Here is a 72,089-nt window from a genome sequence, read left to right on the forward strand (position 1 = left end):
ACTATACCCCGCCAGGCTCCTCTGTCTACGGAATTCTCCAGGCAAGAATACTGGAGTGGGTGGCCATTTCCTTCTCCAGAGGATCTTTTCCATTCAGAGATCGAAGCCGGGTTTCCCGAATTGCAGGCAGATTCTTTTACCACCTGAGCCTCCAGGGAAACCCCTATTCAATCCTTAGGAAAACCCTATGAAGTTGGCACTATTATTGTCTCTATTTTGCAGGTTAGGAAATTTAGGCTTAAATAAGCTATTGCCTCTCCCTGAATATTTTTTGAATAAATTCTTGTTCGTTAAATGCTTAATAAAGTGCTAAGTTAATAAATTATCAACGCTATTTTTAGACCAGCCGAGGTTAAACCCTACAGGAGTGACGTTCCTATTCTTTGCCACAACGTGACGTCACGACCAATCCCAGGACTACATTCCCAGCCAAGAGCCTCCGCCGACATCTCGCGAAAGCCGCGGTTTCTTCCAACCTATTTTGGGCATGCGCGCGGCTTCGAGTACCTTGGCTAGAGTGGTTTGATGATTTTCCGTCAGTCTCCCTAGAGTAGAGTTTTACCATCGAGGCACTTATTTCCTTCCAGTCACTCCAGTTCTCGCGAGACTTGCTACTCCTGCTCTTTCCCCACCCCGCCCCCGCGCTTGCGCAGAGCTCTTCAAAGCAGAAGGTCGCGCTTGGAGGAAGTGGCGGCTTTGGGTCCCGTGGCCGCCGCGCCGTTACTACTTCTCGGAAGCTCCGCTCGGCCGCTTGCCGAGACACCCCGCCGCCAAGATGCCTCGAATTATGATTAAGGGGGGCGTGTGGAGGAATACCGAGGTAAGTCCCCTTTTCCCGCCGTCTGCCCTCCGCCCCTCCGGCTGCGGGTGCGCACGCGCGCAGAGGTCCGGGAGGTGGAGAGGATGCCTTCGGGGTCTGCGTGGGGGGTGGTGCGGGGCCTTTACCCTGTGCCTGGACCTCAGTTATCTGAGCATCTCAAGGACAGGGACCGTGATTTAACCGCTTGATTACCTGCGGGGCACTCGTTAGGCCCTCAGTGAACATTTGTTGAGCTGACGCGTCCTCCGCCGTGGTGGAACTCACAGTAGGAGGGGGACACAGGACAATTGCGATAGTCGGTCTTCTAAGCCCCGCCCCCCGCACCCCACCGTTCCTCATCCCAGGCTCCGCGACTCTTTGCTGTTGAAAAATGAAGAGGTGCTGTGGCCACAACTTTGTTCTTTCCTTGAGTTCCTTGCTGAGGGGAAGCAGTTTGAGTGCCAGGTCCTAAGTACCTGGTTGTGTCCGCGTCCCCGCGGTCATGTTACCACGGCGTAACTTGTCCGCCCTCCGGTCACCCAAGGCCTGTCTCTTCCGCTTCATGTTGGGTAGAAGCCAGATAGGCCTACCATAGTCTCTTTGCTTCCAGAAATGTAGTGGATCGTGCCATTGGTGAACCAAAGAACAGTAGAAGAGTAAAATAGAAACAAGGTTTTAGTGCAGTTTCTGTTTATAGTGCCCTGAACTTGTCAGTTTCCCCAGAACACTCTGTCTTTTTACATCTTGCACCTTCTTGAAATATCCTCCTACTGCTTGGCATCTTTCTGACCTTCCTTCAAAAACAGTTCAGAAACTCTTCTGAAATTGGTCCAGAAGACCCATCCATTTGCCTGGTCATCCGGTAAAAAGTATTTGCACCTGCAATGGTCCCTGGACACCTCTTCTCATCCATTTGTTATGGTTTGCTTTTTTTTTTTTTTTGCAAGCATCACATCCTGTTTGATGCTGGGATTATTAACCTCTCAGAGACTCAGGTTTCTAATGGGGATGATAATAATATACTTATCTCTCGGAATTAAATGAGTCACTGCATTTGGAATATTTAGAACAGAGTCTGGCACATAGTAATCTTTCAGAAAGTACTACCTGCTGTTTCTTTTCCCCAGTAGACAGCACTGCAAGTGCGCAGGATCAGATCTTGCTATCTTTAGAACTCCGGACAGTGCCAAACAAAGTTTGCTTGGGAAATTTTGCTGAATGGATCTAGTAGGGTGTATAACTGTAGTATATACTTAGTTGAAGATGTGATTAAGTATAGCAGTACTGCAACAAAGTTACAAATTAAGTCAGTGAGAACCTTGCCTCTCAGCTTGCACAGAGGGGACCAGGCTGTTTCAGTTGGAGAAGAGATGACTTCTGAGGGAGAGACAGATGTACCAAATCAAGTAACAGCAGGATTCTGATGCTGTGGCCAAAGCCCTGCAGTCCTTGAGTCTCAGATGTTAGGGGTGTGGAGTGGCGAGGAGTGGCTAACATATGAGGCATATAGCTCAAGTTCATTGTGGGGAAAAAACCCTAAAAGTAAAATGCCCTGAGTGCATTCATCTATGGCTCTGATATCCCTGGTGTCTTTGGTTTAGCCTGACAGGCTCCCTTGGGATTGGTGAATTCTTTATTGGAATGGGTGCCCTGGTGAAATAGTATCTAGAGACTGGGGGGAAATTAGAGGCAGAGTTGATTGGTGACTTAGGGGAGACGTACTCAATTCTTAGGTTAGACCTGAGATATGGATTCTTAGGTGAGAGTGGGGGCTGTGGGACTGGAGAGAAAATGCTGTTCATAAACTGGGAAGCCTCAATTGGAAATTGGATTCACTTGAGTCTTGACTTTTTGAGGGCTGGATGTGTCCTGTTTTATCTTGTTTTCTCAAGTATTGATATACAAGACCTGATACAAGGCTGGTGTTTGGGCAGTATTTTTTGTGAATCAGTAAATCAATGAGCCATAATCTTTTTAAGAGACTAACAACCACACATTGGAGAATTCTTTTTAAAATCTCTGTCAAGTGGGGTTTCTCACATTGGGCTGTACCCACTCAATTTTTGGATGGGATTGGGGGAGGGGTTGTGTGTAAGGGAGGGTAGGATATCCTTCTAAGGGAGTTCTTAATTTCTTTCATTTTGTTGATTCTGGGTTGCTGTTTTTTTTTAAATTTTTATTATTGTAATGAAGTTTTATACTTTTGTTTTAAATTTAGGATATACGTGCGTGTTTATATCTCTTTCTCCCTAGTACAACCCAGTTAGAGTTAATTTAAATCTTGTCTTTTCTCACTTGGAGTTTTGTGAATGAATACATTGTTTTTCCTTTGAAAAAATTTAGGATGAAATTCTGAAAGCAGCGGTGATGAAATATGGGAAAAACCAGTGGTCTAGGATTGCCTCACTGCTGCATAGAAAGTCAGCAAAGCAGTGCAAAGCCAGATGGTATGTATCAGCTAATGAGTGGAAAACACAAAATGACCTTCATTATGATGAGGAAAATGTCATTTCTTTGAACCTTACCAAAGAAAAGCAGGCACTGTGATGTAACAGAAAGTAGGGAGTGGGAGTTGGGAATTTCAGTGTGAGAATTAGCTGTCTTTTGCTTCGTAAGTGGTCTTAGGCAAGCCATTTTCTGTCCCCTCTCTCCTGCCATTGTTGTCTTCCAGTGGTATGACTCTTGGCCCTAACTCATGGAGATGTGAGGCTCAAATTAGTTAATGTTGTTTGAGAATGCTTTGTGAAGCATGAAATAGAACTAATTTTGGGTTCAGATGGACCCCAGCTTATAAAAGGATTATATTCCAAAAGTTTGTAAGTTTATTGTCTTAGAACTTACTTTCCCAAAGAAATAAACAAGACATGTTGGTTATTTTTCTAGGCTAGCTTTCAGTAGAGTTTCCTCATTAATGGTTGAAACATTACATATTTGGTTTCCCAGAATATAATATACCCCAACATTACATCTGTGGTTAAAGGGCAGTAGATACATTAAGTTCTTTACATGTGTTTTTGGCATGAGTGATCTGGCCCTAGCACTGACCCATGTGGTACTGGGATCATATTTTGGATTGTATAAGGTGACCTAATTTCCTGGGCACCTGCGTAGGGGAAAGGATCAGAACGTAGAGATTGGCCCACAATGAGGAAGATGGTCCTCAACCTGTGTAAGTGGTTCTGATTTCTGCTTCTCTTAAGTGGAGCTAAGCTCCTACCCCCATGTTTGGTAAGGCTTATATATTGTTTGTAGGCTTCTCCAGCTAAGTAGACTGGATGGAAAAGTTGGGTCAGGTGGGGCATTAGGAAAGACAGCTATGACAATAGCGGTTTTACTTAAACTCACCATACAAAAACATACAGTGTTGAAAAGTGTATAGTCAAATGCTTCAGAAATAAGCGAAGGTGTTATGGAGAAAATCAAAACGTGAGAAAGTACTATAAAAACTGGAAGCGCTATGAAAATATGAGGTAGTTTTATCTTATTTGCAAATAATTTCAATACCTCTAATAAAGTATAAGGTGAATGACAGCAGTTGATAGTTGAGAAGGAAGGCATATTGTCATGTTTCAGTCAGGTTACCTTTTTCAAGCATTACTAACCTTGCATAGTTAATTAATAGAATTAATAGTTAATATAGTAGAATTTAGTGAAATAGGGTATTTGGAATGGAATAAGTTTAACCAAATAGGGGATATTCTGTTGTAAAAAAGAATAGCTTTTGTGATTGAAGGATGAGAGTTAGCTTGCATTTTTCGAATGCTAGAAGTTAGTATGTCTAAAATGTAAATATTCATGCTGGATGACTGATTAAGGTATGAGATGATGTCTTTTAAATAGGTATGAGTGGCTGGATCCAAGCATTAAGAAAACAGAATGGTCCAGAGAAGAAGAGGAAAAACTCTTGCACTTGGCCAAGTTGATGCCAACTCAGTGGAGGACCATCGCTCCAATCATTGGCAGAACAGCTGCCCAGTGTTTGGAACACTATGAATTTCTTCTGTAAGTGAACCTCCAAAAATGGTACTAAAATGTGTGTATACCTTTTGAATGAGGCTGAATAAACTTTTAGCATTTTCCATCTTTAAACATTAATTGAAGATCTGAATAAAGCCAGAGGAGCTAAAGCTATTGGATAGTATATTCCAGATCTCATGTAGTTGATCAAGATTATGTCTCCAGTTATATACTTTTTAAAAGAATAATTTAAACATATTACACAAATCATACATGTTCATAGAAAATAGGGGAAAAAAATAAAAAAGCAAATAAAAATCACCCATAATTACACTGCTGAGAGTTAACAATTGGAACATGTTAGTTGTTCCACTAAAAGCTTTTCTGTGTAGCTCTGCTGCATTTGTGATTTAGGAAGCATCTTTGAAACAGCTAGTTCATGATGAATGGAACCACTGAAATTAGAAATTTAAAACCATCTCGTTTAGGTGAAGCAACAGTAAGAAATGCTTTATGTTGTTATCCCCGTCCATTGGGTTTTTGAAAGAAAGAGTGCTAGTACTAGGAAACCTGGTATTTCTAAGACTGAATGGTGTGGTGGTGTGATTAATTACTCTGGGTTCATTTCTAGGGATAAAGCTGCCCAGAGAGATAATGAAGAGGAAACAACAGATGATCCACGGAAGCTTAAGCCTGGAGAAATAGATCCAAACCCAGAAACAAAGCCAGCACGGCCTGATCCGATTGACATGGATGAGGGCAAGTGTACTTTTGTGAGGAATTTATTTCTTTGGTAACTATAGACTCCTCAGGCTTTCTTTTACCTTTGAGTTCTTTTCCAAACTTCTCCGACTTTTTAGAACTGAGGTTCTGTCTGCAGTTGTTACTCTCAGTCTCCTTCCAAATGCGTCCACCCTTCTGTTGTAGGGTAATTGTTCTTTTTGGATGCTGTCCCTTTATCTTTTAATGTTTCAGTTCACTTAGTTAAGCAGTGTTGTATTCCTGGACATTTCCTGGTGGCTAGAGGTAAGCTCTTTAGGACTTTGTTGTCATTCCTCTTCTGAGGGATGAGAAGTCTGGATTTGGGGATCCAGTGCTCCTATTAGCTACTTTTTTGACTTTGGACAAGTAGTTTGAGTTTTGTGAAAAGGCAGCACTGTAGTACCATGATGATGCCTTTTTGAGACATTGAATCAGGAATCAGAGGAACTAGACTTTAGCTTAGTGCCATATCTGCCAAGTATTAAGCTCTTTGACTTTGGGTGAGTCATATAATCTCTCTGAACTTTGGTTCTGTTTCCTGTCAGATGTAGAGTAATAGTGTCTATCTTACTTCCCAGGGTTGTTGTGAGCATTCAGTGAATATTTGTCGAGTTTTTAATTTAAAAACTTGAAGGTGGTGGTTCCCAGAGGCAGACTGGGGCTGGGCTGGCTGCATCACTGTCAGATGGTGAACATTAAAAAATACAGGTACCAGGGCCTCCCCAGGAGCTCTGACTCAGTAAACTGGGGAAGGGGAATGGAGGGTAGGGTAATCCTGGAATCTGAGATTTTCTTTTTTTTAAAGTTCCCTTGTGATTTCATTGGACACCCTTATATGGGAATTGCTCCAAGGTATCAGTAATGAACTCTATTCTACTCTGGAGAACTATGGAAAATGTACTGCAGAAGAGAAATAGTTCTGAGGGAGAAAAATCAAGGAAAAATGATAATGAAGATTATCAGTCCCCTTAAAATTAAATTACAGCTTTTATAATATTTCACAATTTGTGCTGTGCCAGATAGTTGATGATAATAAAGGACATGATAATTATAGCCATTGTTCAATGAATATTTGCTGGATGCTTTACCTATTCATTTTGGTTAGTTCTTCTCAACATCTCTGTGAAGTAGGAATTGTTTTCCCATTTTGTAAATGGTGAGATGTTGTTATCTCAGAGTCACATAACCAGTGAGTCATGGGCGTGATTTTTAACTTAGATACCTCTGACTTCAAAACCCAAGCTGTTTCCTTTATGCTGCACCATTTAGTGATTATATTGACGGGTTTTCTCATCTAAGCACTAGGCTACATCTCTTACCTTGCTTCTGTTGGAGAAGAAGTTAATTTTCTCTTAATTTTTGCAGATGAATTGGAGATGCTTTCTGAAGCTAGAGCCCGCCTGGCTAATACTCAGGGAAAGAAAGCCAAGAGGAAAGCAAGAGAGAAACAGCTGGAAGAAGCAAGGTATGGCTGTTTCCATCCATAGTTGACCAGTTAGTCTGTGCATCCTTAGGTCCAGTAAGACTTCATCAACCCTGTCTGGTGAATGACAATTGGAGTTGTCTCATTCCAGTTTTGGTAATAGTGCTTAACTTCCTTATTACTTTGGAAGAGTCTTTTATATATATTTCTAACCGTTTCAGAGTAGTTATAGAAAAAATACACTTTAAAAAAATCAGTCATTTTTAATTTTGACTGCTCAGGCCTTCGTTGCCGCGAGGGCTTTTCTCTAGTGGTGAGCGGGGGCCACTCCAGCTGCAGCGCACAGGCTTCTCACTGCAGTGGCTCCTCTTGTTGGGAGCACAGGCTCCAGGGCCTGTGGGCTTCGGTAGCTGTGCTCCCAGGCTCTAGAGCACAGGCTCAGTGCTTGTGGCGCATGGGCTTCCTTGCTCCGTGGCATGTGGGGTCCTGCCAGACCAGGGATCATACCTGTGTCTCCTGCATTGGCAGGCAGGTTCTTTACTACTGAGCCGCCAGGGAAGCCCCAAAATACATGTTTGAAAAAAATTTCGTAAGACGTGGCAGAAGTAATGCCGAGGTATAGACATACATGTAAGTCTTGCTGTGGTGTATTCTGTTAGCATAGGAGAGATTCATTTGTTGTAGCCATCTTAGTGTCAGATGGCGGGAGGTCACACTGGGCTCTGTGACTTTGGCATGACTGCCATTAGTTAACTCTCGTTGATTAGTGTTGGGAAGTGGGAAGCCCGTCTGAACATGGAGGGAGTAAATGAGCCTTGAACCACGTTTTAGGCTGTCATAGAAATTTTTATTTAAAAAATGAGTGAAATTAAATACTGCCCTCTGCTCAAGGTTTTCTCCACTTTCCTCTTCTTTTTGGTTAGATCCATTATTGACTTCATTCCTAATGGCCTAGAAGCCAAGATAAAGTGGGTAAAGGGAAAAACCTGAACTTTAAGAAAGCTTATTAAATTTTGGAATTCAGGCATTGAAGTAATCTCCCCAGCCTCCATAACTGCCGTTTTGGTCCTTAAGCTGGGAAGTTTTTCCTGACCTGATGACTAGTATTGTACTGATGGTTTCCTCAGCAATGACAGTGAAGTATCAGGTCCTGGGATGAAGGATTCTTTCCTGCCAGAGGATGCTTTTTGGCATAGCTGACCAAGCACTAGCCCAGAGTAGTGATTTGTGATGGGAGGATGATTGGCCTGGGACAGTAAACAGAAACTAAGAGGAGGTGCTAAGTTTTCTGCCCATCTCAGTCACCTTTCTATTTTGCTTACATTTAGGGTTGAGTAATGTGAGTAAGGTTACAAAAAATTGATTTTCCGTTTTTGTCCATGGTGGTTTGGGAACTAAGTTTTTTGAGCCTTTTAACCTTGTGAGTTTGACCACCATGTGAGTTGGATCACCTTGTGAATTGTCCACTGGACAACCAGCAAAAGGCGCCCCCCACCCCCATCCACTCTCGTGACTGCTTGTTTACTTGTTAGTGACTAGCTGCTGCTGCTGCTAAGTCGCTTCAGTCGTGTTCAACTCTGTGTGACCCCATAGACGGCAGCCCACCAGGCTCTCCTGTCCCTGGGATTCTCCAGGCAAGAGTGCTGGAGTGGGTTGCCATTGCCTTCTTCAGTGCATGAAAGTGAAAAAAGAAAGTGAAGTCACTCAGTCGTGTCCGACTCCTAGTGACCCCATGGACCACAGCCTATCAGGCTTCTCCATCCATGGGATTTTCCAGGCAAGAGTTCTGGAGTGGGTTGCCATTGCCTTCTCCGGTTAGTGACTAGCAGACAGGGTTATTGTAGGGAAGTCTGTTCTCCCCTTTCCTCCCCGAGAAATGTGAAGTCTTTGATAGTGTTCTTTGTGGGGGCAGTCTTGGGTGTGGCCATAGTTGCCTGGGGATGAGGCGATTTTGACCAGACTTGCTTTGACATAGTTTTCCCTGGGTGCACCCAGCTGTTAGACTCTATTGACTGCCAGCTTATTGCTGTATTGTTTCCAGCAATGTCTTGAGGCATAAGTTGCTCCACAGACTGATCCAAGTACTCTATTGACTGCCAGCTTATTGCTGTATTGTTTCCAGCAATGTCTTGAGGCATAAGTTGCTCCACAGACTGATCCAAGTAAACTTTGGCTCCTTTGAAGGGATGGTTTCTGAGGTCAGTGTTTGATATTTGTTCTCATCCCAGGAAGGCTTCTCCCACTTTTCAAAAGGGACCGATTCTGGAAGACTGTAGAAGGCCTGCAGTTTAGCTCTATCTCCAAAGAATCTATCAGATATCAGTTGCCTTTTCATCACAACTTCTGCTTTTTTTGAGAGTGCCCTGAGGCCTGAGCCTCTGCATTTCCTGTTGCAAGTGAAAGCCAGTTTCTTTGGGGAGAGCTTGGAATTCTATCTTCTGTCCCATAGGCTCTGATGTACTTGTTCCTGCATGACACTCCACTTTAGAAGCTGAGTGCTCAGTGTCAGGGGTGGGGTGGGCAGCCACCCCAGATCTCCGTGGCTTGCCTCCCTTGTCTTGGAACCCTCATGCCACAGGCCCAGGCAAGGACTCTTGGGGCTCCAGTATTCTCAGCAGCGCTGTGCCCAAGGTAGAGCCGCTGGGCAGAAGGAAGCCTTTCCTTCTCAATGACTGTGTCTGGACTTAGCCTCTGCAGTGGTTCCCTGGAGGCAGGGAACACTTAGTGATTGAACAACAACAATTTATTAGGTATGCAGAAATGGTACTTGATTTAATTTATGATTCTTTAATTTTTAAAGTACACTTTGTCATTTTCAGTTCAGTTCAGTCGCTCAGTCGTGTCTGACTCTTTGCGATCCCATGAACCACAGCACGGCAGGCCTCCCTGTCCATCACAGACCCCGAGAGTCCACCCAAACCCATGTCCATTGAGTTGGTGATGCCATCCAGCCATCTCATCCTCTGTTGTTCCCTTCTCCTCCTGCCCCCAATCTTTCCCAGCATCAGAGTCTTTTAAAATGAGTCAGCTCTTTGCCTCAGGTGGCCAAAGTATTGGAGTTTCAGCTTCAACATCAGTCCTTCTAATGAACACCCAGGACTGATCTCCTTTAGGATGGACTGGTTTGATCTCCTTGCAGTCCAAGAGACTCTCAAGAGTCTTCTCCAACACCACAGTTCAAAAGCATCAATTCCTTGGTGCTCAGCTTTCTTTATAGTCCAACTCTCACGTCCATACATGACCACTGGAAAAACCATAGCCTTGACTAGACAGACCTTTGTCAGCAAAGTAATGTCTCTGCTTTTTAATATGCTGTCTAGGTTGGTCATAACTTTCCTTCCAAGGAGTAAGCGTCTTTTAATTTCATGGCTGCGATCATCATCTGCAGTGATTTTGGAGGCCAGAAAAATAAAGTCAGCCACTGTTTCCCCATCTATTTGCCATGAAGTGATGGGACCGGATGCCGTGATCTTCGTTTTCTAAATGTTGAGCTTTAAGCCAACTTTTTCACTCTCCTCTTTCACTTTCATCAAGAGGCTCTTTAGTTCTTCTTCACTTTCTGCCATAAGGGTGGTGTCATCTGTATATCTGAGGTTATTGATATTTCTCCTGGCAATCTTGATTTCAGCTTGTGCTTCCTCCAGCCCAGCGTTTCTCATGATGTACTCTGCATAGAAGTTAAATAAGCAGGGTGACAATATACAGCCTTGATGTACTCCTTTTCCTGTTTGGAACCAGTCTGTTGTTCCATGTCCAGTTCTAACTGTTGCTTCCTGACCTGCATACAGGTTTCTCAAGAGGCAGGTCAGGTGGTCTGGTATTCCCATCTCTTTCAGAATTTTCCACAGTTTATTGTGATCCACACAGTCAGAGGCTTTGGCATAGTCAATAAAGCAGAAATAGATGTTCTTCTGGAACTCTTGCTATTTTGATGATCCAGCGGATGTTGGCAATTTGATCTCTGGTTCCTCTGCCTTTTCTAAAACCAGCTTGAGCATCTGGAAGTTCACGGTTCACGTATTGCTGAAGCCTGGCTTGGAGAATTCTGAGCATTGCTTTACTAGTGTGTGAGATGAGTGCAGTTGTGCGGTAGTTGGAGCATTTGTTATTTTAGCTGTTTGCATTTTTTCTGTAGTGAACTGTCTTTCCTTCTGCTTTTTTCCCTTGAGATGCATTAAAAAAAACTTGCCTGGATTCTTTATATCTAACCATTCCTAATACTAATTGCAATTTTTTTTATACTATTTACTTTTTGATACTGTTTTATGATTTAAAAAATGGTGCTACAGAGATATAAAATTTAAAATTGAAAGCTGTTGATTTTTTTTTTTTTTGCCCATTTCATTGATATTAAGTGAGTATATTCCCATCCAGAGATTAGATACATATTTATTTGTAGTTCCTTCTGGTTTTTCTCTTTGCTCTAGTATATATGTGTACCTTTACATCAGAACTGGAGTTGATTTTGGTGCATGGTGTGAGGTGAGGATTTAAGTAAATATTTCTTTCCCAAATGACTGGACAGCTTTCTTAGCTCTGTTGGATGAGACATCCCTTCCCTGTGGTGTATGATTTTCAAGGTGATGTTTTGTTCTTTTGCTTCAGGCGTCTTGCTGCCCTCCAAAAGAGAAGAGAACTTCGAGCAGCCGGCATAGAAATTCAGAAGAAAAGAAAAAAGAAAAGAGGAGTTGATTATAATGCTGAAATTCCATTTGAAAAAAAGCCTGCTCTTGGTTTCTATGATACTTCTGAGGAAAACTACCAGACTCTTGATGCTGATTTCAGAAAGTTAAGACAGCAGGATCTTGATGGGGAGCTGAGATCGTAAGTTACCTTTCTGGATTTTTTTCTCCTTTCTGGTTTTATAAATGGAAAAGTATAGTAGGAATTTTATGGACGGCCAGATATTATCCTTGTCAGAGCCAGATTTTTCTTAGTCAGCACAATGTGGCTTACATAATGCTTTTACTTATTTAATGGATTCACCTTTCTGAGAAAACCAGTGACCCTGGCTGTAATGTTTTTAGTACAGAATACTGTTTGCATTTCTTGAAATGTCAGCATTTGGCTGTTAGTGAATTTGGAAACAGGTTAGTTATTTCACTAATGGCCTGAAGGAATATGTCAGAAATCTGGTCTGCCTTTTTTTTTCCTTAGTGAAAATTTTATCTTGTTTTTCTTAAAATGAAATTAAAAGGAAGAAATGATGATTACCAGTTCATTCTTAAATCTTTTCATCTAATGAGGATCAGTGTGTATTTTTATCAGATGTCTTAGGATGCAAAGGATTTTGCTTATTTATAGGGATTTTTAGAGTTTCTTTAAATCTTATATCTGAATGTTGTGGAAAAAACCTTTTATGCTTATCAGAGATTTTTAGTTTTCCACTCCCCCAGTGGCCTTCTATATTTCTGTTGACATGAATTGTTAGTAAACAACAGATGTCAGCCAGTGTGGATCAGCATTTTCTTGAATGTACTCCATTGCATTTGTTTTTCAGATTAGACCCTTGTTTTAGGTAGCCTCTACAGATAAAAAGATTGAAGAAAAAAAAGTCATTTGGGTGGAGTAGACTAGATAAGAGGAGAAGGGTGACATGCAGAGGGGAAGGAAGCATTCCTGGTCCTTTAGAAAATGACCTTGAGCCTGGCACTAGACCCTAACACCTCTCTGATGTCATTTGTGAGAACTTAACTGTCCTTTAAAAAAAAAATGATGTCAAACAATTGAAGATTAGTTTTAAAGGAAAATTTAAAACCAGTGTTTTAATTCTGTTCCCTTCGTTTGTTTCCCTTTTTGTATACTTTATCATTTTCCTAGTACAAACACATATTTTTGTATGAAGGTAGTCATGATATAGGAGTCATGATATAGGAGTAGTTTTATGGTTTTCATGTTATATGTAACATTTTGCTTATCGTAGTCTTTATAGTTACATAGTTTTACTATTTAGTACTTAAATTACTTAGTGTATCTTATTTTCTTAATAATTCTATTGCTATTCTATATTCCTATTGAACATAGTAGTAAGTAATGTATAGGAATAGGAAACAGCTTAATGTATATAGTTTTGTCTTTTTATTAGTACTTTTCTTAAGAGCGGATTATTTTGTTCAGAGTATATGACTATTTGTATGGCTTTTAACATTATTGCCTATGAGTAACTTTGAAAAATTTGTTCTCCACCTTGATCCATGACAGTGAAAAAGAAGGACGAGATAGAAAAAAAGACAAACAGCATTTGAAAAGGAAAAAAGAATCTGATTTACCATCAGCTATTCTTCAAACTAGTGGTGTTTCTGAATTTACTAAAAAGAGGAGCAAGCTAGTACTTCCTGCCCCTCAGGTAATCTGATGAAAGTAGTTTTTTCACTGTGTGAACTCACATGCATTTATACCTTTTTTCAGCAAATGTTTGCGGGTGTATGTGCCAGGTTTTCTTTTAGGTGCTTGGTACTCCTAAGAAATATTAGGCCTTGAACTTCTCATATGATGGTTTAGTAATTAATTGTCAGCTCTTAGCAATTTGTCAGTAGACTGGGGCTCCAGGCCTCATTTTTTTGTAGCTGGTAATGGTGGTATTTGGCCTTGTGGACTTCAGGTGACTGCCTTTTAGGGAATGTTTGGTTGTGTCATTCTTCTGTTTTTGAGACAGTAACTGTGAGAATCAATGTGGGAGTTGTGGAGAAGAAACAATTCATTCAGCTCATTGTAGGCTCTCTTCCTATGGCTGAATTGTGGTTGGTTAGAAACATGAGGATTTTGAATAAGCTTCTCTTGCATTTTGATGAGTACAGCTCTGTAGAATTGGACAGTTTAATGGAGCAGAGGGATGGATTTAGGAGGTTTGAACAGCTTCTTTAGCCAAATGAATGCCCTGGCTGCATTAATATAAAATTCGTGGGTATAAACATAAAATAGTTTTGTCAGATGCTATCATTTGTAGTGGTGATATTTCTTAAATTGGAATTTTGCCTGTAACCTTTTCTTTTTTTTCCAGTTCTTAGGACATTTGTTGGTAAAATTACAAAAATAACACCTTTTGATTTTCTTAGGGATTTTTGTGGCTCAATGGACTCTGTGATATTTTAATTCATTTTTAGTATGCGCCCCCCCCAATTGATAAATGGTTTTGTACAAATAATTTATAATCTTGATTTATTAATATATTGTTTTGAGAGAATTTCAGTATGGAAATAGAAGAATACAGTTTGATATTGTATCATGTATGGAATTTCCCCCCTACTTTATATAGGAACACTTTAAAAAACTAGTAATATTATGGAAATTTTCAAACCCACAAAGTAAAGAGTATACAGTGAACCTCTGTGTACTCAGCAGTTCATCTTTCTAGAATATGGACGTTTTAAGCTGTGTTATTCTCTGGTTAAATATTGCTACTATGATAACTGTTATCTTCAGATTTCAGACGCAGAACTCCAAGAAGTTGTAAAAGTAGGCCAAGCAAGTGAAATTGCACGTCAGACTGCTGAGGAATCTGGCATAACAAACTCTGCTTCCAGTACTCTCTTGTCTGAGTACAATGTCACCAACAACAGCATTGCTCTGAGAACACCACGAACGCCAGCTTCCCAGGACAGAATTCTGCAGGTAGGCTGCCATATGGTAGAATGAGCCTTTCACTTTGCTTCCTGTCCTTAAAAGTAGTATAAAGGTGAAGACTAAATGGTTTGGTTTTGTGTCTCTTAGCATAAGCAGTTTGAAACAGTCCTGAATGCATAGCTGCTAGAGATTTCCATGGTAGGGAAGCTAAATCTTGTCAGTAAAGCACAGCATTTAAAAATTACACATTGCCTAGCAGTCCTGGAAAAAAAAATACGTGTGTAGTTAGTAATTTTATTAATTTGGCTGTGCTTGGGTCCTAGTTGCAGCCCACAGGAGCTTTCATTGCAGCACACCGATTCTCTAGTTGTGTCTCATGGGTTCTGCAGTTGGGGTGAGCGGGCTTGCTTGCTCTCTGGCACATGGGATCCTAGTTCCCCCAACCAGGGATTAAACCTGTGTACTCTGCATTGCAAGGTGGATTCTTACCCACTGTGCCGCCAGGAGAGTTCCCTGTATTCAGTAATTTTTTTTTTTTACAGTGATTTTCAAAACTTCCTTGTGATTCTGTACTTAGCATGGCATAGACGGCCTTCAGTGCTATTTCCCTCTCGCTCCTTAACATATAGGGTGTACAGCTCTGTGTGTTCCTAGGGTGTTACCATGCTAGGTAATAGACAGACCTAACTTTCACTTTTCACTTTCATGCATTGGAGAAGGAAATGGCAACCCGCTCCGGTGTTCTTGCCTGGAGAATCCTGGGGATGGGGGAGCCTGGTGGGCTGCCATCTCTGGTGTCGCACAGAGTTGGACACGACTGCAGTGACTTAGCAGCAGCAACAGCAACAGAATACTATTGAATCTTTCAGCACTCCTTACATCTCAGTTTTCTAAGAGTCAAATATAATCTTACGGTTTTGATTTAGGAGTCAAACAGTCCTATATAAGACTATGTAAAAAAAATAGTGCCCCTCATTGTCTGCTTTCTAGAGTTATCAGTGACAGCTCTTTGTTTTCACCACTGTAATGGTAAGACACTTGTTTCATGTTGGTTTTATTTTCAGTTTAAAGCATTTTTTTTCCATGTAGAAATTGAGCATTTGGCTCTCTCATACCCTCTGCCTCTACTGTGCATCCACTCTTTCCATTTTCCCATCTTCCATTGTAGTTAATCATAATTTTGGTTAGCTCTATATTTATGGTTTACCTTATGGCTATGTGGGGCTTCCCTGGTGGCTCATATGGTAAAGAATCTTCCTGCAATGCAGGAGACTCAGATTCCATACCTGGGCCAGGAAGATCCCCTGGAGGAGGGCATAGCAACCCACTCCAGGATTTTTGCCTGGAGAATCCCATGGACAGAGAAGTCTGGCAGGCTACAGTCCATGGGGTTGCAGAGTCAGATATGACTGAGCAACTTTGACACTCACTTGTGACTATGTAAACTGCATTCACTGCTGACCTGGAAAGTACCTTATAATTATTCTGCTGCATAGTATTTTGTTTTTCTTTGGATTAATACTTGTTTTACTTAGTTGCTAACATTTTTGATGGCTTGGCACAAATTCATTTCTGGATCTGGACTTTATTAACTGTCAGTCTCCTGTAATCTGGTAAAATTTTAGGTATTCTTATCTTTTTCAGCGCTTGAAGTCTTTCCCAGAATTTCTGAATGTTCTAGCCTGGACTGATTGCTCCTTAGATCTTGTTTATGGCTCATTCTCTTGCTCCCCCTTCACTGTCACCCTGGAAAGTTTTCCCTTGGGTCTCCTCTTTCCTGGCTCCCATGTCTCTCGCTTTCTTGGTTGGCTCCCTTTTAGTGAGGCATATCTGTCGGTAGCTTTCTGAGGAAGGTTTCGTGGGAGATACAGTTTTTAAGTCTTGAATATCTGTAAATTACTGTTTTACTCTCTTAATTTGATTGATCGTACAACTGGGTATAGAATTCCAGATTCAAAGGATTTTTGTTCATAGCTTTGAAGTCAGTGTTCCAGGGTCTTCTGACTTGTGCTGTTAAGGTTAATAGGAAACCTGGTTTTTTCCTTCCTTTGGAAGCTTATATGACCTCTTTTTCACATGCATATTTCTTGATGTGGGTTTATTTTTAACCACTGTACTAGGTACTTGATGAGTCTTTTCATTCTGTAGACTCATGACCTTCAACTCTGGGAAGTTATTCTGAAAATGAGAAAAATTTCCTCCCCTTCATTGCTTTATTTCACTATTCCTCTCTGATTTTCTGTCTTGACTTTTTTGATTCATTGCTAGGAGATTTTCTGAATTTTACTTTCATACAGTTTTTAAATTTCTACTGTCGTATTTTAAATTTCTGAACTCTCTCTTTTTTAATTAGACTTGTGTGCATGCTCAGTCTCTTCAGTTGTGTCTGACTCTTTGCAACCCCATGGACTGTAGCCCACCAGGCTCCTCTGTCCATGGAATTTACCAGGCAGGAGTACTGGAGTGGGTTGCCATTTCCTTCTCCAGGGAATCTTCTCAACCCAGGGATAGAACCCATGTCTCCTGCATTGCAGGCAGTTTCTCTACTGTCTGAGGCACCAAGGAAGCACGTGTGTGTGTGTAATTTTTTTTTAAGATGCAATTGATCCTTTTATAACATACAGTTCAGTGGTTGGAGTGTCAAAGTTGGATTGTAAGAAGAGCATGTGAGATGAGAATTATGGTTGTGACTCTGTGGAAAATGTAGCTTGCCACAGACCCTGAAAAAATGTAGCTTGCCACAGACCCTGAATTGGGGATTAGGAGTTGTGGGTGCTGTGTTAGTAATGAGTGCAGGGTTATAGTAGGGGGACTGTAAAGAGAACATGTCAGTCCAACCTGAAGAGGTCAAGCAAGACTTCAGAAAGTAATCTGTCTTAAGTTTTCTAATGTAGTAGATAGACCAGTTGGTAATATTTTAACCTCACAATGGAAGAAACTGAGACTCAGAGAGTCTAATGAAAATTGGATAAAGCATTCATGATAAAGCCAGACTGGGTGTTCTAATGTTTAGCCCAAGCTCATGTTGGGAAAGTGGAATTCTTAGTTCTTCATGTAAAGAGGCTTGGCATGGGTGATAGGAGAAGTTCTTGGGTAATGGTAATTTCATATGTGAGGCCGCAATCACACATACATTTCTTGACATGTAAAACTATTCCAAAACTTCTGACATTTTAATGTCAGAAAGAATGGAAGCATTGAATTCCTCCATGGTTCAATATTCATTTTCTCTCGGTTTTCATTGAGAAAATATGTAAGAATTCTGCCTTCTTTTTGTGTAGTAGGACTATAAGAGAGGGGTTTGCTGTCCTGTCTAAATTGTTGAAACATGCTTGTTTACTGTCTTGTTAATCAGGAAGCCCAAAACCTCATGGCTCTGACCAACGTGGACACCCCATTAAAAGGTGGACTCAACACCCCTTTGCATGAGAGCGACTTCTCAGGTGTGACACCACAGCGGCAGGTTGTACAGACTCCAAACACAGTTCTTTCTACCCCATTCAGGTATTGTAAATAAACAACTAATTTTTGCTTTAGAAAAACCTGAATCCGAGGACTTGGACAATGTGTTTGCTTTAGAAATGTTCACGGAAAATGGAAATTAGTGTTTAACTTGCTTTTAGAGTTCCCCTCATTCATAGAAGCAAATAACATAGTATTTAGGAACTTGTCAAATACTACATGAACCCTCCTTCTTTTTTCAGAGTTTCTGGTGCTGTCAGCTTATTTGTGAATACTTTTAATCTGATTTAAGAAGTAGATCTATGCATTATTAATGATGATTCGGTGACTTTTATAAAAATTGTAATCCCTTTTATGCATGTATTACTGTTGCTTGTTCCCCAACATTTTATTATGAAACAATAACAATAAATGTATAACATTTAGAGAGGTTGAAAGAATGGTAAAACAAACATCCATATACTCACTACTTGATTCCATGGTTTATGTTTTATTGTGTTTGCTTTATCATGTATCCATCCAGCCATCAGCCTATGTTATATTTAAATACATTTCAAAGCAAGTTGCAAGGTATCAGTACATTTCACCCTAAACACTTCTTTGTCATATAAATCATTGACTAGAGTTCAGTATTTGTTTATACTTCTTTTTTTTTTTAACTTCTTTTGTTTTAAGCTACTGTTTTTAAAGAATTTTTAAGATACAAATATTATAGAAACAACTTGTATTAAAGTAGAATTTGAGCTTTTAAGGTTAGAAATAGTTGGGGTTTACTATTAACTTTGAAATTGGTCCTCTTACTGGTTAAGTATGTGGAACATTTCTGACTGTTAGAGGTGTGCGTGACAGCAGGGTCAAGAACTTTGGCAGCGAGAACCTTACGTGACGTAACCCTTGTGCACGGCTTGCGAGAGAGCCTAATCCCTCTTTCTCCCGTGTATGTCTTGTTTCTTAACTAGATTGTGAGCTCCTTGGGGGCAGGAATCACGTCTTATATGGTAGCACCTCACCTCACCTCTGGGAACAGCTCTCTGGCAGCATCACCTGTCTGGAACACAGCCAGGATTCAGGAAGTAATCAAAAAAACAAAAGTCTTTGAACATATAAAAAGAAAATTATTTATTTTTGGCTGCATTGGGTCTTCACTGATATACGAGGGCTTTCTCTAGTTGTAGCAATTGGGGCTACTCTCTAATTGTGGTGCACGGGCTTCTCACTGTGGTAGCTTCTCTTGTTGTGCACGGGCTCAGTGGCCCCAAGGCATGTGGGATTCTCCTGGACCAAGGATGGACCAGGGATCGCACCTGTGTCCCCTGCTTTGGCAAGCAGATTCTGAACCACTGGAATACCAGAGAAGTCCAAAGCTTTGGACATTTAAACTGTATGGTATGAAGTTTATGGCTTTTATTTCTGAGAGTTTCTTAGACCTAACTCAGAACAATTCATATTTAGATGTGATCCTAAAAGTCTGGTGTTTGGTTTCCAAACAAACTTGAGGTATGCATACCTGTGATGAGAATGTGATGGCCAACAGCTATAGGCAGGGAGGAAACAAATGATCAATTGAAGATACTGAACTCAATAAGAGTCGTTTAGGGTCTTAAGTGTGGTGGCCAACCTCCCTGACTACTGTGTGTTCTTGCCACCCTGATGTGTTAAGAAAAGGTTGAAAAATGTTTTATGGACCTAGTTAATAAGGTAAAAATATACTAGCTATCATGACTTTATTTGAAGTCATTAAAATAAATAACACTGTGTATTTAAGCTGAACCTTTATTTTAACCGAGAGGTCTAACTTAAAACTAGATAGGGAGACAGAATTTTAGGAATCTTTATTTCTTTTCTTGTAAAATAATTTATGTGAAAAATATTTGGAAGCACAATTCAAATAAAGTTGGCACTTTCATTAACTAGAATTTCTGTCTTTCTAGGACTCCTTCTCATGGATCTGAAGGGCTGACTCCCCGGAGTGGGACGACTCCGAAACCAGTTATTAATTCCACCCCGGGCAGAACTCCTCTTCGAGACAAGTTAAACATTAATCCTGAGGATGGAATGGCAGACTACAGTGATCCCTCTTATGTGAAGCAGATGGTATGTGTCAATTCTTTTAGTACTTTTTAAAAAAAGTTAAAATCTCAAGGGTACCAAAATAAAATTTTCCCCTTGTCAGTGCATATTTCATATGTCTTCAGATTCTGTACACCTGCAGACACTAGAAAAGGAACATGATGTGTAGGACTTGAGAAGGGAAACCTTTTGGTAGGCTAACTTTTTCTTATTCTTAATTTATTTTTCAGTATTGATTATGCTGATAGTAATTCTCCTTGTATCTTTTGTGACTTTTAATTTTTATTATTTACTAATTAATAGTTTAGCTTCTTGAATGGTACACTGGTTTTTTTTCTATTTTTGTAAAATAAGGTATGAATTTCAAATGCCTTATAAATTAGATTTTGAGCTTTGATTCCTGTTTGCCTCTGTACTTTTAGAAGGACAAAGTATCAGAGCCAAGTTAATTTGATGTTCATTGCGGACCTTAGTGAAGTTTTTCTCCTGTATGTTTTGCAAGATTATATAGAAAGCTAATTATAAAAGTTACAGTTTTATTTTTGATCATGTTATTGCTTTTATTACATTACTGTTAAGCCTTCTTATTTATGCCATGGAAGATCATTGTGAGAGTTTTAAAAATGAATTAAAAGACGCTTACTCCTTGGAAGGAAAGTTATGACCAGCCTAGATAGCATATTCAAAAGCAGAGACATTACTTTGCTGACTAAGGTCCGTCTAGTCAAGGCTATGGTTTTTCCAGTAGTCATGTATGGATGTGAGAGCTGGACTGTGAAGAAAGCTGAGCACCAAAGAATTGATGCTTTTGAACTGTGGTGTTGGAGAAGACTCTTGAGAGTCCCTTGGACTGCAAGGAGATCAACCAGTCCATTCGAAAGGAGATCAGTCCTGGGTATTCTTTGGACGGAATGATGCTAAAGCTGAAACTCCAGTACTTTGGCCACCTCATGTGAAGAGTTGACTCATTGGAAAAGACTCTGATGCTGGGAGGGATTGGGGGCAGGAGGTGAGAAGGGGATGACAGAGGATGAGATGGCTGGATGGCATCACCGACTCACTGGACGTGAGTTTGAGTGAACTCTGGGAGTTGGTGATGGACAGGGAAGCCTGGCATGCTGCAATCCATGGGGGTCACAAAGAGTTAGACACGACTGAGCAACTAAACTGAATGGTGGTTTGCTTCTAGTTTACAAATTAGTTCTAACTTCATGTATAGATTTGGTTAGTTGAGAATTTTTTTAAATGTCCAGATTGATACCATGTAATCCTGACTCTGAATGGCTACATAGGAATTAAACAAGTGAAGAATCTAATGTGTGTAAAAGCACAGATCTGGACACTTGATGGGATTGAAAGTTGAGTAAAGATGTCCCTTGTCTTAAAGAATAGTTTATACTCTGGAGAGATTGGCAGTACTAAACCAAATCCAAAAATAATTGTAATATAAGAACAAAATAAAGCCCTTTGAGTAAAACCAACATGTTTAGGGTGGCGGAAGAAAGAAAGAAATCACATTTGCTGGGTGGGTACTAGGAAAGCCTTCCTTGAAGGAGGTATGCTCAGAAGTAGGGTTGGGGGCTGTCCCACGTGGAGGTCACAACATGAGTAAGCATGGAGCATGTTCTGGACATAGCAGCTCACCTGGTCTTCCTGTCTTGCATATATGTGACGGACCAGTGGGGAATGAGACAGACAGGTGAGCAGAGGATGGACTGGGGAAGACTTTGGGTACTAGGCACTTTGAGGAAGTATGAGCTGTTTTCTTTGGCTTGCATATGACCTGTTTTGCATGAAAAAGAATCATACACATGAATTCAGCTGTCTTTTCAGATTAGGTTTTATTTCTCCAAGGACAAGTTTACTTTTGAACTTTTCTTTCATTTCCTATTAAATTTCAGAAATCCTTAAAAGGAAATCCTAAAGGACTTCTTATGTTTTTTGCCCTTCAGAGGTATAATTCTCAAACCTGCTATTAGACTATCCCAGAGTAAATTCATTGACCACAAATCTAAGTTTTTATGATTGGTCTTAATGTAGGGAAGAAGTAGAGATAGAAATTAAACAAAATTTTGTCTCAACCATTAAGTTAGGGATCATTTTTCTAGAATTTAGGCTAATTGTGTTTTAGAAACTCTTATACAATATTAGTTGAGTATTTTAATGTGTATAAATTGAGAAAGACTAAATTTTTTCTACAGGAAAGAGAATCTCGTGAACACCTCCGTTTAGGATTGTTGGGTCTTCCTGCTCCTAAGAATGACTTTGAAATTGTTCTACCGGAAAATGCCGAGAAGGAACTGGAAGAGCGTGAAATAGATGATACTTACATTGAAGACGCTGCTGATGTGGATGCACGGAAGCAGGTGGGTGACGGCTGTTAACATGTCTCAAGATCTCTACTTAGTGTGTTTTTCAGTACTGAAAAAAATTGCACTAAAGGAAAGTACTTAGATCAGTCTTGATAGGTGTTCTTAAAATGTATAATCATATAGGTCGCAATTTAAATATCCTCTGTCAGATTTGTTCAGTTCAGTTCAGTCGCTCATTATGCTCCTTTAAAATATGTGTAAGTGGTCTTTTAGACATTGCTTTCATTCTTGCCAAGAAAAGATGTTATTGATCAGTCTTAAAACAAGTACATCTTATTGATTGATTTTGTTGGTTGATTGATTTGTTTCTTTGTCAGTGTAAACTAATGGGAAGTATCGGGTAACACAGGGAGCTCAACATGGTGCTCTGTGACAACCTAGAGGGGTGGGATGGGCGGGGGGTGGGGGGAGGTTCAAGAGGGAGGGAGCATATGTATATTTATGGCTGATTAGGTTAACTGTCCCAGGTCTTGTGTCTTGAAAGTGGTAAAACTTGAACTAAAACTGAGATCATGTGATCCACTTCAGGACTTTCTGTTGCAGCCCATTTTGGGATATTTTTAGAAATCGAATCATTTCTAGGGATTGGAGTGATGGAAGGCACGCTTTAGAGAGAAAGCACGTGAATGTGCTTTTTGGTGGGGGATATATAATAATACTTTATGAATTTAGTTCTCTTCGCTATTTTGAGCTACATTTTTTCTAAAAAATGGTTTAAAGTCTTCTTGTGTTAACCCACGTTATTCATAATTTAAGAGTCATAAAACAGCACCCTTGCTGGCTGGCCTTTTAAATAAAAAATCAGTAGCTTCTTAGGTGGAAGGGAAAGGTTGTATTGCAGGAGGGATAATTGGAAGCATCCCCTCTAAGTTTAGGATTTGGTCTTTTAGACAAGAAAAGAATGATTATCTGATTAAGGGAGCCATGCAAGTCTGGAGAATGCTCCTAGTAGCTGTTGGAAGTTCTTAGTTTGTGTTGTAACATGAGAATGAATAGACTGGCTAATTTCAGTGGCGTTCTGTTGCCTTTCTACAAACTTACACAGATTACTACAGCTTTAGCTCTTGAACATACATGTTCTTATAGACGAAAGTGTTTTCACCTTTACTGAAATGTGTCAGATACTGTATAGCTGTAAAAATGGTTATAAAAATAATTTTCCTAGGCCATACGAGATGCAGAGCGTGTAAAGGAAATGAAACGAATGCACAAAGCTGTCCAGAAGGATCTGCCAAGACCATCAGAAGTAAGTATTAGAATTTCTGCCTGAGGAAGTTTTAAGTTTCTTTTTATGTGATTGATGTTTTTTATATTATTCATAAAGTCTATAAAACAACATTTCATCTACTTTTTGGAATATAGTAAAGCAGTTCCCAGATCCAATCTTTGAAATGCTTCACTGGTACAAATAAGAATTTTGAAAGAAGAAAGAAAATAATTTCTTTTGAAAACGTTAAACTACTTTAGGTATACCTCGGAGATGTTGCAGGTTGGTTCCAGGCCACTGCAGTGAAATGCACGTCACTCAGTGAAATGCACGTCACTCAGTGAAGCGCGAATTGTTCTGTTTGCTTGTGCATATAGAAGTTACGTTTATACTAAACTGTGCAGTAGTGGTATGTCTAAAAAAAAGTACATACCTTAATGTACTTAATGTACATACCTGATTAAAAGCTACTTTATAGCTAAAAAAGTGCTAGTTATCATCTAAGCTTCTGACCCTGAGTCATAATCTTTTTGCAGTAGTAGCATTAATGATCACAGCTCACCATAGCAGATAGAGTAGTAGTGAAAAAAATGTTTGAAATATTGCAAGAATTGCCAGTGTAACATAGACAAAATGAGCAAATGTTGTTGAAAAAAATGGTGCCAATAGATTTGCTCAATTCAGGGTTGCCATGAACCTTCAGTTTTTGGAAAAAAACAAAAAAACAAAAAACACCTTGTCTGCAAATTGCAGTTAAGTGAAGCACAGTAAAACAAGGTGTGCCTGTGTTTAATTCATTGCTAGAAGAAGTAGTAACATTAGTGTGTTGTAGTACTATGTTTAATAATTGTACTTGTTTTAAAATTTTAGGTAAATGAAACAATTCTAAGACCCTTAAATGTAGAACCACCTCTAACAGATTTACAGAAAAGTGAAGAACTGATCAAAAAGGAAATGATCACAATGCTTCATTACGACCTTCTACATCACCCTTATGAGCCATCTGGAAATAAAAAAGGAAAAACTGTAGGATTTGGTACCAATAATGCAGAGCACATTGCCTATCTGGAACATAACCCTTACGAAAAATTCTCCAAGGAAGAGCTGAAAAAGGTATCATTGAGTATTTTTGTCTCAAGATTTAAGTATTTGTTAGATACTGTGTATCATGGACAAACATGAACATGGTTTCCCATATGGATGTTCATAAACAACAGAAATATATGGTTAAGAGAGAAATTTTCATGTTAAATGTTGTGCATTCATCCTCCCCCCCCTCTCTACAATGTTCAGTGATAGACCTTTATCAGATAGACACTGGCTTTGATGGCAGGGTGTTTTTGTCTCATGGGTGTGTGCCTCATTGATCTTGTTACAGTTGCCATTTTCTGGGTTTAATTCTGTTGTCTCTGAATAGGGTGGGGTTGCCTTTAGTACTTAAACCTCACTTACTTAGAATACTATGAAAAAACAAGAATGTATTAAAACATTTACAGATTAAACCTTTCATCTATTCACAGAAAGGAAATACCATTCCCCCTACCCTCGTGGATAAGGAAATAAATGTTTTCTCATATAATATAACGTCTGTCCTACCTCTTCCTCCGTATGCATTTTATTCTTTCTGCTGTGACAGAGCAAACAGCTGTGATGGTGAATAGAAATCTGTACAGTGACACAGGAAAAGAGAGTTGGTGTCATGGCTGGAAGAGCAGTGGTCTTTTGCTGAAGTCTTCTTCCTTTAGTCTGTCATTCTGAGGGGCAGTGAAGTACCTGCCCATTAGAATGGGCTGACTTAGGAGGAAACCAGATTCTTCTGTCTCTTTTCTCTCTTGTGTTCGCCTTCTCTCTTTCTTACTTTCCCTTTTTCATACTGTATAAGTGATACATGTTTATTATAGAATTTTTAGAAAAAAAGAGGAAGAAGGGTTTAGATTTCTGTTTCAGTTTGCTTCTGAGTAACTTTGAGTTGCTGTCTTCTAGTAAGTGCCATGGAAGCTACCCTCTGTTGAGAATTAGATAATGACCTCATTGCTGAACAGTTTCCTCTTGTTAGAGTGAAAATATGAAAAGATGGATTTGAGGAAATCAGTCTTCCTAAATTTATTGTGTATATGGAAACCTGAAACAAAGATCACATTGTTACTAATAGAAGTTCTATAAGGGACAGATTCTAATGCATGCTTTGAAAATAATAATTATAAGTAGTGCTTTAGAATTTTATATGAAACCATTACAAAGTAGTTCATCCTCCTGTATTTTATTACCTGTTTATAGTCCCTTGTGTTCTGAAAAATTTGAAGCAACTATTTACTTAGCAGATTCTTTAGGCACAGTTTCAGTGGAACTTAGCTACCCTTTCTCCTAATTATTATAAGAGTTAAATTTGTCAATTTTTACCATGTGCAGTTTCAGAGTGAAATACCATTTCACTGATAATAAAGTGCCCAGTTGTCATTAAGTGTGTTAAAATTGGTTTGTTTCCATTATTTCCCCTAAGAGGTATCATTTAAAAGGATCCATTCTTTATACTCTGCAGACATGATTCCCCCCTCTTTTTTTTTGTTTAAATTTTTTCATATGCTTGTTATTTATCTTGATTTTTCTTATGTTTTGGTCTGTGTTTATTTTCTGATGTTCCTGGAATGATTGAGAACTTTCTATAAAGTACAAAAAGTAATTGTTGGTTTTTCATGAGCCATGAAGCAAAGGGCTGGAAAGAGTTCGTGTGGTATGCTGATGGAGTCTGTGTGTCTGGTGCTGGGCTGGCTTTTTGTGTCTTGCTGTATCACTTAATCCTCATAACAAACATGTTAGGTATTATCTCCCCTCTCCAGATGAGAAACGGGCTCACAGAAGTTCAGCAAGTTCAGATAGCTATTTAAATGCTAAAGCTGTGATTGGACTCCACTTGTCCAATTCCATCCTCATTCTATCATCTTAAACTGTATCTTTTCTAGTGACCAGCAGCTGGTCTGTGATCTGTCATTATTTGATCTGTGCTTCCAGTCCTATTCTCTGGTAATGTCAGGGACATTCTTTCAGATGAAAAAAAAAGGCATGTGTCAAAAAAAAAAAAAACCCCTGCCTAATTCGCCTTTACCGCACTGGGAAGTTGGAAGCGTTGGGGTTGGTGGTGAGTGGAAGGAGCATCCTCCATGCAGTGGTCCCGTTTGGTGTGGGTGTGAGCCTGTCTCTTCTGCTTCCTAGTGTTGTGTTTTTGAACAAATTGTTTAACCTCTCTGAGCCTTTGCTTTATGAACTGTATTGAGGTTAATGAACTTCATGAGCTTCATGAACTTTAGTGAGGTTACTGTTGACTGCTTTGTAAGAGTGGTATGCTGTTTGGAGATAAAACAGGTAAAACTTTTCAGTCCTGTTCCCGGCACCTGAGAAATGGGAGCTGCTGTTTTAATGAGTGAAGGCGAAGAATGTTTATATTATTGGGGGTAATACATGGATGCCTGACTCTTCAGATCAGTTTGCATTGATTTCTAGACTTCTTAATTTGTTTCACTTAGATATTTATAACCCCCTTCCAAAAAACAGTCAACCAAAGCTCATTGCTTTTGCTCAGGGAGGGAAAGGAGTCTTTTAAAACTTTCTATTGATGGCAGGTGTCTCTAGTACTCAAGCTTACTGAAATTATTATTGTGAACAGGCTCAGGATGTTCTGGTACAGGAGATGGAAGTGGTCAAACAAGGTATGAGCCATGGAGAACTCTCAAGTGAAGCTTATAACCAGGTGTGGGAAGAGTGCTACAGTCAAGTTTTGTATCTTCCTGGGCAGAGCCGCTACACCCGGGCCAACCTTGCTAGCAAAAAAGACAGAATTGAGTCGCTGGAAAAGAGGCTTGAGGTTGGTATCTTTTTAATATTTAACCTTAAATGTGTACTTTGATTGAAATGATGAATCAAACTCATATCTCTGATGAATGAAACTCATACAACTTGAGAAAAATAGATGGAATTGTTTTTGAATTTCTTGAGAAAAAACTGCACTGCACTGAAGTGTTTGATCTGCATTGGTTTTTCAGAATGGCTGGGCTTTGTGATAAAGAGAGCTCTAAGTTGACCACAGGTCAGTCAGAACCTTTTACATGTGGGAGCAAGGAGCCAAAAAGTGAATACTGGTCACTCAGACCAGTGTAGATGAGTGCTGAAATAGCAGTTTTCTCTAAGGAGGGAGATCAGTGTACCAGGGAGCTTTCTTTCTGTAACCAAGAGGGCACACTTAAAAAACATAAGTACCTTTCTGCTCACTCTCTGATTCTTGTGAGTTTGTGACAGGGAGAGCGCTGAGCTGGATTACCTAGACAGTGGCTTCCATGATTTTTCACGTCTGTGAAAATGTTGAAAGGTACTCGATGGGAATTTCATAGCATGTGGTTTCTTAATATAGTCTGCATGTTTTGAATTCCAGAATCTGTGTAGGAATTTTGCCAGTGGTATGTAAATTGTGGTTCATGGACTGCTAGGCTGCCTTGTGAATTCTTAATAGTGGTCTTCAGGGATGTTTCTGAGGCCAAGATATCTTGGGATGGGAAGTAGAAAGAGGTGCTTCAGGCAGTCACGTGCAGAAAGTGGCTTCAAGTTCCTCTTATGTGATTACCAATTTCTCTTTGCAGAAGGTAGATTTGAATATATTTTATTTAGGGTTAAAATAAAAAATAGTGAAGTCATTTGGAGTGGTTGGGGCTGTGTGAAGCTAGGGAAATGGGCTGGAAAAAGCAGTAAACTTCAGTTAATTTTTAATTTTACCTTTAAGGTCATATGTCTAGGCACCTAATGGTAATGCTTGTGAACTTCTTTTATCATTTGGTGGGAAATCAGAGTTTCTTCCTGAAGTGATTTTCATCTTGGGTGAAATTTTACCAGTCCGTTGCTACTGGTTACTCTAGCTGTGTTACTGACTTCCAGCAGGGTGTGCTGTTGCTCCGTGTTTTAATTCACAAAGTCAGGGAAAGTAAAAAGAACATCAGTGGTTAAATTTAAGTTATATTTTCTGTTGTGTAGGCTTTGTTTCTGATAAGTGGTAGTTAGCAGTGTAATTCTGTTCTAAGGTCAGCATCATAATTGATTGGAAAGCTATTTGGAAAGCTTCCTTGTAACCTTTATATATAAATGCTTAGGTCTCTCACTTGGTTTGAAAATCTCATTTGAGGTGGGCAAACTCTATTGCTCAAATGGTAAGGACATTTTGTGCTGTTTAAAATATAAAAAAAAGTTTTTCCCCCAAATCTCATTTACTTTGTTGAGGCACTAACTTTCATGACAGCAAATAAATGTGTCACAAAGTGAGTGGTGCCATAAAGTACAGTAATTTTTATTTCTATGTTGAATTGGTCTTGTGAGTTTTGAAGGGAAAAATACAGAGAGAACCACTGCTGTTCTTTTGGAGATTTATTTGGGTCGTTTATGAGCAACCATTAGAAACATGTGGTTCTCTTTGTTCAGTTCAGTACCAGGAACCGAAATCTTCCGTTGAACTATTTTTGCTGAAGGATTGGTGATTTTGGAAGAATATTCATAAAACAGTCTGAAGTAATTTTTCTTTTCTTGACTCCTGGATAACTTGCTTTAATGTTTACTCAGCTAGTTACTTTTAAAGAACACGTAATCAAATCCTTTAATTTAGTAAACTCTGCTTATTTCAAATGAAAGTTCATTAAGTCTTTAAAAAGAAGAAAAGAGACTCAAAAACACAAATAAACAAATCCCCCATTTTATTTGTATCCATCCCTAATTCAGAACTAGATTTGTCTTAGCTTATTTTAGTTTTTGAAGACACAGTTCTCCTGATTTGAAATACATAAATATTTTATTTCAATTGTGGTAATTCTTTCATCATTTTAGTTGATTGCTAAATTATAAACATTATTCAAAGTTTGTTGTGGGGAAGGAACTCTAGTTGTATTATATAAACTTAAGGCTGTGCTTAAATTATCCTTCCACTCTTCGGTTCAGGGAGATGTGCCTGGCTGTGCTGAGCACAGTACATGACTGCCAGTGGGCTTGAGTTCTGCTGCCATGAACTCTGGAACAGTGAATCTAAATTAGGACCCTCTCACTCCGTATCAAGCAAGATGAAATCCAGCTTTGTCATGCTTGGTGTCTCCTATATGGATTAAAAAAATATGCCCTGAGGTTTATATTGGAGCTAGTCTTCAAGCCATTACTCATGATTAGTATTTGAAACTTAGAACTTAAATTAAAATCCTTAAGATTCTCATTTAAAACTAGTTAGAACCATCTCAGATTTTATGTAGAATGTTTTGGCTGGTACAAGGAGTCCGTTAAATAAATAGAATCAGAAGATAGTCACAGGTCAGAAGCAAGTGGGAAAGACTAACCAAGTCCACATAGTTTATTCTGCTTAGGAGATGGAATTAATTTTGGAACTTTACCAGACATCTGTGTGTAAAATATGGCAGCACCTGCAAGCAAAAATGACAGCTAATATCAGAAAAGGAAAGTTATGAAAACACAGCATGGTAAGGCCATTTAAATATGGTGGCAAAAGGCCATGTTATTTGAATAGCTTCTGGGGCATTATAAGTGTATTCGGTAGGAGTAGCATGTTTGCTGTTCATGGGGATACTCCAGTTAAAAGAGAACTCTAATTTCTGTTCAGTGTCATGTTTCTATAAAACAGAGAAAGAAGGGTGGCCAGTGTAGAAGAATTTTCATCAAACGGTTGAAAGTAAAAGAACTTTAGGCCTTTATTTAATCACGCATTCCGTGTGTGTTACTGAGCATCTGCTGTGTGCCAGCCCCTGCTCTAGGCCCTGGGGATACAGCAGGGAACCAGGCGGATGAGCTTTCTGCTCCTCTAGACTTCATTTATCTGGAAAACACTTAACGTGGAGAACCTTATTTTCCGATGATGCCAGATAAATGAGTCATTACTGTATTTGGGAAGTGCAAATAGAATTTGAAGTGTTCTAATTTGTTTCCACTTTAAGTGGAAATAAGAAATCGTCTGAAGACGTAATTATTTTGAGTGAAATAATTTCCAGTAGGTGCAAAAGTGAAATGAGAAGTCTGAATTTAGGCCTGCCATTAAATTTAATAGTATTTGAAATTGTATCTAAACTGCTGTGTTGAGGAAGTTTGGCTGAAAAGTCGATTTTGTCATGTTAGCTGTAAAAATGGAAAGGCTTTCCTTAGAGGTGGAAACTAGGTCCAGAAGTAATACTTCTCCCTGTATTTTACTGGCACAGCCAATTTAGTCAAGAAATACTATGTGACATTGACTTCTTGGAAATAAAGTAACTTAAAGAACACAGATAACACATTTAAAATCCGTCTCATTGTGTTTGTAGAACTCGTTTGGGGACCCCTGACTTTCCCGGATGGTTGTATTTCAGCAAAATTAGCTGCACAATGGATCCTGTTTTCTCAGTGATCGTCATTTATTTTTACATAAGATAAAACTTCCCTTAGAACCTAGGGTAAGGATTAAGCTGGTGTGCAGTTGAGGGTGGAGGGATGGTATGTTGTTGTATCTCAGCAGGTTTACACTTAGGCTTTTGTGTGGGTGGGAGCGGGTATGTGGGGTGGTGTGCGGTGACAGGCGAGAAGTCCTCAGTACTTGGAACAGTCTCAGTTCTCAAGTTCTCCTCTCTGCCATCAGCCTTAAAGGCATTAACAGATTTCTTGGTTGTTTCTAGCGGCAACCTGGAAGCTAGACCAGAGATCTCCTGTGATAACAACGGTGTTGCTTTCATTATTCCTCAGCATTGAGTTGAATTTGTTTCTTGTAGTTGTTGGGTTTCATTTCCTAACTTATGCAAATGTAAAATGCTCTTGGCATTACTTTATTGGTACTTTTCTGTTCTTGGAAGTGTGTTTGGTAAGGTTTTGCCTTATTGCTTTAGCTTGCTTTTTAGGGAGGCAGTCTGATGGTTGCTAACTGATAGATGCTGACTAATAACCACTTAATTGGACCTGGATCTCATCGATATTGAGATGGCTCACTGCTAAAACAATGCTAATGAGCAGTATAGAGATTAAAGGAGTATCACTCATGGGCTCTTGTTTGCAAACATTTCGATGGTTGAAATCACATCTTTACTACTATAGGATCATGTTGACTAGGAAGTGGAGCTGCCATTAACTTTATATTTATTTTAGGTATTCTGAAACCTGTTTTTCCAGTGGTATACGGTTATTATCTGGGTCCCCGAGCAAGAATTTCAGTGAGGGATGCTCTTAATGTTTCTGAACCTCACTGTAACAGACTTTAACTGAGGACAGTATTGGAGACCCAAGGATAATGTGTTTATTTTGGAATTACTTAAGCTTCGTAACCTTAACAAACTTAGTGAGTTTGAGAGTAACAATTACACTTTTATAAGTCCCATACAGCTCCCTTTTGTAATGACCCGAGGAAACACTTATGGTTCCACTGATTCATCTCCTGGGGACCATCAGTTTTCCATTGGTCTCTGGCCAGTCTTTTTTAGACAGTTTCTCTTCTATGCATTAAAAAAAAAACATTTGTAGGCGTCTTTTCTAAAAATAATACCAGTACTTTGTAGAAAATTTTAAATTAAAGAGAAAAGCCTACCATTCAAGTGTAATCACATTAAACATCTTGGGGTGTGTATATACAAGATTAAATATGATAGAAAAAGATTTAATATATGTACAGCCACACATATCAGTGTGTGGATAAAGGTCTTTAAAACTAAATTGGGATCACCATGTACTACTCCATTCATTTTCTAGTATAATATTATAAGTACCATTCAAAAAAACAAAACCCTGATCACTTATACTCTTTTAAAGCCTGTGGCAAAAGATTAGCTTTGGTGAAATCTCTAATAATTCTAGTTATATTCTGCCCAGCTTCTCAAAAAGTTGTTAAAATAAACTTTTTTTCCCCATAAAATTTTTCTGAGAGATGTTTTTCCTATAGTTTTGTAGCTTGTTAAGAATAAAAGAACTCGGAATTAAAAAATATAAGCTGGGGAAATTGAAAGCTTTTCTCCAGTGTCAAATAAAATTTTTACAAGTAGCTATATACAGGTTAATGTCTAAATCAGGGAAGGAATGATGGGCAAGTTCATTAATTGGGATCTTGTTTATGTGTGTGTGGAATAATTTTTCAGGGAGCTGTCTGGTGGCGTGAAGCCATCTAGCGCCGCAGCTGGAATTTCTTCAGGCAGGTTTGCATTTCATGGACTGAGGCAGAGAGGACATCTGCTTGAGCTGCAGTGTACCCTAGTGTTGGGCTTTCAAGTAGACACAATGGCAGAACTTCATCTCTTGGTGACTGTGTAGCCTAGGGCAAGTTACTTAACCTCTCTGGGTCTCAGATGTTTCTTACTTGTAAAATTTGGGTGATAGTTTTTATATCATGGAAGTGAGAGCTTGAACTAATGTAAGATGAAATAAGATAGGGGGTGCCTTACAGTTGGTAAGTTTTAGTGGATAGGAATCCTCTCCCAGGTCTCTCAGGGTCGTATCACTCTTGTGTAGTCACTACCTTGTTTGGACTCTTCTGTGACCTCATGGACTGTAGTCTGCCAGGTTCCTCTGTCCATGGACTTCTCAGGCAGGAACACTGGAGTGGGTTGCCATTTCCTCCTCCAGGGGATCTTCCTGACGGATTGAACCCAGGTCTCCTGCATGGCAGGTGGATTCTTTACTGCTGAGCCACCAGGTAAAGTGGCTCATTATCACTCTTAGTGTTAGCTTAATTAGATTTGATGGTATAAGGTACCAAGAAATAACTTTACCTTAAGTAAGAGGGTGGCTGAGTTTTTGCTCTATAAATTTTGATGAATGTCTGAAATACGAGACATGGGTCAACTTTAGGAGAGAGATTTGAATAATACTCAAAGGCTCACATTTTGTTTCGTACAAATGAATTTTACATAATTGTGGATTTTAACGTTTCATTTGTATATTTTGGCATGTTGAGACAGTTGACATACTTCTATTTTAATGTTTCCATTATATTGATGTTTCATGGTTTGTGGTGTATAGTCTTAACAAAACAAAAGAGTTATCCTTTGGAGTAGACACTGAATTTGAAATTTAAAAAAACTTTTATTATGGGAATTTTTAAATATACCCTAAAGTAGACTGGTGTAATGAGTCCTAGTGTGTTATCACCCAGCTGTGACAGCCATCAGCTCATAGCCACTCTTATTTCATATCATTTCCCCTTCCCCGCTATTTGAAACAAGTTCCAGACATCATATCGTAAAACAGAATTATGATGCATGAAATTCGTCAGCTTGGTCCCCCTATACATTTATATGTAGATATATTTTCATTCATCTCTTCTTGAATTCAATTTTACACTTTTGTTTTGGATGTAGTCAGCTTTTATTATATCCAGTGTTGTCCTACTTTAAAATCCTAATAGTTATAGTGAACTTTATTTAAAATCAAAAGAAATTTTGTGCTGATACATATTTAAGTACAAACTTCCATTATAACCATATTTGGGAGGCTTGTCTGGTGACAAGTGAACAAAGTATTTAATCCTAATTCCGTTATTAAGTTTGTTAGTTGTTTTAAGAAGACTTTAAAGTATGTCTCTAAGTGCAGTTAAGGATTTGAAAAACATTTTTTGACAACTTTTGATAAATGAACTATAAATGCAGTGGTTTGAAATCAGTTTTTGGAAGAACTTTTGGTAAATCACCTGTAAGAAGTAGTATAAGCTCCCTAAACCAATACTTTTTTGTTGAAAATAAGTTGTCCTTCAGGGCAGTTGCTAGCGTTTAGTTGTATTTTTAAAAAGGGCTTAAAATATTAATCTAGTTAAGTCAGAGCCTGGTTCTTCTTGGTTCTGTCTATTTTTTAAAAAAGTTTTTATGCTCTGTTGGACTTTAATGTTGTTTCTGTGTATGCATGTGGGGTGAGGGAGCTGGGGCTGATGCAAGTTAGATGTGTTCCATGTATGCATGTATGGTTCAAGCTTGAGATTTACTGGCTAGAAAAAGGCCAGACTTCATAGGTTAGTTTTTTTCCCTCCTAAAATGTATTGAGCAGTCATAGGTCAAGCATTTTACCAACTATGTGGATATGGTCCTTTACATTTTAATGATCAGATGGCAGATGTAAGATAAGCTAGAATTGAATATTAAAAGCTATATTCCTTTCTTTATATTTAAGGTATATTTACATATACTTTATATGTTTCTTCTTTATATTTTTGTACTAACATAATAGTTATTGGGGGTTCTATGGTGGCTCAGACAGTAAAGAATCAGCCTGCATTGCAGGAGACCCGGGTTCCATCTCTGGGTTGGGAAGATCCCTGGAGAAAGGAATGGCTACCTACTCCAGCATTTTTGCCTGGAGAATTCCATGGACAAAGGAGCCTGAAGGGTACAGTCCATAGGGCTGCAAACTGACGCGACTGACACTTTCATATAGTTAATTGACTTAATTTTTTTTTCTGTACTCTAATTTTTTGTAAAATTTATTTCCATATTTGCTTGAAATCTTAGCACAGTATTTGAGCCTGAAGATTTTAATAAAGCTTGAGCTAAATTAAATAAAATTGTTCATATTAAATGGAAGCTTTGCAGTTTTAAAATCTTTGGTGTTTGGGAATAATAAATGACTCAACTGTGTGAGGTGAAGTAATTCCCAGATATAAGTCATACTAAATGTGCCTTGATGACTAATTAAACACTTTCTGAGCCTAAGTGTTATGTTGTTACACCAAATTGGAAATTGAATTTCCATGGCGTGCAGTGTATAGCTAATTGAATTATCTTAGCCAATGAAAATGATAATTTGTGTGACTAATTTTTTAAAAAAGCACTGCATATATTAATTTGAAATTCTTTACTGTTAAGGTTTTTGGAATGTGTATTTGAATCCACATGTGACTAGAGTGTCTAATGTTGCTATTGTTGGAACACACTGAATTATAGTATCAGGAGCTTAATGCAACTAATTTACTGATTTAGTTCACTTATTATTGGAAATAAGAACATTTTGGTAGGCCTGGTTAAGAGAAAACAGCTGACACCTAGCTCTGGTAATGACAGTGGCTGAAACAGAATTCTCCATCCTGATTGCCTCCTGCAAACTAAGGGCTTTAAAAATGCAGTAGTCTGAGACCATGTAAATAAGAGTCTCTGCACGGATAGATTTTAAAAACTCTACAGTTAACTTCTTAAAGTTACAAACATATGTCACTCAGTCATATCCGACTCTTTGCAGTCACATGGATTATACAGTCCATGGAATTCTCCAGGCCTGAATACTGGAGTGGGTAGTCTTTCTCTTCTTCAGGGGATCTTCCTAACCCACGGATCAAACCTAGGTCTCCTGCTTTGTAGGTAGATTTCTTCACCAGCTGAGCCACCCGTGAAGCCCAAGAATACTGGAGTGGGTAGCCTATCCCTTCCCCAGGGGATCTTCCCGGTCCAGGAATTGAACTGGGGTCTCCTGCATTGCCAGCAGATTCTTAACCAGCTGAGCTACCAGGGAAGCCCCTTTTAAGTTTAGCTGGGGTTGAAGAGCATTGGCTTAAAAAGATGTACTCCAGTACCTGTTACTTGGTGTGGTGGTCCTAAAGAGGCAGACTGCTCATTTAAGAAATAGCTGTCTTTTCCTTGCTTTATTCCCAGGAAGAGATCTCTGTCATTTTTAAAATTAAAGTTGAAATTTAAAAGATTTTAAATTGTCATCCATAGTCCCTTGGTCCATTAGAGAGAAGAGCAAAATGGTTAACCTCTTAGTACCTATAATAATTATAATCAGAGCTAACATTTGTTGACTGCTTGCTTTGTGCCAGATATTACTGGGTGGCTAAGGGCTTTTCTGTACTTTATGTAGTAACTTTTAGTGATAACTGCCATTTTATTGATGGAGAAATGGAAATACAGAGGTTAAATAACCTACATCAACTCAAAACAGCTGAGTGACTCACTTCACTCCAAGGCACTACTGATTTGTTTGAGTATTTCCTGCCTCTTAGTAGATGTATCTTTGCTGTGGAACTCACTTTAATTTGTTATCTATTGGAGGAAAATGGCTCTTTTATAAAGGACATTATTTATTAATGGATTTAATCTTTAAGTGCATTGCAGAGGAATAAGAGCTTATTTTAACTTTTATAAAAATGTTGAATATAGGAGGCTTTAAATGAGCTTTATGTTAATTAAGTTTAGATCTATCTCATGTTCTTAAGGAACCCATACAACATGTCCCTTCCCTGCCACCCCCTCTGCCCTGGGCTTATTTGACTTTGGCTTCAATAAAGTAACCTGGAGATGGATAGGTATGAAGTATTACTTTTCCAGTAGAAGTGTACTTTATATTTTGGGGAACATGGCATTTTTTGATATTCTTAAATATTCTTTTTTTTTTTGCTTCTTTTTTTAAAATTTCATTTATTTATTTATTTTTATTTTTACTTTATTTTACTTTACAATACTGTATTGGTTTTGCCATACTGTTCTTACATATTCTAAAAAAAAAAGAAAGCATTGAGATTGACATGTTTATTTTTATATCAGACATAATGCTTTGACGTGAGTGTTTAATGGAAAGCTGTATATTTGTTTTGGTGATTATATTGTTTCTAAATATTTAAGGAAACATCCTATGAACAGTTTTCTTATCAGTATTGTATATTTGACAACATTTTCCCATGGTACCATTTCTACTTATTTACCCCTCCTCCACCCTCACATTTAATATTTCAGAAAAAAATTGTCACTGTCTCCCTTGTTACAGGTACTCTCAATTATATTATTATGAATTACAGAGTATCATTTGGGTATATGTTATCCTGAAACTACTTAGCTTTGATTGCTTTTAGAAGTCACTTGATGGAATCAGTTTGGAGGGTGGTAGGAGAGGAAAGAAGTTGCAGGGAAAAACGGACACAAATTGACACAGATTTAATAATTATTCCTGAGACTTTGACCTCACAATTACAAGTGTTGTTTGTTGGAAACAAGTATTTGCAGATCATGGTGAAGTGGGATGTAGAATGTATACCCAGAGAAGGCGTTGTACTGATGGAATTCTGCATCACAGCCTGCTGCCTCTCAACTTTTCCTTGTACCCTCTAAACTGAGGCTTTCTCTGTAGCAGCTCTAGAATTTTGTTGAAACCTTCTCCTAAGTGTCCCTCTCCAGTTCTTTTTGAATCTATACATTTAAAATTTTTTTCACCTAATTTTAGGATCATCTGAGAGGCAACCCACTTGTGCTCAGTGTACATATTTAATAGGAAAATTGTTATTTCTCTTAATTTTATGGAGTCTTTTTGCTCCTCAAAAGTTAAAAACATTTTTGTTGTTGTTGCCTAATGTGATATTCTCTCCTTTATAGGTTTTATGCCAAGTTTACGAATATAACTTTATAAAAATAATCTAGTAATTTTGTACTTTTGAGGGGATTGTTTTGATCATAGCTGTGGTATATTAATTGAGTATTATTAAGTTATTTTAAATGTGCTTGATGTATAATATATAGAAGTGCATTTTTGAGATACGGATGGTGAAGATATATCGCTGCCAGCCCCCAAAACTGCCAGCCCCAGGATTAATGATAGCAGGAGTTATTTTTGGAGGTAGAAATTAGTTTTCCCCATACTGTGAAATTCAAGCCTGCTTTGAGTTTGGATCATGGGTGAAGTTATTATGAATAACTTATTTGGGACTAAACTGTAAAACTGTTCAAGTGTAAGAGAAACCCTTCTTAAGCCTAATTTTGTATTATGGTAGTTGAAGTATAAGAATAATGTACTCTTTTTTTTCCTTTTCCATTGTGGTTTATTACAGGATATTAAATATAGCTCCCTATGCTATAGAGTATGATCTTGTTATTTGTCCCTTCTATACATAATATTTTGTATCTGCTAACCCCAAACTCCCAGTCCATCCTTCTCCTACCCCCTCCCCCTTGGCAACCACAAGTCTGTTCTCTATGTCTGTGAGTCTGTTTCTGTTTCATAGGTAAGTTCATTTGTGTCATATTTTAGATTTCACATAAAAGTGGTATCATATGGTATCTGTCTTTATCCTTCAGACTTAACATTGCTCACTGTGATAATCACTAGGTCCATGCGTGTTGCTGCAGATGGCATTACTTCACTCTTTTTAGTGGCTGAGTGGTATTGGATCGTGTGTGTGTGTGTGTATATATAGATACAGATATACGATATCTTCTTTATCTGTTGATGTGTCAGTGGACATTTAGGTTGCTCCCATGTCTTGGTTATTGTGAATTGTGCTGCTGTGAACGTAAGGGTGTGTGTAGCTTTTTGAGTTAGGATTTTGTCACAATGTATGCCCAGGAGTGGGTTTCTAGATCATATGGCGGCTCTGTTTTTAGTTTTTTGAAGAACCTTCATGCTGTTTTCCATAGTGCTGCATCAGTTTACATTCCCATGAACAGTGTAGGAGGAGGGTTCTCTTTCTCTGCACGCTCTTCAGCATGTTGTTCGTAGACATTTTAGTGATGGCCGTTTTGACCAGCTGGTACCTCATTGTAGGTTTGATTTGCATTTCTTTAATGATTAGTGATGATGAGTGTTTTTATGTGCCTCTTAGCCACCTGTAAGTCTGTTTTGGAGTCTATTTGGGTCTTCTGCTCATTTTTTAATTTTTTATTTTATTTTGCTATTAAGTTATGTGAGCTGCTTGCATATTTTGGAAATTAAGCCCTTGACAGTTATATCATTTGCAAATATTTTCTCCCAGTTCTTAGTTTGTCTTTTCATTTTGCTTATGGTTTCTTATGCTCTAAAGGCTTAAAAGTTTGATTTGGTCCCATTTGCTTATTTTTGCTTTTGTCTCTATTGCCTTGGGAGACTGACCTAAGAAAACATTGGTATGATTTATGTCAGAGAATGTTTTACCTGTGTTCTCTTCTAGGAGTTTTATGGTATCATGTCTTATCTTTAAGTCTTTTAAGCTATTTTGAGCTTATTTTTGTATAAGGCATGAGGGTGTTTTCTGACTTCACTCAGAAAACGTACTTATGGCTGACTTACTTGTGGCTGTCCAACTTTCCCAAGACCGCTTGCTAAAGCAACTGCCTTTGCCTTATTGCATATTCTTGCCAGCTTTGTCGACGATTAATTGTAGGCATATGGGTTTGTTTCTGGGCTCTCTGTTCTGTTTCATTGATCCATTTGTGTGTTTTTGTGCCAATACCAATACTGTTTTGGTTATTGTAGCTTTCTAATATTGTCCGAAGTCTGAGAGGGTTATGCCTCCTGCTTTGTTCTTTATCCTCAGGATTGCTTTGGCATTCTGGGTCTGGCATATATGGTTCCATATAGATTTTATGATTCTTTGCTCTGTGAGCATGCTAAGTTGCTTCAGTCCTGTCTGACTCTTTGCAACTGTATGGACTGTAGCCCTCCAGGCTCCTGGGAAGGCCAGGTGGCTTTGCTCTGGTTGTGTGAAAAATGTCATAGATGATAAGATGGGGATTGCATCTGCTGTACTTATGCTTTGAGGCGAGCAATTGTGCCTTTTTTGCCCTATTATTGAGAATGCTTTTCTCATGATGTGATTGATCTCTCCCTGGCCCCCAGATAAACAGGGGTCACATGACGACAGAAGCCAAGCGAGCCGCGAAGATGGAAAAGAAGATGAAAATCTTGCTTGGGGGTTACCAGTCTCGTGCGATGGGGCTCATGAAACAGCTGAATGACTTATGGGACCAGATTGAGCAGGCTTACTTGGAGTTACGCACTTTTGAAGAACTCAAGAAACATGAAGATTCTGCTATTCCCCGGAGGCTAGAGGTACCATAATTGCCTTGCAGCCCTGCTTAGAAAGAGAACTCTGAAGAATAGTTAGGGTTTCCCTCTTTTGCTTACCTGTGCAGGCTGTTGTTTGCATTTGACATTGTCTGGCTTTTTTTCAATGAAAGCCTAAAATTTTTGACTTTCTTATCTAGAATGGCCTGTGTGTAGATGGATAGGCCAGGCCATTGTGGATACAGAGACTTTTCCTTTACTAATTTTTTGTTTTCCATGTAGATACACTGTGAAATAGAATACATAACCCTATGATTTCCCCCCTGAAATTTAATTGCATCCCATTCATACAGCTCTCTGAGGTAATTAAACCGATGTCTTTTTGTTTTGTAATTTAGAAAGCTGAAAATATAATATAGCTAGTCATCCCAGAGCATCAAATTCCTTTGGCCAGATTTGGTTTAACTTTATTTGCCAAATGTGTGTGAAAAGTCCATGCCCAGATAAATGGCAGCCAGGGCTTATTTAAGTGCATGGTGGGTGTTCATAGGACAGTGATGGCTTATTTATTTGAGATAGCAGAGATTTTACAAATGCTCGTACATGTATGACCAAATCAAAGAGTGGCCACAGCACCGGTCTTATAGCAAAAGTAGTTGCTATTTTTATTTCTCTTAGGGGAATACTTAACTCTTGAGAGTGTTGACCTAACTCAGCTGTTTGTAAGATTCTAAAGTACCATAAGATATTTTTAATTTTTAGTGTGCTTACCTGTGAAATAATTAATGTTTTTATTTCTTTAAGTGTCTAAAAGAAGATGTTCAGCGACAGCAGGAAAGAGAAAAGGAACTTCAGCATAGATATGCTGATTTGCTGTTGGAGAAAGAGACTTTAAAGGCCAAATTCTGAAGCATATTCTCTCACAAGCTGAATTAATTGCTGGTGTTCAGACCCTGGAAGGCTGAAACTGCTGTTTATCTTCATTGACAAATTTGCCCACCATCTGTGGTTTTTCGATTATTTTCAATGATACCAATCTTACGCATTTATGTGTAAAGACTTTAACTCCACAGGACATTTTAGGGTTTAAATTATTAAGACGATCATTCTTTTAGCAGTGTCTTATTTGCAGATTTTTTTAGTTTTGGCCTTTAATTTTAAAAGCCTGATTTTAAAGTGCTGCCTGTGAGTAAACTCTTGAATAAAAACAAAATATAAAAAATTGAGAATGTAGCCTTTTGTTTGAAATAGATACTTAGAGTGCCCACAAACCAGCAGATACATACTGTGTGTCATAATTAATGAGTAACTTTTGGATAATAAAAATGGCAATCCAGTATCTTAATGTAAATCCTTAAGAGGCAATCCTTTTGTGGCTTTGTTAGTTTTTACCATTTTTGCATCGGATGATCATTTCTCTATACACTGACAAGAAAGGTTAACTTTTTAATACCTCAGTTTTGTTTTTTTTCCCCCCAGTATAACTATCGGCAGGTCTCTTCTCTGCCCAGCTACTTATACAGATAGGACTAGATTAGGACTCAAAAGGTTTAATTTTTCTTGACTTGTTATTGTCTTGTAAATAGTTTTTTGACAAAGGCATTTTAAAGATTAATTCCAACCATGCTGTCAAATTTTATTAAAGCTCAGTGTTTAACAAGTTAATCACACAAGTGTAGAATTTGGGGAGTGTGTAGAGGTAGAAAGATCTAACTATAATAATTCATATGAAATCATTATTTGGCTACAAGTTCAAAATAAGCCAGTGATATCTTGGACTCACCAAAAAAGTTTGCTTAATCTTAGACTGCTAGGGATTAAAGGGAGCAGATGAAGGATTCATTCATTTATTCATTCATTCATCAGATGTTGTTAGCTGTCTAGCCAGTGTCAGTCCTGGAGACACAACAGTGACTAAAATAGACAGCCTTCGGGTTTTGTGGAGTTTATAGTCTATTGAGAATGACTGACAGTGAAAATTCAGGGAAGAAGAATGACTTCGTACACACCAGGACTTATTTAAGTTTTAGAGATGACATGTTATTAAGACAAACTTCTTGCTCTCACAGAGGTGATGTTAATGGCAATAAGTACCAAACGGGCAGTATCAAATCATGAACTTTAGATTCAATGGCGAGAGTTAAAATAGGGTGACGGGACATAGTGACTGAGTGGCTACTCTAGGAAGATCAAATTAGCTGTATTTGGCATCTTAAAAGGAGCCATCTTTGTGAGGTTCCAGGGAAGCGCAATACCAGCAGAGTGAAGCACCAGCACAAAGCGCCTTTGGTGTATTTGAGGAGCAGTAAGGAAGACAGTGTGACTTGAGTGTTAACAATGGCATTTGTATGGGATACCTGGCTGGATAGGGCCACTCAGGAGGCAGTGGTAAGGAACTTGGATCTTACTCTGTGATGAGAAGCTAGGAGAAGATTCTATACAAAGGAATGACACAGTCAGATTTATTCTGTGGATATACGGTATGTCTCACCAGGCTGGAGGTAAGGAAGCTGGTTAAATATAGGAGCCTGGTGCAGTAATCCAGGGACTCAAACGAGGGTGGAGCCAGTCCTGATGGAGATAGGTTGGAAGAATCTGAGCAGTAGTGATTCTGTAGTCTTTATAAATATATTTGTATTTTCCTCATATCTAGTCACTTTTTTGACTTTTTTAGTCACCTCATATTCTAGTACTTTTTTTAGTAACTGCACATTTTTTTTAGGAAATATTTTGACATCCTCTATGGATAATGATAATGTTTTTTCTAATAGTTCTAATTTTTATTGCATGTTTTGGTGGCTGAAATTTTCAATAATCATGATGATGATGGTGGTAGACATTCTTATTATATTTCTGGTTTTAATAGGTATGTCCATGGTATTTTACCTTTAGGTTGGCTGTTTTGAGTCAGATATTATTTTCTTTAGAAAGGAAATATCCTCTTTTTAGATTTTAAAGAATTAGAAATAGCTCTGAAATTTTGTCAAATACACATTTTGGGTATCTCTCAAAATGATCATACAGTTTAGTTTTTTTTTTTTCTATTTGATTTGTTGATGATGCTTTGATAGATTTTCTAACCATCTTTGAACTCCTGAAATTAGTGAAGTAAAGAAGATTTTTTTTTTTAAAGATTAGTTTACTTATGTGAGCTTGAGTTACGTGGTTTAAAAATAACTGATCAAATAATATTAATAGTTACTTTGTTCTCAAAATTTGAAGTAATGCACATACTTGTACCCTAAAAAATGACCAAGAATTGCATCATTTCGAAGCCGGCAGTTCAGCTCTGTCAGCTGCTCGTGGCTTTGGCCCTTAGCAGTGCAGCTTTAGCTGCTCATCGTAAGCAGACGTGCCGTGGTCTTTGTCAGTGTCCCGTAATGCCTGGGATTCTTTACCAGCACCCTCTGGGGGCCATGTTGGGTGGCTGTTTAACATGCACTTCTATTGTATTCTCTTAAACATGCGATCATTCGGTGGTGGTGGTAAAACTAGTGATCAAAAGCATGTTCACATTTCAGTAACTTTGGGACAGAAATTAAAGTGATGAAGACCCAAAAGATACCACCCCTATGAGTGAGAGCCCTCTTTGAAATATCAGAAATAATGGTGAGATAAGAAAAAGCAGTCTCAAAGAAAAAAAAGTACACTACAGTGATTGTAGACTTACACTCTCCGATCATGCATCCTCTATCTTTACATTAGTTTCCCTGGGAAGACTAGTTTTGAAATATGGGATGTCCTTCAGAATCCATTTCTTCTAAAATGTGGACTGCCCTATTACTACTATAGAATTTGATTGGCTAATTTTTATTTAGGAAAATTGCCTTTTTACATGAGAGTTTGGGCTTTTGGGCTAGTGTCTAGGTTTTGAGTTAGGCATTTTGCTAGCTCTATAAAGTGAATAGGATACCTGTATATATTTTACTGTATGTTAAGCCATTACATTATAGCATGAGAGTGATTTGTTTCATGAAAAATTGAAGGACTGTGCTTATAAAACTTTTGAGTTCAGACTTTTTTTAGGAAATAAATTCTTGATAACTCCAGTTTCTTTTGTGGCTATTAGTATGTTTTTAAATTAAAAAAAATTTTTTGTTTTAAAATGTATTTCTTTTGCATTTATTAATCTACTAAATTTAAGTATTTTATACTTTCCCAGAAAACTTTTTATTTTGTTGAAATTTAACACATTCAATACTTTTAATAGAGAATAAAAAAGTCTCTTCTATTAAACTTGATACTTGTAAGAAATTTATCTTTTCTTAGTTCTACCATTTTCTTTTCCTTGATTAGACTTTCTAAAGGTGTCTCTTTTCTCTTAAAAAAGAAAACTGGATTTGTTTATCAATTATGACTTTGTTTTAAAATGTATTACTTTCTCATTTTGTGTTTATTATTTCCTTTGTTTGCTCTAGATTTTTTTTCCCTGTAGCTTTTTAAGTCTGGTACTCTTTTGTTTATATACAGTTGAATATGTTCAAGGCTTTTCCTTACCTCCAACTTCAAGTATGTTCACATCCCAGCTATAATAACGTGTCTTGTTTTCTAAGTAGTTTATCTTTGTGTTTTGGTTTAATAGCTAAGAATATTTTAAAATTTCTGTGTGATTTGCCTTTTAAAAAAACATATTTTTTTTGCTACTTGTAGAATATTTACCTTGACAGTAAATATGGCTTATTTGGTTTCTTTTTTAAAGAATTTGTTGAGGTTTGGGGGCCTAGCATTTTTGAAGAGTGTTCTGTGGGTGTCTTGAATGAAAGTTTATTCAATTTGTGTGTGACAGAGGTGAATGTGTATCTGTTCAACTACTTTAATCCAATTTTCATTTTCTTATTTTTTTAATAAACCACCATAGAATAATAATATTGTCTTAGAGTCTCCTATTATAGTTATTTCTCTGTTCCATCTTGTCTAGCTTTTGCTTTGTGTATTTTGATACTGTTACTTAGTATATAAATACCTGTGTCTGTTAGGTACAATTTATAAGGAAGACTTACTAATGTTATTCTTTGTGTCCTGCTTAAGCTTTTTGCCTCAAGTTTTACTTTCTTTGATATTAGAATATTTGTTCTCTGTTTCTATTTGCTTGATAAACCTCTTATATTTAGCTTGCATATAATTTCTAGTTGTGTCTTAAACAACGTGTCTTACTGGATTTTATATTTGAACTCATTTGGAGAGTCTCTGCATTTTAATAGGGAATCTAATCCATTTGCCTTTATGTTAATTACTGACTTCGGTGTTCTGTGATCCTATTTTGTGCTTTCTCACTGATGCCTTTAATTTCCTAAATGAACTGTAATTTCCTGGTTTTAATTTTCTTAGCAATTTAAAAAATATATATCCTCAAAAAGAAAAAAGAGAAAAAGAATTTACGTCCTCTTGTAAATTTTACCGATGAATGTGTTATCATTTAAGGTGCAGGATCATTCAGAAGAAGGAAATACCAGTAATTTGAACCGGGAACATTCAATATGAAGAATTACTAACTACAGGTGGCTCAGTGGTGAAGAATCCACTTGCCAATGCAGGAGACATGGGTTCAATCCCTGGGTTGAGAAGATCCCTTGGAGGAGGAAATGGCTGTCCACTTCAGTAATTTTGCCTAGAATGTCCCATGGATGGAGAAACCCAGCAGGCTCCAGTCCAAGGGGTTGCAAAGAGTTGACACGACTGAACACAGTCTGCAGCACAGCTAACGGGATTACCCACTAAGAGGGGCTGATATCTCTAAAGAATACCTGAATAACAGATGTAGGGAGCAGCCACTACTTGTAGACTGAGAGAGCCCCCGAGGAAGGAACAAACTTTTGAAAGAGCCCTTTCCCACCTCCCCCAAAGCTGAGATTCATATCTCATTGAAGACAGTGTGGTGTGGCTCACTGGGTGGAGAAATTTGCTTGAAGTTGCCACAGTTTAAAATGGCAGGCAGGGTGTTGGGGAAACTCGGTAGGAAGTCACTTGCTGGGATGCCTGTGATGATTGGAGGGAGGCCGCCTCTAGTGGCTGGCTGAATTCTGGAGAGTGTGTGCCACTGGCCAAGAAGCCTCCTGCTGGCAAGAAAGCCACATGCTGACAATGATGTGTGAGGAACAAGGAGGAAAAGCAGCAGAACCGGGGTGAAGCCACTTGCACTTAGAGCTCCCGCCAGTGCCTTCTGCTGACAGTGCTAATGTGTCGCCGCTGAAGGAGGAATGTTTATAGGCCACAACTTGGTATCACACACAGTGCAAAAGCGTGGATTTGGAGCTGGCTCAATAGCCCATTGTTTTCCAGGCTTTTCTACTCAAGCCTGTATTTATCTTAGCAGCCGAGTAAAGAGTGAAGCTGTTGTCTGAACCACTTTTAATTCCATTCACAACACGTTTATATCTCTGGGGAATCTCCAGTGTATGTGTACTATTTCACTAGTCAGAGCTATTTTATTTCATCTTGTCCCTGATAGGTAATCTTTAGACTTGAATCCAAGATTTTCATCTCTGTCTGGCCCCTTGCGTTTAGGGCATTTGTTCAAAGTGTTACCTTGAGTCCTACTTCCTTCTTCACTTCTGCATTCTTTTTTGTCCTCTCTACTCCTCATTTGCAAACCTAGACAGCCTATTAAAAAGCAGAGACATTACTTTGCCAACAAAGGTTCATCTAGTCAAAGCTATGGTTTTTCGCATAGTCATATATGGATGTGAGAGTTGGACCATAAAGCTGAGTGCTGAAGAATTGATGCTTTTTAACTGTGGTGTTGGAGAAGACTTGAGAGTCCAAGGAGATCAAATCAGTCAGTCCTAAAGGAAATCAGTCCTGAAAATTCATTACAAGGACTGATGCTGAAGCTGAAGCTCCAGTACTTTGGCCACCTGATGTGAAGAACTGACTCGTTGATAAAGACCTTGATCCTGGGAAGGATTGAACGCAGGAGGAGAAAGGGACAACAGAGGATGAGATGGTTGGATGGCATCACTGACTCGATGGACGTGAGTTTGAACTCCGGGAGTTGGTGATGGACAGGGAGGCCTGGCGTGCTGCAGTCTGTGGGGTCACAAAGAATTGGACATGACTGAACTGAACTCTACATTTGCACCCGGAAATGAAGCCAAGAGAGGAGTTCAGACAATATCCTTAAAATTTTTGGTTTTATCAGTAATAGATGCATATGTTTAGAATATCATATTCTGGAATGGTGGATTATTTTTTATATTTTTGAATTGTTTTACTCTCCACATAAAAATGTAGCAGCCCCAAGCCTCTGAAAAACACTTTCAAAATGACTAGATGACAAGCTATCCCAATGGACTCCAGAATATGAGTGGGTGGAGATAAACCACCAGGAGGCAAATGACATGTTTGCTTTTGTGTCTGTGCAGGGAAAATAAAAGGGAGGCAGTGGGGCATCTGACAGACCTAAGAACAGGAGAACCCCAGAGTAGCCAACAGGTATTCAAGGAATGAGTGGTGGATCGATCTGAGATTGACGGCTGAAATTGGGAGGTGTTTTGCCCACTCTGGGGTAGTGGGTGAGTAAGAGAGTAAAAGTTTAAAGACAAATTGGCAACCTCAATGATTGATGTGTTAATATTTTTTAAGATAGGCCTAAATGCCAAACAATTGATGCTTTTGAACTGTGCCGTTGGAGAAGACTCTTGAGAGTCCCTTGTACTGCAAGGAGATCCAGCCAGTCCATCCTAAAGGAGATCAGTCCTGAGTGTTCATTGGAAGGACTGATGCTAAAACTGAAACTCCAATACACCTCATGCGAAGAGTTGACTCATTGGAAAAGACCCTGATGCTGGGACGGATTGAGGGCAGGAGGAGAAGGGGATGACAGAGGATGAGATGGCTGGATGGCATCACTGACTCGATGGACTAGAGTCTGAGTGAACTCCAGGAGTTGATGATGGACAGGGAGGCCTGGCATGCTGTGATTCATGGGGTTGCAAAGAGTCGGACACAACTGAGCGACTGAACTGAACTGAAATGTTTCAAAAGTCTGTTTCAAGGCAAGATTTTTTTCCTTTGGGTATGGAGGAGTAGGGGAGGAGTACAATAACTTATTATGGGGCTTCCCAGGTGGTGCTAGTGGTAAAGAACCCGCCTGCCAATCCAGGAAAGACATAAGAGATTTCAAGCCCTGGGTTGGGAAGATCCTCTGGAGGAGGGCATGGCAATCCACTCAGGTATTCTTGCCTGGAGAATGCCATGGACAGTAACTTATTGTACATGGGTATTAAAACTACCAGCCTTGGGTCTTCCCTGGTGGTCCAGTGGTTAAGACTTGCCCTTCCAGTGTAGAGGGTACAGGTTTGATCCCTGGTCGGGGAGCTAAGATTCTACATGCTTGATGGCCAAAAAACCAAAACATAAAACAGAAACAATACTGTAACAAATTCCATGAAGACTTTAAAAATGGTCCACATTAAACAAAATCTTTAAAAAATTATAATACCAGCTCTAATATATTTGTTAACCTACCGTGTAGAGTTGTGCTGTCTAGCATGGTAGCCACTAGCTAAATGTGACCGTTGAGCATTTGAGATGTGCCTGGTTTAAATCGAGCTGTGCTCTAAGTAACTTACTGGATTTTGAACACTTAGTATGGAAAAAATATAAACTATCTCAACTTTTAAATATTGCTTACATGTTGAAATGAGAATATTTTTGATAGAGTGGGTTAAATAAAACATTATTAGAATTGAGTCCACCTGTTTTTACTTTTTAAAATGTGGCTAGTAGAAAATTTAAAATTACATGTGTGGCTTGCATTATATTTCTGCTGCTAAGCACTGTTCTAATTCTTTTGTTATTGATTTATAATTTAATTCCATTGTGGTTTGAGAACATACTCTGAATGATTTCAATCCTTTTAGATTTATTAAAGCTTGTTTTATAGCCCACCACATGGTCTGGGTGAATGTTCCCTGTTCACTTGAAAATAATGTGTATTCTGCAGGCTGTAATGTTCTATAAATGCCATTTAGGTCACATTCATCGGTGGAGCTCAAGTTTCCTAAATCCTTAATTGGTTTTTTCTCTCCACTTCTTCTATAAGTTGCTGAGAGAGATATATTAAAATCGCCAACTATAATTGTGGGCTTGCATATATGCCTCCTTTTAGTTGCATTCGCTTGCTTTTTTCTGCATTCACATTTAGGATTATTATGTCTCGCTGAATTGTCTCTTGAATTGTCATTGTGAAATGTCCTTTACATGGGGCAACGTTGTCCTGGAGCCTGTTTTGTCTGATACTGTGCCATCGTGTGTCTTTTCCTGTCTTTTTGCCTTTAGCCTCTCTATCCTTACAGTTAGGGCAGTTTCCGTCGTGTTGGTTGTGGCCGGCATGTCTCTCAGACATCTTGATACTCCACAGGTCACTGAGGTTCTTAAAAACTTACTTCTTTTCTTCTCTGTTCTTCCTCTTGTTTAAATCCTATTGCTGTTTTTCAGGTTCACTGATCTTTTTCCTGCATTATCTACTTTTTTTTCTTTATTAATATTCCTTTCCAGTTAATTTTCATTTCAGATATTTCATTTGTCTTTAGTGGTTTCATTTTGTTCTTTTTTATGTCCTTTCTCTCACAGTATTTGTATTTTCCTTTATATTCTTTAGCATAAAGAGCATGTTTATAATAGCTTTTAGTTTAAAATTTTTTAATATGTATGATTCTCACTGAAGTATAGTTGATTTACTATGTTAGTTTCAGCTGTACAACATAGAGAGTCAGTGTTTTTGTAGCTTATACTCCACTGAAAATTTATAATAGCTTTTTTTGTGTGTTGGGAGATGCATCATTAATTTATTACTTTTTATTGAAGGATAATTGATTTACAATGTTGTGTTAATTTTTGCTATACAGCAAAGTGACTCGGTTATACATTCTTTTTTATATTCCTTTCCATTATGGTTTATCTCAGGACACTGAATATAGTTTCCTGCTCTATACACTAGGACCTTGTCCATCCATTCTGTATGTAATTATTTACTATAAATAGCTTTCAGAATGTCCTTATCTGCTAATTCCATCATTTGTCATTTCTGGGTCAACTTCTACTCAATGATTTTTCTCTTAGAAGGTCATTTTTCCAGTTCTTTGTAGGGCTAGTACCTACAAAGGATGGCATACATTTTGAATGTTATATTGTTGGCTTTTGCTTGCTTTATTTTAGCCTTTATTCTAGCAGATAGTTAATTTACTTTCAGATCAGTTTAATCCTTTGAGGCTTGTTTTTAAAGCAGACTATGGCCCATACCTGTTTTTGTAAATAAAATTTTATTGGAACACATGAATCTACCTTTTGAAAATTATGTATATTTATTTATTTATTTTGGCTGTGCTGGGTCTTTGTTGCTACATCCGGGCTTTCTCTAGTTGCGGCAAATCGGGCTACGCTAGTTGTGGTGCCTTGGCTTCTCGTTGTGGCGGCTTCTCTTGCCGCAGAGCATGATCTGTAGGACATATCGGCTCAGCTGTGGTGCACAAGTTTAGTTGCCCCACAGCGTGTGAAATCTTCCTGAACCAGGGGTCAAACCCATGTGCCCTGCATTGGCAGGAGGTGAATCTACCTTTTTGATTCATGAATAATTCTAGAGGTTCTTTCTATATCTTGGGAGTATATCTTGTACTGATACCCTTTGAAATCAAGTTCATGGAAAAGCAGTTGTCATCCTTTTCTACCAGATATCACTTGATGTTCCGTCTCTGCCCAACCCCGCTTCCCCGAAAATGTTTGGTTGAATGTACTCGAAGATTGTCGTGCAGTAATGAAGTGGTTAAAAAGCAGAAGCTGGACCAGATTTTAAAAGCCATGCATGTGGCTTGCCTCTAGGAGGTGTGTGATGGATTATTGGAAGACTAAACATATAATTTAAATCTTTACTCATGCCCCCAGGAGAAGGGCATGGCAACCCACTTCAGTATTCTTGCCTGGAGAATTCCATGGACAGAGGAGCCTGACAGGCTACAGTCTATGGGGTCACAAAGAGTCAGACATGACTGAGTGACTAACAAACATATAATTTACTCTCTGCTTCCAGAGTAGCCACTGCAGAGAAACTTAATATTTGACTGAGAGTAGAACTGTTCAGAATATGTGGGTGTGGACTTTCCCAGTGTTCCAGTGGTTGGGAGTCTGCCTGCCAATGCAGGGGACATAGGTTCAGTCTCTGGTCCGGGAAGATCCCACATGCCATGGAGCAGCTAAGCCTCCATGTCCTGTAGCCCGCGCTCCACAACAAGACAGGCCACTGCAACGAGAAGCCCGTGCTCAATGAAGAGGAGCCCCCGCTGTCTGTAACTAGAGAAGTCCGTGCACAGCCATGGAGACCCGGCACAGCGAAAACTGAACAAGTGCATTTAAAAACCTGAAAACAAAAAAATGTGGGTGATGGTTATTCAATTAGCCCAAAAGAGAGCTTCAAACAAAAGTGGTCAGGCTTGCCAACTGTAGTTCTGTGATTAAGACTTTTTACCTGAGGAAGGAGAGGTGAAGAAAACCTGTCCAGGTGTAGGACTTGCTTGCTTGAGAAATCTGGACTAGAAGTTGTTAACCTCTGTAGAGGTGTCCAGTATCTGCCCCCAAAGTTCAGAATCGATTGATAAGATTGTGGGGGAGGAGAGTGGCAGCCATGTTTAATTTGGCTTTGGTCTGGCAGGAGTGAGCTGTTTCTCTGCTTGGTGGGTTAGGCAGAACCTACATGGATGAACTTCCTTTGATGGCGCTTTGGAGAATTGAGCTTGGAGGGAAGATGGGGACCTTAGCAGTGATGAGCCTGCAGATACAAACAGGCAGTAAACTAGAGGGCTTTGGGGGCATTTAACGTGGCAGAAGCCATCATTTTCAGAAGAGGGTGGGATGGAACTAGAGAATGAGTCTAGGGGAACCATGACTTATTAGACTCTTGTGTAGACTTATTTTCCTAGTCACCTGTTTGGTTTTATTTTCCGCTATTGCCTTGATGGTTAATCAAGTATTGGGTTGACCAAAAGATTCATTCATTTTTTTGCCATAATATCTTATGGAAAAACCCAAAAGAACTTTTGGGTCAACCCAATATTTTGGTCTTGCCTTTAATAGGAATCAGTCCTGAAGTGACATGCGGTTATGGTTGGTTAAGGAAGTGGTGGCATACCTCTTCCAAATTCCAACTGACTCTGTCAGGGCCCATGGAGTGTGGTCTGAAATTTGAGCTGGTTGGCTCAGCATGCCAGGGCCCAAATGCCATCTAGTGGTTAAATGGAGGTGTTGCTTTTAACGGCTGCTGCTGCTGCTAAGTCGCTTCAGTCGTGTCCGATTCTGTGCGACCCCATAGACGGCAGCCCACCAGGCTCCGCCGTCCCTGGGATTCTCCAGGCAAGGACACTGGAGTGGGTTGCCATTTCCTTCTCCAATGCATGAAAATGAAAATGAAAGTGAAGTCATTGAGTCATGTCCAAAACTCAGGGACCATCAAATCTGAGAAACAGAACATGTTCATTCCCAGATGTCATCATGATTTTCAAGCACACTTGCTTCTTTGAGAATCCTTGCTTTGAACTAGCCTGTATGTGCTCTGTCCCATCCGACTCTTTGTGACCCTATGGACCATGGCTAGTCAGGCTCCTTTGTCAATGGGATTCTCCAGGCAAAAATACTGGAGTGGGTTGCCATGCCCTCCTTCAGGGGATCTTCAGGACCCAGGGATTGAACCTATGTCTTCTGCACTGCTGAACTTGGAACTAGATGGATTCCAAAATAATATTAGGTCCAAACATTCCTACTGGGACTTCCTAGTAACTCAGTGGTAAAGGATTCACCTTCAATACAGAAGACACAGGAGACGTGGGTTTGATCCCTGGGTGGGGAAGATCCCCTGGAGAAGAAAATGGCAACTCACTCCAGTATTCTTGCCTGGAGAATCCCACGGACAAGGGAACCTGGTGGGCTACAATCCATGGGGGTCCCAAAAGAGTAGGACAAGACTTAGTGACTAAACAACAATATCCCTAGCAGATAATGAGGAAATGATAGCAACAGTTTTGCTTAATGACACACAGCAAGCAGGTAGAGAAAAAAACCTAAACAAAACCAGTGCTCTTTGAGAAATAGGTTCATCCACCCTGAGACTGAAATCTCCCTCAATAGACTGAGCTACTGTAGGAAGCTCCCTGAGCATGGATGAGGAAGTGAAGATTGACGACTCTAACTACCTGTGACGTGGCTGACTGTGGAACAGTTTCATAAACATCAGGATATGTGTGAGGCCTTTCCCCAAGTATTTGCCTAAGAAGTCACGCCCCTTTTCCAACAATGCTGCCACTGCTTTAAAAAAGTTCTTTGGAACTGCTTATTGGGATTGTTTTGAAACCTCCATTGGTGCTTGGGAAAGACTGACTTGGAGACAGTTCATGTAATGGGGCTGGAAAGGACAGACGCAAAGGCAGAAAGATTGATGAGAAGATATTGTTTGCAGGAGTCCAAGAACAGGTGACGAGGTATGAGCTGTAGGCACAGAAGAGAGTGGATCCAAGAGGCTTTGAGAAGTCAGAACTGAAAAGTGTAATGCTTGGATAGGGAGGCGAAAAATGGTGGTGGGCCAGTTGTCTCTGAGAGGGACAAGTTGTCTCTGATGACATGGTGAATGAATTTTCTCCAATTTTTGAAGAAAAGATGAAAGGGTTGCTTCTGGTGGAGACGTCAAGCGGGCATTGGGTCTGGAGGTTAAGAAGGAGATTGTTATTGGAGACCGATCGTTACTTATTCATGGAACAAACATCATAAAATACATGTAGTAATAGCTGGCGGTTAGCACCTGTCGTGCTGTGGACAGTGCTGAACCCCTCTGTGTGCTAACTTATCCTCACAAAACTGCAAAGTGTGTGTGTTCTCATTACCTGCACTTTGTAGATGGAGATAAATGGTTTGAGAGGGCAGATTGTACCAATCTTCATCCCTAGTTAAGTCTGAATTAAGTGAACGATAGTAGGGAGCAAGAAGAAATAAATGAAAACATCAATGTTATTATCGATGAAACCAGAATGCAATATGGAGATTTGTGCTGACCCTCAGGCCTCAGAGCAGCATCCCTCGTGGGCTGGTCTGAATTTGTGGAGCAGTCGCATTCTCCCAGACTGCTGCCTCCTACTGTTCTCCCAGGGCTCTGGTCCTAATATGTTTGGTCCTCTATGATGGCTTCTGACAACTTTGAAAAGGTCTTTTGATCTCTGGTTGCTGAAGGTGAGTTTACAAAGCAGGATTGAATTCCTTGGAGACAGGCTCCAAGCTGATCATTTCAAGAGAAACAAGCCCTTGGCAGGCAGGAGTGGGCTGGGAGTCAGGGTTCTGGCGGCCAACTGCCAGATGTTCGGAGTGGACCTCAGGAGCTTTGAGGCTTAGAGGCTCACTGCAAAGTGTGATCTCTGCACCCGCATCTGCAGTACCACCGGCACCCCCTCCCCCTGCTGCTAAGTGTGAACCTGCATTTTAACAGGACTCCCCTGTGGTGGCCTGCGTGCATATTAAAGTTTGGGAAGCGCTGCTGGAACCGTACCCAGGGGCTGCCTTATACATGAAGGAGAAGCTTGTTTTTCTCCTGGTTGCCCCCTGGTCTCGGGAAACGTTGATTAATATTCTCCTCCCTGCAGAGGCCTTCCTGCTCTAAAGGCTGCCAACCAGGCTTTCCTTCGATCACTCATTATATCAACAATTTGTCCGTTATTTGGGAGCCGGGGAAAAAAAAAACCTTCTCAAAACATGCCCTGAAGCTCATGGGGCATATGTGATAACTTACTTAAACCAACCTGATACTTATTTCATTTCCCTGCATCGTCCACTCCAAAGAGTTTTTTTAAAAGTAATTTCTGAAACCTTTGGATAGGCCATTTGTTTCGTTCTAAGGCTTTCTCCCCAGAGAGATCTGTGATTATAACTGGAGTGAGAGAACTCTGTTATTAGAAATAATATTTGGTCCTGGAAGCCCCTAGAGGACTTGGGTGGAAGGGGGAATGGTAGCAAGGGCAGAGGGAGTTAGGGGTGAGGATGGGGAGAACAGGGCTCTTGCTGTATCCTTAGTTCCCAAGTTGGTACTTTGAGAAAGAGGTGGACAAATCCAAGGAAGAATGAAGGTTCAGAACTGTGCGGGCTCTCCTAGAACCGTGCTGTCTGACATGGACACTCGCTACATACAGCAGTTGAAACAAACATTTTGATCAAATTTACATAAATCTAAGCGAAATTATGAGAATTTACATTCACTTACCTTAGCTACATTTCAGGTGTTCAATAGCTACATTTCCACCATCAGGAGAGTTCTGTTGTGCCGTGCTATACTTGAAAATCATGTGGAGTTGAAAGGCATGTCAGCTGCTAAGATGTAGTAATTTATTTTTAATTCACAACTGAACTGCACAGGAAGGGGCCTGAGGGTATGCTTGGTTTTCCCTAAGCCTAGGTGGTTATACCTTTTGACTCTGTGATGCTTTAAAAGATAGAAAGTAAAGCAAGGGTTGGACTTCCCTAGTGGTCCAGTGGTTAAGACTCTGGACCAGTGCAGGGAGTGTGGGTTCGATCCCTGATCAGGGAACTAAAATGCCACATGTTGTGCAGTGCAGCCAAAAAAAAAAAAAAAAAAAAAGGCAAAAAAGAAAGTGAACAAAGATATCTGTGCCCATTTCCTCTTGAAGTGGCAAGAAGCTGTGGGCCATTTACTGAGTCTGGAGCCAGAAGACCCAGTATCGCTGTCTGCTCTGCGTCACACTGGACAGGTGCTAACACCAGTGGTCTCTTTATGCAAGGATGGTGTCTGTCTCTGACTGGCAGTGTGCTCGTGTGTTGGAAAGGGCGACAGTGCAATTCTGAATTGCATATGGGACGTAGAAGACGGAACGCTTCATGACTGCTCATTTAGTTAAAGCAGCAACAAAATTAAACAGCAATGTCAACAGCAAAAAATACACTCATCTCCCTGCACTGCCCCTAATGTGTGTATTTATTCCCTTTAGAAGAGGACTCAGGGGTGAACATGGCATCAGTGAGCTTTTTTAGTGGTATCAAAATATGATGCCATAGAAGTTTAGTATTGCTAAACTTAAAAGTATTGCTTTTTAACAGGTCTGAAATAAACCCTGATGCCGGCTGTTTTGCATAACAACACCTTAGTTTGGCAATTCAGCAAAATGATATTTTAAGACACAATGGTATTTGCATTCTTGTATAGCTCAACATTTAATGTAAGGGTTTGCACATATAAAATGTGTCTGATTTCCTGCCTAAAATTCAAAGCACCTTGTCTTGTGGTTTTTCTCTGTCACTAAGGGGAAGTTTTTTTTCTTGTAACTTGTTAGTCAGCACTGTTGATTGGTTCTCCTTGTGAATAAGTAAAACAGTGTCTAAGAAATAATCCTATGTCTGTGGGCTGGTCTTTTTAATATACATAACAAAATTTATCATTTCAACCCTTTTCAGGTGTACAGTTCAGTAGTGTCTGCTGTGTATTCATGTTGTGCAATATGCAAGATGAACTTTTGGAAAAAATCCTCACTTTACATTTTTTTTTAAAGTATGTATTTTTGTCTGTTCTCGTCTTTGTTGCTGCACGTGGGCTTTCCCTAGTTGTGGCGAGCAGGGCCATTCGCTAGTTGCAGCACGCGGGCTTCCCATTGTGGTGGCTTCTCCTACTGTGGAGCACGGGCGTTAGGGTGCCCGGGCTTCAGCAGCTGTAGTGCTTGGGTTCAGTTGCTCTGCATGTGGAATCTTTCTGGACCAGGGATCAAACCTGTGTCCCCTGCATTGGCAGGCAAATTCTTATCCACTGTACCATCAGGGAAGTTCGATGAGCTTCTTCATTTTGCAAAACTGTAGCTCTAAACCCAGTAAACAACAACTCCCCAATCCCCACTCCTCCCAGCCCCTGGAAACAATGATTCCTTGATTAATCTGGCTACTTTGATGCCTGGGTAAGTGGAATCATATGGTATTTGCCTTTTGGTGACTGGCATATTTCACTTTACAAAATGTCTTCAAGGTTCATACAATAGCATGTGTCAGAATTTTCTTCCTTTTTCAAGGCTGAGTAATATTCCACCAGGAGTAGTTTTTGTCTAGTTTTGAACTTTGTATTGCTTTTCAGTCTCTGTTTATGCTGTTACTTTCTAGTTTCAATGCATTGTGATTAGAGAGTTATCTGTACTCATTCTGCTGTTTGAAATGTATTGAGTTTTGTTTGTTTTTGTGACCTTACATCTGGTCATTTAAAAAATTAATGTACATTGGCTTTTAATAGCGTATCTCAGTGTACTTCAAACTCAGCTGAGCTCACATTTTGTAGATGCTGTGAACACAGGTACACACTTCTGAGTGACACTGAAGTAGATGAGAAAAGGGATGTGCAAGTCAGTGAAAGGTTAGGATTGCAACACGTCTAAGAGGCAGTCACGACCCAGCTCCCGTCTGTGCCTGCTCAGTTCCCAGTCTGACATCTGCTTCACCCCCTTAGGCCTGGGGAGGTGGAGGTCACTTCCAGAGGACAGTGTCTTCCCATACCCTTCTAAGTAAGCCCTGCAAATACCGATCCATCTGAAAACCTGGATGTTTTCCTGAAGCACATAAGGGAGAGTGGTTGTTCACTATAGTTGAGTCAGTGTGGAATTTACAGCTCTGGTACACTTTGAAAGGTTAGAATATGCTTATAAACCTTCATTTCCCTACATTTCCTCAAATGTGCGATCAGGGTACAAATGACCTTGTCCCTGAGCTGGGGAGAAGCAGAAGACCAGCTCTGAAGCTGCCTTCCTACAGGGAAACTCCTGTCTTCCTAGGAGATTTATATGACAACGCAAGGGAAATCCACTATGTATTGCTTAAGTCAAAGACCGGGAACAACCTAGACGTCCATCCAGGGATTCGATCTATCCTCACAACACCTACACCTGGGGGTACGGTGCTGCCCCGCACCCAGCGTGGAGAGCCCTCTCCTGCACACCCTGCTGCAGGCTGGTCTTCCCTCCATCTTCCTACCAGGCTCCGTCCAAACCCAGCCAGGCCGGCTCCAGCCCACCCTTCCCACTCAGGCCTCCTCCGTCACCCGCGGTGCCCATGTGTGCTTGGTCTTATGTATTTTCCACCTCCTTCCCGATCTCTTCCTGTGTCTTGTTTTTGCTCCTTAGCCAGAATCTAGACTTCTTGAACCATGTCTTCTGCCCAGAATGAAGACTGCTTCCTCAATCTGTCTCTCTCTGTGTTTCTCTCTTCTCCTCTCATCTCTGGATGCCTATGGACCACAAACCCCACCTCCTCACGCCTGGCACCCACACTGGCAGGATGAGCCTTCACTCTGAAAATGACCGCCTGACAGCCGGGTATGGGAAAGCGGAGGCATTGGGGAGGACCTTCCAGGGAACAGGATCACACCCTGTTCTCAGAATCAGAAGTTCTGGGTTTAAGTCTTGCCTCTGTTGTATTTAGGCTGTGTGACTTAGGGCAAATTACTTGATATCTCTGAGCTTAACTTCTGTTGTTGAAAGGCAGCTGTGCCTGCTCTCCTGAAGGACCACATCGAGAGTCAGGTTGGTGTGGTTGGTGAGCTGCCCAGCGCCCACACCTGCAAAGCTTTCCTGCTCCCTGGGCTCTTCATGACCTCCTGACTGGAGCTTATGGAGAAGGAACCTAGAGAGAGCCTCACACCAGATTCGGAGCTGCAGCGAGGTCTGTGGAGGGGGAGGCGCTGGCTGGGAAGGCCCAGAGCGCCTGCGGACCCACCATCCCTGGTGACTTGACCCACGTGTCCTTGGCATCGGCTTCTATCTGAGTCAGTGGATGTGCTGATTAGTTGTACTTGGTGAGCCAGAGGCGCAACCAAAATATGTTGCACTGTGGGATTTAAACAAATTAACAGAGCACTGTGGTGATGAGTGTGGAAACACATTTCAGTTTGGGTTTTCAACCATTAACACATATGTTCTGAAAGCCAGTCTGGGAAAATGCGCTTCTGTCGATGGCATGGAAGCTAGGTGCCGTCCCTCCTCCTTAGTGCTGATGAGGGAGACAGGAGGGTGGCGCCTGTCGTCCCCTGGGGGGCAGGCAGTGGGGTGGAAAGAGCTCTGGATTCCTGAAGGCTTGACCTCAAAGGAGCTGTGTGACCTTGGGCAAGTTACTTACCTTCTCTGAGCTTCAGTCTCTCACCTGCAAAGTGGAGGAGCTCCTTTACAGGGTCTTGTGAAGTTTAAATCAAAATATCTGGGACCTCACCCGGTACACAGTGGGCCTCCAGTCAGTGGGAGGTTTTACTGTCATTTCATACAGTCGGGAATGGGATACAAAACAAAATCACTGTTAACTCTGGGGTTTTCTGTTACAGCTGAACTTAATCCTGGCTAATGCACTTGTCTTACAAATGAATTCCCCACATTGCTTAGAAAAGGAATCCAAAGTTACAAACCCCTAACTTCCTACACATGGCCTAGCCTCTAAGCCTGTTTTGCATTTTTCCAAAATAACTACCACTCTCTCAGTGAACATTCTCGGCGCTCTTTAACAGTCAGTTTTCAAAGCTCTTATAAAAAAAGCTATGTCTCTCAGTTTTGGCCAGAGGGGCAGAAGCAGAAATGTCAGAGACATGTTCTTAAAATGAGAGGGGGTGTCCATCACTCTTTCTGCACTGTTTATACTTACATTTATGGCGCCAAATGTGTAGTTTTCTCCCTGCCAAGCCAGCCAGTTCTCTAATTCTCCAGACACCCACTGGGTGTCCTACAGTTTAGCTCAGTTCTGACACTGTGACTATTTGGAGTTGTTATTTGTATTCAAAAATACAGGACCTCCCTGGTGGTCCAGTGGTTAAGACTCTGCACTTCCAGTGTGAGAGGCATGGGTTTGATCCCTGGTTGGGTAACTAAGAGCCCACATGCTGTGCAGAATGGGCAAGAAAATACTAAAAAATTAAACAGTGTATCAGTGCGGATGGTGAGTTGTAATATTTATGTTTGACATATGCAAATATTAGATCAATCAATGTTTAATATGTAAAAAGTTTTTGTTAAGTCACTGCAGTTGTGTCCAACTCTTTGCGGCCCTACGGACTGTAGCTTGCCAGGCTCCTCTGTCCAAAGGATTCTCCACGCAAGAATACTGGAGTGGGTTATCATTTCCTCTTCCAGGGGATCTTCCTGACCCAGGGATCAAACCCATGTCTCTTATGTCTCCTGCATTGGCAGGGGCCTCTTTACCACTAGTGCCCCCTGGGAAGCCTGTGATTCACTATGGGTATCAAATATGCCGAGTGAGGAGAGGTGCTCGAAATAATTGAGAAATCAGGGGAAACTGGGCTGTCACAGGACAACTGGCCATCTCATTAATGAGCAAAGGTCAAAGGATGAATCTTAGGGAGCAGTTCTTCTTTTCCCAGAGGCTAGAAAAGACCAATCTTGGGATAGGGTGGAGGTGAAAGGAAACACTGGTGGGAGATAAGGACCACCGGAGGAGCCTAAGGATGACCTGATACATTCTTCAAAAATGTGCATATCATGTAGTAAAAGTGCAATACTAATGTATGTGCAATTTGTCATTGGCTTTAAAAATGTATAATACGGTAAGTCTTTTCATGCCGTTACTTTTTCCTGTACTGTTATTATTTTTAATATTCATTTATTTATTTGGCTGCATAGGGTCTTAGCTGTGGCACCTGGGCTTTTCTAGGTGCAGCATGAGGCTTCTCTCTAGTTGTGGCACATCGGTTTTAGGGCACAAGCTGAGTAGTTGTGGTTCGTGGGCTTCGTTGCTCTGTGACATGCGGGATCTTAGTTCCCTGACCAGGGATCGAACCCGCGTCCCCTGCCTTGGAAGGTGGACTCTTACTTACTGGACCTCCAGGGAAACCCCTGTGCTGTTATTTTTGGTGGCTGCGATCCTGTCTCCTAGAGGCCCTTCTGTGTGTCTCCTTGCCTTGTGTCCCTCCCCAACACCATTCACAAAAATAAATTCCAGATGCCACAAGAAGTTAACCTGAAAAATAAGTCCTGAAACTATTAGAAAAAAATAGGAAATTATCTTCAAGAACTTAGGTACGGAAGCTGCTTTTAGTTACTGCCCCACTGTCCAACCATGAAGAAAAAGAACAATTTGATGTCATTTTCAGGGTGGCCAGAGATGACACATAAAGCTGAAAAGACTAGGAAGAAATTTGTAAGCTACATATAAAGCAAAGGAGGGTAACCAGACTTCATAAAGAACTCCTCCAATTAAAGTAAAGAATAAGACAAATGACTTAATAGAAAAAAGATATGAAGTGGTTACAGAGGAACCCCTCTCACTGGCTAATACACAGGAAAGATGCCTAACCACACCAGTGATTAGCGAAATTAAAACAACACTGGGATACCACTTTCACTCGTTAGACTGAAAAGATTACTCTAATCATATCAAGTATTGAGGATACAATGAAAAATAATAATCTCAGACAGTGATGGAGGGAGAGACTCAACAGAACCTGGTAAAATAGAAAATGTGTGTATCTTGCTGCTCAAGAATTCTATGTCTACATTTATACCCAGGGGAAACTCTTCAGCTTGTGTACAGGGGAGCAACCTGAACGTCTATGAGTAGGGAAAATGCATGGGATGTGGGAAGGTCTCAAGAGGAATTGCTGTGCAACAACTGAAAGAAGTTACTGAGAAAAATGGGATGCAGAGTCATTTAGCAAGACAGCATTTGTGAAAATCTAACCCACTTGTTTGGAGAGGGCTATGGCTCAGAGGTTAAAGTGTCTGCCTGGAATGCGGGAGACCCGGGTTCGATCCCTGGGTTGGGAAGATCCCCTGGAGAAGGAAATGGCAACCCACTCCAGTACTCTTGCCTGGAGAATCCCATGGAGGGAGGAGCCTGGTAGGCTACTAGTCCATGGGGTTGCAAAGAGTCGGACATGACTGGACGACTTCACTTCACTCATGGCACCCCACTCCAGTACTCCTGCCTGGAAAATCCCATGGACGGAGGAGCCTGGTAGGCTGCAATCTATGGGGTCACGAAGAGTCGGACACGACTGAGCGACTTCACTTTTGCTTTTCACTTTCATGCATTGGAGAAGGAAATGGCAACCCACTCCAGTGTTCTTGCCTGGAGAATCCCAGGGACTGGGGAGCCTGGTGGGCTGCCGTCTATGGGGTCGCACAGAGTCAGACACGACTGAAGCGACTTAGCAGCAGCAACCCACTTGTTTATTGGGTAGGACTAGGAGTTGTTACGCACAGACACACACATACACATGGTAGAAAAAAATGCAATTCAGTTAGTAAATTTGTTATCTTCTGACCAAATTATACTTTAAAAAACAGAGTCATGGATACAGAAAACAAATTAGTGGTTGACAGAGGGGAGAGGGGTAGGGAGTAGGGTGAAATAAATGAAGGGGATTCAAAGATACAGATTTTCCATTATAAAATAAACACATTGGGCGTCTCTGATGGTTCATTTGTAAAGAGTCTGCCTGCGATGCAGGAGATGCAGTTTTCATCCCTGATCTGGGAGGATCCTGCATGCCTTGGAGCAACTAAGCCTGTGCACCACAACTATTGAGCCTGTGTGTTAGAGCCGGGGAGCCACAACTACTAAAGCCCGCTCGCCCTGGAGCCTGCGCTCCCCAACAAGAGAAGCCACCGCAGTGAGATGCCTGAGCACCGCACCTAGAGAATAGCCTCCACTTGCTGCAACTAGAGAAAGCCCACACAGCAAAGACCCAGCACAGCCAAAAATAAATAGATTAATAGATTTAAAAAATGAATACTAAAAAATAAGTTGCTGACATGTAATGTGCAACATAGGGAATATAGTCAATATAGTCTATTATAATAACATGGTGACAGATGGTAACTAGACTTATCATGTGGATCATTTTGTAATGTATCAAATCACAATGATGTGTGCCTGAAACAGATGCATGGAAAAAGAAGATGTGGTATATATACACAATGGAATATTACTCACTCATAAAAAGAACGAAATTCTGCCAGTTGCAGCAATGCTGATGAACCTAGAGAATATTGTGCTTAGGGAAGTAAGTCAGAGAAAGACCAATACTGTATGATATCACTTATATGTGGAATCTAAAGAGTCATACAAACAAACGTATACAGCAGAACAGAAACAGACTCAGATACAGAAGACAAACTCGTGGTCTCCAATGGGGAAAGGAAAGTGGAGAGGGGCAAAATAGGGGTAGGGTATTAAGAGGTACCAACTACTATGGATAAAATAAAAAAGCAACAAGGACATATTATATAGTACAGAGAATTATAGTCATTATCTTACAATAACTTTGAACAGAGAATAATCTATAAAAATATGGAATGACTGCTGTACACTTGAAACTAATGTTGTAGATCAACTATCCTTCAAAAAAAACTGTGTATCTCCTGCTTGAGGAAATGAACAGCTAGGGCCATCATTTCAGGTGCAGATACTGCATTTGGACAGAGCACTTGGGCAGGGCTCCTCCCGGGATGGGTCAGACTGCATTGGGTGGACAAGGGCCCGGAGCCCATAGCCCAGCATCAGGGCTGCAGCAGACCAATAGAGGGGACCGTCTGGGAGAGGGGCAGTGGGCAGGTGCTGGGGTCCTCGAGGGAAGCGCAGGGCAGGCATGAAGTTGGAGGGGCATGACCTTCACGTCAGCTCCCCTTCTGGACTTTGTTAGTGGTGGAACTCCTGGGTAGACACCCAGGCCGGGGGACAGGAGGCTCCTGCAGTCCTTGCACCAGAGGGGGCATTTTCTAGGTGTCTGCAGGGCTCAGGTGCGCCAAAACTTGCCTGGGGGAAACCTCGCTGCCACTGGCCCTGATAAGGGAGATGAGCTGCTTTGCAGCTTGGTTTTCTGACACGTCGCCTTTGGCTCCCTCTGACTGGCATCACTACCTCCTTTCTTCTTCTTTACAGTCTCCCGGAGACCCTCCAAGGTCATCCTTTCCTGGAGCATTTCTATTTCCAAAGGAGACAGTGGGGCAGCAGGAGAGGGCAGTACTTTAACCCAGAGAATGCAATAAAAACCAGGCTGTCAGGAACTTGCAGACCGTCACTTCATTTCAGCTCTGCAACAACCCTGGAAGGTTCCCGCCCCCTTCCGCCCCTTCCGCCCCGCCCGCTGTTCCGCCCCTCGCCTAACTAACAGAAGGGGAAGTGGAGGTTTGGGGGCTTAGAAGGTGCAGTCACTGGGTCAAGGGCACAGAACTCGCGCCTCTAAGTGGGGCTGCCCTTGAAAGCACTCTGGGTAGAGCCTCAACCCCCCACCTTTCCTCAAGACGGCATCCCTTCCTCTCCCTGCCCTGCGCCTCCCTCAGGCCCCTGGCCTCCAGAGCCCACCCGGGAGCCAGGCCCCTTGCCCCTTGCCCAGGCGCCTGGGCTGCGGTGGGTGGCGGAGGAAGGGCTTTCTGGTCCCGGCTGCCCTTCTGTGGCTTGAACAGGAAAGAGACAAAGGTCCCATTTTCGGGCCGCTGTCTGTTTCCATGTCTCTAGTTGCTCAACCACCAGGAGGAAAAGCATTTGAGGTATTTCCATGGGAAATGGTAGCCAACAAAAGCGCCGTTGGGTGGTATTCTAGTTAATTGCAGGAAGGCGGGCAGCCCTCCAGGATATTACCTTTCTTGGGCTGGAAAGTGTTTCTTTGAAAAACGTTTTGGTTCAGCCGAGGCCTCCTAAGTTTTCTCAGATTTGCTTGTTCATAACTACGAAGTCACCAAGTCGGTCCTTGGCGGGGGCTGGGAGGGGGTGAGTCGGGAGGGAACCATTCCGATGACAACTCTTTGCTAAATGATGGCTGGAAAACACTGGATTCTATTTCCCAGCCGGTATAAATTCCTAACGGGGGCCATTCCCCCGAGGCCTGCCTCCCCCAGACGGAAACAGAATCTGCAACCCTGAATGAAACGTCTCTGCCCCTTCGAAGGGGAGAGGGCAGGAAATGAGGAGAGGTGATCACTCTTCTTAAACACACTTAAAAAAAAATAATGAAAAGAAAAGCATTTGCAAAGGTGCATGAAGCCAAGCGTGTTACTCCTGACACGTTGGGTTTACATGTGCTTTTGCTGTTTCAGAATGTTTCCAATTCACCGCAGCCCCAGGAGGTGAGCAAGGCCTCCATCAATCCTTGCACCTGAGAGAAGAGGGCTCTGCAGTTAATGACACACAGCCCAGGTCAGCCTGCTGGTGACAGAGAGCTGGCATGTTCCATCTGTCATGATTGCGTATTTGCCAGCCAACACCCTTATGCCCAGCGCTGGGCTGTTGGCAAGGACTTTGAGGTGGCCACTGTCTGGCCAAGGATAAACACATGCCTGGTTGAAGTGGAACCATCCAGAACAGTCCAACCTGAGCTCCATTCCTCGCCCCTGGAGCTCTGAGCAGGGAAGGTTGGGGGAGGTGGGAATACAGGCAGACCTCTTGAGGGAGGTGACCCTCCTTCTCCTACATCTCTTCCATCAAGCTCACTGAATTTTTTGTTTGTTTATTTGTTTTTTGTATATTTCAGCTATAAACTAAAGTGACTATAAAACAACCATTTCCCAACCAGGGATAGAATCTGTGCCCCCTGCAGTGGAAGCACAAAGTCTTAACTACCGGACCACCAGGGAAGTCTCAAGCTCACTGAATTCTATAAGCAGTTCCCCAAATGCAACACTACTTATTGTTGGTGATTATCTGTTTTATCTTTGGCTGCTGCTGTTGCTGTTTAGTAGCTAAGTTGTGTCTGACTCTTTTGAAACTCCATGGACTGTAGCTCCTCTAGGCTCTTCTGTCCATGGGATTTCCCAGGCAAGAATACTGGAGCAGGTTGCCAGTTCCTTTCCAGGGGATCTTCCCAACCCAGGGATTGAACTTGCATCTCTTGCTTGGCAGGCAGATTCTTTACCACTGAGCCACCTGGGAAGCCCTTTATATATGGCAGTTGTTATAAATCCAGATACAGCAACATAGGAAGTAAAAGGTCAAAATGTCATTTCCCCTACTTCCTGGAATTCCAGCTCCCTCCCCCTGTAATGAACACTCTTAACACTTTATCATGTTGCTGGGTATTCGTTTGGACATTTTCACATATTTTCAACCTGTGTGAGTCTCTTCCTGGGTGCTCCCCCAGACCCGCTCCTCCCTGCCCTGATGGATGCTCTGCCTCTGCAGGGCATGGGTATGGCCACTGGGATGTTTATCCCCTGGCTGGCTGTCTCTCTCTGGCAGGTCAAACACTGGCTGCAGCCCTCGGCTGGCTGCACTGTGGGGCAGAACTCCCACCAGGAGCGTCTCCCCTCGGATTCCCATACCTGCCTCCTCCCTCACCCTTCATCCCTGGAATTGGCTACTGGCTCCTGTATGCTTCATCATCCTTTACACCCCATCAGTTCAGTTCAGTTCAGTTCAGTCGCTCAGTTGTGTCCGACTCTTTGTGACCCCATGGACTGCAGTATGCCAGGCCTTCCTGTCCATCACCAACTCCTGGAGTTAACCCAAACTCATGTTATACCCCATAAAGAAGCTCTCTTATTATTATTATTTTTAAGACTCTTTGAGACCCTATGGACTGTAGCCCGCCAGGCTCCTCTGTCCATGGAATTCTCTAGGCAAGAATACCGGAGTGGGTTGCCATTTCCTTCTCCATGGGATCTTCCCAACCCAGGGATCCAACCTGGGTCTCCTGGGTCTTGAACATTGCAGGCAGACTCTTTACTGTCTGAACCACCAGGGAAGCTGGGAATAAGTATCCCATCGGCCATGACCCATCAGTTCAGCTCAATTCAGTCGCTTAGTTGTGTCCGACTCCTTGCAGCACACCAGGCCTCCCTGTCCATCACCAACTCCTGGAGTTCACTCAAACTGACGTCCATGGAGTCAGTGATGCCATCCAGCCATCTCATCCTCTGTTGTTCCCTTCTCCTCCTGCCCCCAATCTTTCCCAGCATCAGAGTCTTTTCCAATGAGTCAACTCTTTGCATCAGATGGCCAAAGTACTGGAGTTTCAGCTTTAGCATCATTCCTTCCAAAGAATACCCAGGGCTGATCTCCTTTAGAATGGACTAGTTGGATCTCCTTGCGGTCCAAGCGACTCTCAAGAGTCTTCTCCAACACCACAGTTCAAAAGCATCAATTCTTCGGCTCTCAGCTTTCTTCACAGTCCAACTCTCACATCCATACATGACTACTGGAAAACCATAGCCTTGACTAGACGGACCTTTGTTGGCAAAGTAATGTCTCTGCTTTTCAATATGGTATCTCGGTTGGTCATAACTTTCCTTCCAAGGAGTAAGCATCTTTTAATTTCATGGCTTCAATCACCATCTGCAGTGATTTTGGAGCCCGAAAAAATAAAGTCTGACACTGTTTCCACCGTTTCCCCATCTATTTGCCATGAAGTGATGGGACCAGATGCCATGATCTTCGTTTTCTGAATGTTGAGCTTTAAGCCAACCTTTCCACTCTCCCGTTTCACTTTCATCAAGAGGCTTTTTAGTTCCTCTTCACTTTCTAAAGAAACTCTTTTATTAAACACCCCCCTCTGGTTTTGCAGGACTTTGACTGATAATAATTATTGTTTTGTGATCTGCATATATATGTGTATGTGTGTGTGCGTAAAAAGTAGTAGCGTAAATTTATGTAAATCTACTTGTGGAATCTCAGTTCCTTGACCAGGGACTGAACCCAAGCCATGGCAGTGAAGTGTTGGGTCCTAACCACTGGACCACCAGGAAATTCTCTAAGTCTGCTTTTGAAGATGAGCGTAGTATTCTATAGTATCCCATCATGGTATATGGATGTGCATTATTTATGTAGCTAGCCCCTCTACTGATGAATATTTAAAGCTGTGCTCAGCTTTTCTTTCTGATGTCTTGGCATTCCGAGTCGTATCTATGACTTCTTCCAGGAGCCTGAAGCATAGCATTGAATAGTGGAAATGAGCTGTGAGGTCCTGGGCTAGGCACGTCACTGTCCTAAGCCTCAGTTTCCCCATCTGTCCAATGGGAATAGCATTCTCTATTGATCATTCACCTCAGAGGCACAGGATGGCCTGTGATATTGCTGAGGCCTCACCTTTTAAAAAATGTTTATTTATTTTTGGCCGTGCTAGGTCTTTGTTGCTGCGTGTGGGCTTTCTCTAGTTGCAGAGAGTGGGGGCTACTCTTCGTCATAGTGCATGGGCTTCTTATTGCGGTGGCTTCCCATTGTGGAGCACAGCGGGCTTCAGTGGTTGCAGCTTGCGGGCTCAGCAGTTGTGGCTGGCAGGCTCCAGAGCACTGGCTCAGTAGTTGTGGCTCACAGGCTTAGTTGCCCCACAGCATGTGGAATCTTCCCAGCCCAGGGACTGAGCCTGTGTCTCCCACACTGGCAGGCAGATTCCTGTCCACTGTACCACCAGCGAAGCCCGAGGCCTCATCTTTGAACAGCTGATGTTGGGAGGCTGGAGTGCGGGCAGTGGCTAGCTAGCCACCTGGGGAGGCAGTGGATGGCCAGTGTCCCCACCTCAACACGGCCTAGTGATTGCACACTGGGAGGCCCCCTCCTGGCCACTCATGAACAGCCAAAATGATAATTTCTGGAGGAAGCCCTGAGAAGAAAACCAGCTATGAGGGCTAGAACTGAGACACAGAGAAAATGAAGATTCAGGGACAGTGCAGGTTCTTTGTCACAGGAAGTGTCCTGGGAGAAATGACAGGGTCTAGGGTCACTGGGAGAGCTTTGAAGAGGAAATGGGTGAATAGAGGGGAGGGTGTTTGTGGTTGCGAGGCTGTGGGAGACCCAGCCCCCTAGAGCTGGATTCCCCAGACCCCTGGTCCTTCCCTCCCCCAAGGCTGCAAGGCCGGGGTTCTGTAAGCATCTGCAGCCCAGTTGCCTGGCCGGGGCGCCCTTACCCCAGGGGCTGCGGGCCCTGACGTTGTCTCAGGGCCGGGACTCAGGTGAGCTCGGCCTCCCCTCTGCAGCCAGCGAGGGTCCAAGGGAGGCTCACTGGGGCAACAAACAGTGGTCCTCAGAAAATTCCGAGAGGGCTCCATCAGGCTGACCTAGCCGGCAGCCACTGCGGCCCCGGCCAGTAGGTGTCACTGCTGCCCCAGCGGAGGGCTGGGTGCGCAGGCTCTAGCCGTTCTGTGCCCGCCTCACAGGGTTTGCTTCTAAAAGGACCGGGTTAGAAACCTGTGCCCCACCGCTCGCATTCCCAGTCCCACCCCCACAGTTTCTGCCTAAGCAAAGGAGGGAAACGCCCTCTCCTCTTTCCCTTGAAAGGCTGGGAAGGTGCAGGTAGAGGAGGGGTTCATGCAGACTGGTCAGCGCGTGCGGCATCACTCCAGGGCCGGTCCCCAGGGTGCCTCTGCCTGCTCTGTCCTGGGAGCCACTGGGGTGGGTGCCCAGAAGAAGGGGCATGGGGCACCACTCTTCTGGACTTGATAATCCAGCAGGCAGATGGATAAGGAAGGGGAGTTAGCAAGGGTAACAAAGAAAGGGCCCAGCCAAGGTCTGGTGGGTAGAGTCCATCTCCTTCACAGTCTCCCGAGGTGGTTCCCAGGGTCTTGCTCAGGTTTTCAGTCATTCCTCTGAATATTAGGAGAAAAGGAAGCGGCTCACCTGAATGGGGTTATAGGGTGACCACCTGTCCCATTTGCCCAGTACGGGAGGGGTTCCTAGGATGCAAGACTTTGGCGCTAAAACCCGGAAACCCCAGGGCAGCAGGAACAACTCCATCATCCTAACTGCGTACCAGCTACTTTTAAGGCATTGTCTCTTTTACTCTGCATCAGTGGTCGTATTATCATCCCCACCATACAGAAGAAGATACTGAGGGTCAGAGAGGCCAAACAAGCTGCCCCAAGCCTCAGATGGGAAGGGAGCAACTGGTGTTTGAAGGTGGGTCCACTTGATGGGCGTGTTTCTCTGCACCCCCTGCTTCCTGATGCCTCTGAGGTGGGTAGCTGAGCAGCGGCTTTCACTGGCCAGTCTGTGAGGCCCAGACGGTAGGCAGCTGTGTGTCGTGAGCACAGATAATTACACCGTGTGCTACGGTGATTGCCTGAGCCGGGGCGGCAGCCCAGGAGCTCCTCAAGGGCCTGGAGTTCTGGGGAGGCAGCCTGTTTGGAACCTGGCTGGAGACGGGACTTGGGTGGTTCTAGAAGGCAGGGCACAGGCAGCAGAAAAGTGTACGTGGAGCCAGGCTGAGGAAGCACGTTTGGGCTGACAAGGCTTGATACCACCAGATGGAGAGAGGCCAGGCCACACTGCTGAGAAGGCCCTGGTGACTTCCTCTACCCTCCCTGGAGCCCAGACGTTTATCTAGAATATCTTCCAGGACAAGAATAAAAGCCCCAAGCCGGGTGAGCTCAGGCCCCAGGCAGGGGAACCCAGGGGCTCCGGCTCCCCCTGTCCAGCTGTGCTGGGCAAGGGCTGAGTGGGCAGGAAGGAGCAGACCTGATGGAAGCTCACTGTGGTCTTCTTTTCCGGGCAGACTGGGGCGGCCTCGGCCACCTTCACAGCTCATCTTGAAATGTCATCAGATTCTGATAGAGAAGCTGCAGAAACACTCAATCTGAGCATGAAAACCCAAATGAAGTGATTTACACAGTCCTAGATTCATTTGGTAGAACCGACTCTTGTGAGCCAGGCTGGATGTAGGGTTCAGGACAGTGTTACACAGATATGACCTAGCTCTCTCGTCCGCTCGCAAATCACTGCACCCAGGATGAGCGACAAGCTTATCAAGCCAGTTGCTCAAGGTGTCAACTCTCCACTCCTGGGATCTGCACGTGTCTGCTGAGCAGAGCTGCTGCTGCTTTTTCAGACAAGAGTTAGAGAAAAGCATCCCCTCTGGGTTGGCACAGCTCTCAGCAGCACAGTTTGCAAGCGGAGTTAAGTCCCCACTAGCTCCTGCCACTGAATCCCTTTGTGCAGTGCACAAACTGCGCAACTGTACATGGCAGTCTTGCCAACAGAAGCCTGTTTGTGTCAGGGATGGAGAAGCCCTTTGGGAGAGAATTCATCAGAAAGGAAGAGAGTGCCGGGCATGAGTGGGCTTAGGAGTGAAGCTGGAAGTATCAGAGACCTGGTGATGCTCTCTGCATCTGGCTCCCCTCTGTGTACAGAGTGGATCAGCTTTGCCTGGGAAGCACCCAGGAGAAGTTAATTACTCAGGAAGATAAAGAGGAGGAAGGGCCTACTGGACAAAGGAATAGCAAATGCACAGAGGCATGAAAGCCCCAGGCTGCCTGGGGAGTAGTGAGCAAGGTGCAGACAGTGGGGGATGAGGTGAGCAGGGGCTAGAAGGTAGAAGGTAGGGGCCTGGGCTTCTGGTCTTTGTTCTGTGGTTGGAGCCTGGATGGGATGAGCCAGGTTGGAGAAAAGAGGGCAGGTGGAGAGATGGCCCTTGTCTTTGCAGGTTCCCCTGATGTTTACTCCTGTAGCACTGACAAGCATCCCTGGAGACCTCCACCAGTGTTGTGAGCTCTGTCTTCTGCTTATTGTGTTTGTTCCTGCTGAGCACCTTGGAAATAGAAGCTGGGAGCCTTCCTCTCAAGCAAAAAATGCTAAGTCTGGAGAAGCAAGCCCTGACCCCACGTGTGCGTCTGTTGGGACTTACGGAATTCAGAGGGTGCGGTGGGGGTTTTGGAAGGAGCCAGTCCCCGTGGTTGGGGTGATCTGGCAGGCTTCTCCTGTTTGCTGTGTGTGTGGACCTGGGGGAGCCACACACCCTGCCCTGGGTTCTGCCACCTGCAAGAAGGCACAACAGCTCCTACCCAGCCAGAGGACATAAACTGCTCAGCTTCTTCCGGCTGGGTGGCAGCATCTCAGGGG

General features: G+C 41.4%; 1 protein-coding gene across 1 annotated transcript; it reads left to right on the top strand.

The window, feature by feature from the left end:
* The first annotated feature begins 661 nt into the window (after positions 1-661).
* Positions 662-45,185, top strand: CDC5L (cell division cycle 5 like). Its single transcript, XM_004018858.6, has 16 exons — positions 662-820; positions 3,143-3,246; positions 4,640-4,801; positions 5,388-5,515; positions 6,884-6,983; positions 11,547-11,765; positions 13,143-13,287; positions 14,364-14,552; positions 17,860-18,008; positions 19,898-20,060; positions 22,238-22,402; positions 23,574-23,654; positions 24,486-24,728; positions 27,277-27,474; positions 40,152-40,364; positions 41,124-45,185. Exons 1-16 carry the CDS (start codon positions 776-778, stop codon positions 41,226-41,228), a joined length of 2,409 nt encoding a protein of 802 aa, XP_004018907.1. The 5' UTR covers positions 662-775; the 3' UTR covers positions 41,229-45,185.
* The last annotated feature ends 26,904 nt before the right edge of the window (positions 45,186-72,089 follow it).

Source organism: Ovis aries, chromosome 20 (assembly GCF_016772045.2).
Source record: "Ovis aries strain OAR_USU_Benz2616 breed Rambouillet chromosome 20, ARS-UI_Ramb_v3.0, whole genome shotgun sequence".
NCBI lineage: Eukaryota > Metazoa > Chordata > Mammalia > Artiodactyla > Bovidae > Ovis > Ovis aries.

Bases quoted from the DNA above. Each gene is read 5' to 3' on its own strand.
- CDC5L (XM_004018858.6), top strand. From the start codon at position 776: ATGCCTCGAATTATGATTAAGGGGGGCGTGTGGAGGAATACCGAG. The intron at 18,009-19,897 runs GTATTGTAAATA...CTGTCTTTCTAG, and splicing joins GTTCTTTCTACCCCATTCAG to GACTCCTTCTCATGGATCTG. The intron at 22,403-23,573 runs GTGGGTGACGGC...TAATTTTCCTAG, and splicing joins ATGTGGATGCACGGAAGCAG to GCCATACGAGATGCAGAGCG.